This window comes from Coregonus clupeaformis, unplaced genomic scaffold (assembly GCF_020615455.1).
Source record: "Coregonus clupeaformis isolate EN_2021a unplaced genomic scaffold, ASM2061545v1 scaf2182, whole genome shotgun sequence".
In the NCBI taxonomy this organism is placed as follows: Eukaryota; Metazoa; Chordata; class Actinopteri; order Salmoniformes; family Salmonidae; genus Coregonus; species Coregonus clupeaformis.
In genome coordinates, this window is record NW_025535636.1 from 1 (window position 1) to 72,089 (window position 72,089).

General features: G+C 47.6%; 2 protein-coding genes across 2 annotated transcripts in view; one reads left to right on the forward strand and one right to left on the reverse strand.

Annotated features, from left to right (window-relative positions):
• The first annotated feature begins 1,366 nt into the window (after positions 1–1,366).
• LOC123488330 (dynein axonemal heavy chain 6-like) lies at positions 1,367–51,626 on the forward strand. The gene is given in 35 exon segments (XM_045219241.1): positions 1,367–1,594; positions 1,938–1,961; positions 1,963–2,091; positions 5,833–5,973; positions 7,372–7,614; positions 9,159–9,326; positions 10,389–10,624; positions 11,755–11,857; positions 12,113–12,271; positions 12,411–12,534; positions 14,260–14,456; positions 18,310–18,513; positions 20,605–20,730; positions 20,944–21,108; positions 22,601–22,668; positions 23,609–23,789; positions 23,934–24,113; positions 24,709–24,848; positions 24,953–25,046; positions 26,834–26,969; positions 27,110–27,297; positions 27,502–27,692; positions 30,940–31,100; positions 31,759–31,847; positions 34,690–34,836; positions 35,031–35,169; positions 41,751–41,870; positions 42,107–42,228; positions 42,527–42,656; positions 42,953–43,080; positions 44,281–44,466; positions 49,374–49,446; positions 50,011–50,162; positions 50,667–50,889; positions 51,227–51,626. Coding segments are annotated over 35 exon segments (5,193 nt in total). The 5' UTR covers positions 1,367–1,372; the 3' UTR covers positions 51,331–51,626.
• A 12,199-nt stretch (positions 51,627–63,825) lies between these two features.
• Positions 63,826–72,089, reverse strand: part of LOC121545170 (neuronal acetylcholine receptor subunit alpha-7-like) — a 17,043-nt gene continuing 8,779 nt past the window's right edge. Inside the window, exons 5-6 of the mRNA XM_045219242.1 lie at positions 65,894–66,003; positions 63,826–64,797 (exon numbers count right to left, since the gene is read on the reverse strand). Coding sequence (XP_045075177.1) covers positions 64,102–64,797; positions 65,894–66,003 — 806 coding nt within the window. The 3' untranslated portion in view covers positions 63,826–64,101. The remainder of the gene's footprint in view (positions 64,798–65,893; positions 66,004–72,089) is intronic.

The window sequence follows — 72,089 nt, forward strand, 5'->3', positions numbered from 1 at the left end:
CTATTAAGTTAATTTGTGGAATTTCTTTCCTTCTTAATGAGTTTGAGCCAATCATTTGTGTTGTGACAAGGTAGGGTTGGTATACAGAAGATAGCCCTATTTGGTAAAAGACCAAGTCCATATTATGGCAAGAACAGCTCAAATAAGCAAAGAGAAACGACAGTCCATCAGTACTTTAAGAAATGAAGGTCAGTCAATCCGGAAAATTTCAAGAACTTTGAAAGTTTCTTCAAGTGCAGTCGCAAAAACGATCAAGCGCTATGATGAAACTGCCTCTCATGAGGACCGCCACAGGAAAGGAAGACCCAGAGTCACCTCTGCTGCAGAGGATAAGTTCATTAGAGTTACCAGCCTCAGAAATTGCAGGCCAAATAAATGCTTCACAGAGTTCAAGTAACAGACACATCTCAACATCAACTGTTAAGAGGAAACAGCTTGAATCAGGCCTTCATGGTCGAATTGCTGCAAAGAAACCACTACTAAAGGACACCAATAAGAAGAACAGACTTGCTTGGGCCAAGAAACACGAGTAATGGACATTAAACCGGTGGAAATCTGTCCTTTGGTCTGATGAGTCCAAATATGAGATTTTTGGTTCCAACCGCCGTGTCTTTGTGAGACGAGAGTAGGTGAACGGATAATCTCAGCATGTGTAGTTCCACACCGTGAAGCATGGAGGAGGAGGTGTTATGGTGTGGGGTGCTTTGCTGGTGACACTGTCTGTGATTTATTTAGAATTCAAGGCACGCTTAACCAGCATGGCTACCACAGCATTCTGCAGCGATACGCCCATCCCATCTGGTTTGCGCTTAGTGGGACTATCATTTTTTTTCAGTAGGACAATGACCCAACACACCTCCAGGCTGTGTAAGGACTATTTTACCAAGAAGGAGAGTAATGGAGTGCTGCATCAGATGACCTGGCCTCCACAATCACCCGACCTCAACCCAATTGAGATGGTTTGGGATGAGTTGGACCGCAGAGTGAAGGAAAAGCAGCCAACAAGTGATCAGCATATGTGGGAACTCCTTCAAGACTGTTGGAAAAGCATTCCAGGTGAAACTGGTTGAGAGAATGCCAAGAGTGTGCAAAGTTTTCATCAAGGCCAACGGTGGCTACTTTGAAGAATCTAAAATCTAAAATATATTTTGATTTGTTTTTGGTTACTACATGATTCCATATGTGTTATTTCATAGTTTTGATGTCTTCACTGCTATTCTACAATGTAGAAATAGTAAAACTAAAGGAAAACCCTTGAATGAGTAGGTGTATCCAGACTTTTGACTGGTACTGTATGTCTTTTTATTATGCTTCAATTTGTTAAATTGCTTACTTCCTAACCCCGCCCCTCTGTTCCTATAGGATAGCTCGTATGATCCGGCAGGAGCGAGGTAACGCCCTATTGGTAGGCGTGGGGGGCACGGGGAAACAGTCACTGACGCGGCTGGCGTCCCACATGTGCGGCATGCGCTGCTTCCAGATAGAACTGAGCCGAGGTTATAACTACGACAGCTTCCATGAAGACCTGAGACGACTGTTCAAGATGGCTGGGGTGGAGGGCAAGGACATGGTGTTCCTCTTCACTGATACACAGGTAGGGGGAGAGTTTGCAAGTACAGGTGTTTGTGCATGGAGGCTATGTGATGGGTAGTTAGCAGGTTACACCATAAAGACTGTACCAGACAGTAGTAGTTATGTAGGTTATGTGATGGGTAGTTAGCAGGTTACACCATAAAGACTGTACCAGACAGCTAATGAAGGAGTTATGAGCCAGTGTATATCTGTGACCATTAGCTTGTCAAACCAACCGACTCAAGACCTCATTACCCCACTGAGCAAAAGCCAAGGCAGTAGCCCTGGAAGCTATTGCTTCAGTCTTCAGTTCTCAGGCACGTTTACATCACCCCCTCCATTACATGAGTATTATTGGTCATCAGATTGTGGTAGAGGAGTTCCTAGAGGGACATCAACAACATGTTGAACAGTGGAGAGGTGCCCAACCTGTTTGAGAAGGATGATCTGGAGCAGGTCCTGGCTGTCACACGGCCCAGAGCCAAGGAGGCCGGCATCAACGAGGGAAACCGAGACGAGGTACAGTAGAGTACACACACACACACACACACACACACACACACACACACACACACACACACACACACACACACACACACACACACACACACTTGGTCTCAGCATGACTCCCTGTCAAAATAAAGGTGAAATAAAATGCATGTGTAATATTTATGCGTGTACCATTTATTAATATTTATACATGTATTTGTATAAAGCTAGCTATTTATTCAAAACAAAATGTACAGTGCATTCGGAAAGTGTTCAGACCCATTGACTTTTTCCACATTTTGTTAAATTACAGCCTCATTCTAAAATGGATTACATTGTTTTGTTTTTCCCTCATCAATCTACACACAATACCCCATAATGACAAAGCAAAAACTGTTTTTTAGAAATGTTTGCAAATGTATAAAAATTTAAGTATTCTTCGGTATGACGCTACAAGCTTGGCACACCTGTATTTGGGGAGTTTCTCCCATTCTTCTCTGCAGATCCTCTCAAGCTCTGTCAGGTTGGATGGGGAGCGTCGCTGCACAGCTATTTTCAGGTCACTCCAGAGATGTTCAATTGGGTTCAAGTCTGGGCTCTGGCTGGGCCACTCAAGGACATTCAGAGACTTGTCCCGAAGCCACTCCTGCGTTGTCTTGGCTGTGTGCTTAGGGTGGTTGTCCTGTTGGAAGGTGAACCTTCGCACCTGTCTGAGGTCCTGAGCGCTCTGGAACAGGTTTTCATCAAGGATCTCTGTACTTTGCACCGTTCATCTTTCCCTCGATCCTGACTAGTCTCCCAGTCCCTGCCGCTGAAAACATCCCCACAGCATGATGCTGCCACCACCATGCTTCACCATAGGGATGGTGCCAGGTTTCCTCCAGACGTGACACTTGGCGTTCATTTACATTTTAGTCATTTAGCAGACGCTCTTATCCAGAGCGACTTACAGGAGCAATTAGGGTTAAGTGCCTTGCTCAAGGGCACATCGACAGATCTTTCACCTAGTCGGCTCGGGGATTAGAACCAGCGACCTTTCGGTTACTGGCACAACGCTCTTAAACACTAAGCTACCTGCCGCCCCAAGTGACTGTTCAGGCCATAGAGTTCAATCTTGGTTTCATCAGACCAGAGAATCTCATTGTCTGAGAGTCCTTTAAGTGCCTTTTAGTAAACTCCAAGTGGGCTGTCATGTGTCATTTACTGAGGAGTGGCTTCTGTCTGGCCACTCTACCATAAAGGCCTGATTGGTGTAGTGCTGCAGAGATGGTTGTCCTTCTGGAAGGTTCTCCAACCTCCACAGAGGAACTCTGGAGCTCTGTCAGTGACCATCTGGTTCTTGGTCACCTACCTGACCAAGGCCCTTCTTCCCCGATTGCTCAGTTTGGTTGGGTAGCCAGCTCTAGGAAGAGTCTTGCTGGTTCCAAACAGCTTCCATTTAAGAATGATGGAGGCCACTGTGTTCTTGCTGACCTTCATTGCTCCAGACATTTTTTGGTACCCTTCCCCAGATCTGTGCCTCGACACAATCCTGTCTCGGAGCTCTACGGACAATTCCTTCGACCTCATGGCTTGGTTTTTGCTCTGACATGCACTGTCAACTGTGGGACCTTATATAGACAGGTGTGTGCCTTTCCAAATCATGTCCAATCAATTGAATTTACCAAAAAGTGGACTCCAATCAAGTTGTAGAAACATTTGCAAATGTTTTTTTTTTTTTTTTTTTTTTCATTATGGGATATTGTGTGCAGATTGATGAGGGATAAAAAGTAATTTAATCCATTTTAGAATAAGGCTGTAACGTAACAAAATGTGGAAAAAATCATTCATGTATGAGTTTGGCCTCAGTCTAAACTACACTCGTTGATATCCTCTCATGTGTTAGAGCAGGGATTCTTAAACTCTTTCAGCCTGGGACCCAAATTAGACATTCTGTGTTTTCCTGGGACCCAAGCTTATGAAAACATGCAACTATACGTAAATATTGGTACATTTCATTGCCGTTATGCTTAAAACAAATGCAATATAGACAAAAACAACAATGAAATGAAATACCCATATAAATAGCTATTCATGTTTATTTTCCCCGCTTAAAAACACTCTTAGATATCTGTCTAGGTTGGAACTGTTGCTGTTAAAATACAATAAATCATTTTCATTCTGAACTGGAATAAACTGATGTAGACCAGAAAACAGACACACACACACACACACACACACACACACACACACACAGTCCTAATGAGAGTTGTGTGGCTGTTTGAAGCTTCAACAAGCATGTCTATTCTGAGCTCAGTTTTTGACAGTGCAACCCTGAGGTAATGCTCAGCATGGAGTCTGTTTCTGTACTTGTTTTTTAAGTACGCCAGAGTTGAGAACCCTGACTGGGATAGGTATGTGGTGCCAAACTGGATCAGAACATCTACTGCTTTCTCAGCCAGGCAGGAGACCGCTTCCTGCTGTAGATTCGCAACCCAGAACTGTGTGAGTGGGTTTGCCTCAAAAAGCATCTTGCTTCAATCAGTTTATTCCAGTTCAGAATAAAAATGATTGCTTGCAACAGCAACAGCAACAGTTCCAACCTAGACTTGTTTTCACCAATAATTTCTACAGTAAATATGTACAGTAGGCCTGATCATTTTTCATCTGTACTGTTACTTAAGGTTTCACTATCAGTAGCTAGCTAGTTTGCTTTGGCTAACGTTAGCTATCTAGCTGTTATAGCTGTGTACAAGGGAAATGTTTGAAAGACAGACTCACATCTACTACTATGAGAGATAAAGACAGACTCACATCTGCTACTATGAGAGATAAAGACAGACTCACATCTGCTACTATGAGAGATAAAGACAGACTCACATCTGCTACTATGAGAGATAAAGACAGACTCACATCTGCTACTATGAGAGATAAAGACAGACTCACATCTGCTACTATGAGAGATAGTCCTCCCTTATTTCTGCTTATCACCTGTTATAAAAATGACGACAATGCCGTGCTACCTGACTTACTTTTCCACTGTCGAAGCACTGTTTCCTGAAGCACAATGCCCTGTTCTGAAAGAACTTCCTGGGTTTCCCGTCATGCTGTGGATGTTTGGTCAGGACGTGTCGTTTTATTAATTTATTCGTTTTGAGAGACTCATTACTAGGCACTTCCCCTCACAAAACACATTGTGGGCCCTCCTCATTATTTCTCTAAGTTTGTATGAAACCAAGAGAGAGAAACTCACCACCGTATGAGCTCAGTCAGAACTTGTGGGTAGCTTGACTCCATTTGATGACAGCGGTGAGTGATGGCGAGTGGGAATGACAAGTCATTGGCTGACAGCGCGTCACATCTGCTGAACCACAGCGCTGCAGCGTGTGGGTCGCGGAGTGGGATGAGTTGGACCACAGAGTGAAGGAAAAGCAGCCAACAAGTGCTCAGCATATGTGGGAACTCCTTCAAGACTGTTGGAAAAGCATTCCAGGTGAAGCTGGTTGAGAGAATGCCAAGAGTGTGCAAAGCTGCCATCAAGGCAAAGGGTGGCTATTTGAAGAATCTCAAATATAAAATATATTTTGATTTGTTTAATACTTTTTTGGTTACTACATGATTCCATGTGTTATTTCATAGTTTTGATGTCTTCACTGTTATTCTACAATGTAGAAAATAGTAATATTAAAGAAAAACCCTTGAATGAGTAAGTGTGTCCAAACTTGACTGGTAGTGTATGTGTGTATGTAACCTCTGTGTGTCTCCTGTTTGGGTGTGTGTGTGTGTGTGTAGGTGTTCCAGTTCTTCATCTCTCGGGTCAGAGAGAAGCTGCACATTGTGTTGTGTATGAGTCCTGTAGGAGATGCCTTCAGGTCCCGCTGTCGTATGTTCCCCTCTCTGGTCAACTGCTGCACCATCGACTGGTTTGTACAGGTCAGGACATGCGCTCTCTGTGTGTGTGTGTGATTGCCTCTCTCTCTCTCTCTCTCTCGCTCTCGCTCTCGCTCTCTCCCTCTCCCTCTCCCTCTCCCTCTCCCTCTCCCTCTCCCTCTCCCTCTCCCTCTCCCTCTCCTCCCTCTCTCTCTCCCTCTCTCTCCCTCTCCCTTCCCTCTCTCTCCCCTCTCTCTCCCTCTCTCTCCCTCTCTCTCCCTCTCTCTCTCTCTCCCCCTCTCTGCTCTCCCTCTCTCTCTCTCTCTCTCTCCTCTCTCTCGCTCTCTCTCTCTCCTCTCTCTCGCTCTCTCTCTCCCCCTCTCTCTGCTCTCTCTCTCCCCCTTCTCTCTCTCCCCTTCTCTCTCCTCTCTCTCTCCCCCTCCTCTCTCCCCCCTTTCTCTCGCTCTCTCCCTTCCCTCTCTCTCCCCCTCTCTCTCCCTTCCCTCTCTCTCTCCCCTCTCTCTCTCCCTCCCTCTCTCTCCCCCTCTCTCCCCTTCCCTCTCTCTCCCCCCTTCTCTCCCCCTCTCTCTCCCCTTCCCTCTCTCTCCCTTTCTCTCTCTCTCTCTCTCCCTCCCCCTCTCTCTCTCTCTCTCTCTCTCTCTGTCTCTCTCTCTCAGTGTATATTTCTGTCTAATTGGTGGATAGTCCACTCTTAATCAAACACACACTCATTTACTCTCTGTAATGAGGAGTATGCTGTCACTGGGTGCTCTCAGGGTGAAACGCTCCTCCACTCATCTCCATCAGTATTGTTTGTCAGGCACTCCGGGGTGTGTGTGTGTGTGTGATGGATCACAGGGCGAGGGCTCGCCCCAGCTGTCCATTAGCGAAGCGCGCCCCTCTCTTCTCTCGTTCCACCTCCTTTAATCTGCCTGTTTATTTTCACCATCCCCTCTCTCCTCTCCTCTCCTCTCCTCTGCTCCCATCCCTCCATCAGGGTGACCCCCACTGAGTAGGAGCAGTCAGGTGTTTATTTAGAGAATACTTTATTCTGCTTGTTTAAAAGGAGTCTCTCTCTCTCTCTCTCTCTCTCTCTCTCTCTCTCTCTCTCTCTCTCTCTGTCTCTGTCTCTGTCTCTGTCTCTGTCTCTGTCTCTCTCTGTCTCTCTCTCTGTCTCTCTCTCTCTGTCTCTCTCTCTGTCTCTCTCTCTCTCTGTCTCTCTCTCTCTGTCTCTCTCTCTCTCTCTCTCTCTCTCTCTCTCTCTCTCTCTCTCTCTCTCTCTCTCTCTCTGTCTATCATGTTCATTTTTACTCTCTCTTGATCACGCTCTCTCTTTGTCTTTCTTCATTTCCTCCTTTTTCACTCACTCTCTCCTACTATCTAACCATCCCTCTTTCTTTCATCCATCTCTCTTCTTTCCATTCCTCTCTCTTTCCCTCTTCCCTTCCTCTCCCCCTGTAGTGGCCCCGTGAGGCCCTCCTCTCCGTGTCCCAGACCTTCTTCCAGAACGTGGAGTTTGGCAGTGAGGAGATGAAGGATCGTTTCAGTGAGATGTGTGTGGAGATCCACGTCAGTGTGACGGACATGGCCGAGAGGTTCTACTCTGAGCTGAGACGACGCTACTACACTACTCCCACCTCTTACCTGGAACTGATTAACCTCTACCTGGCCATGTTGGGAGAGAAGAGACAGCAACTAGTGGCTGTAAGAGATCAATAATACTAATGATTAATACTGTTTCATAATCAATAACTAATATTAACCTCTACCTGGCCATGTTGGGAGAGAAGAGACAGCAACTAGTGGCTGTCAGAGACAGATCTATAATACTGATTAGCAATAGAAAATACAGCGGCTGTGAGACATCCATGATATACTATATATACAAAAGTATGTGGACACCCCTTCAAATGAGTGGATTCGGCTATTTCAGCCAAACACGTTGCTGACAGGTGTATAAAATCAAACACACAGCCATGCAATCTCCATATACAAACATTGGCAGTTGAATGGCCTTACTGAAGAGCTCAGTGACTTTCAACGTGGCACTGTCATAGGATGCCACCTTTCCAACAAGTCAGTTTGTCAAATTTCTGCCCTGCTAGAGCTGCCCCGGTCAACTGTAAGTGATGTTATTGTGAAGTGGAAACGTCTAGGAGCAACAACGGCTCAGCCGCAAAGTGATATGCCACACAAGCTCACAGAACGGGATCGCCGAGTGCTGAAGCGCATAGCGCTGCCTCTGTGGCAACACTCATTACTGAGTTCTAAACTGCCTCTGGAAGCAACGTCAGCACAAGAACTGTTCTTCCGGAGCTTCATAAAATGGGTTTCCATGGCCGAGCAGCCGCACACAAGTCTAAGATCACCATGCGCAATGCCAAGTGTCGCCTGGAGTGGTGTAAAGCTCGCCGCCATTGGACTCTAGAGCAGTGGAAACCTGCTCTCTGGAGTGATGAATCACGCTTTACCGTCTGGCAGTCTGACTGATGCCAGGAGAACGCTACAAGCTACCTGCCCCAATGCATAGTGCCAACTGTAAAGTTTGGTGGAGTAGGAATAATGGTCTGGGGCTGTTTTTCATGCTTCGGGCTAGGCCCCTTAGTTCCAGTGAAGGGAAATCTTAACGCTATAGCATACAATGACATTCTAGGCGATTCTGTGCTTCCAGCTTTGTGGCAACAGTTTGGGGAAGGCCCTTTCCTGTTTCAGCATGACAATGCCCCCGTGCACAAAGCGAGGTCCATACAGAAATGGTTTGTCGAGATTGGTGTGGAAGAACTTGACTGGCCTGCACAGAGCCCTGCCCTCAACTCCATCGAACACCTTTGGGATGAATTGGAACGCTGACTGCAAGCCAGGCCTAATCGCCCAACATCAGTGCCAGACCTCACTAATGCTCTTGTGTCTGAATGGAAGCAAGTCCCCGCAGCAATGTTCCAACATTAGTGGAAAGCCTTCCCAGAAGAGTGGAGGCTGTTATAGCAGCAAAGGGGGGGACCATCTCCATATTAATGCCCATGATTTTGGAATGAGATGTTTGACGAGCAGGTGTTCACGGACTTTTGGTCATGTAGTGTATTTGTTGTTTAATGATATCAATACTCCAGTTTAGCACACTGTGGTTTCTTTGAAAAGTGGCTATTTCTCTGAATGGGCATCAATTCTATTCTCCAGTCAATCCAATAAATTGTGTGTTTGTGCGTGTGTGTGTGTATGTGTGTGTATATTCCAATCCCTGTGTGTAGGCTCGTGACAGGGTAAAGAACGGTCTGACTAAGCTGTTGGAGACCAACGTGTTGGTGGATAAGATGAAGATAGACCTGTCAGCCCTGGAGCCTGTCCTCAAACAGAAGTCTATAGACGTCAACGCCCTCATGGGGAAACTGGCTGTTGACCAGGAGAGCGCCGACAAGGTGGGTATAGGGTGGCGCTAGGGAAACTGGCCATTGACCAGGAGAGCGCCGACAAGGTGGGTATAGGGTGGTGCTAGGGAAACTAGCTGTTGACCAGGAGAGCGCCGACAAGGTACGAGTCTCTGTGGGGGTGGGGAGGGTGTTTTTCTAGGTGAATGTGTGTGTCTAGGGGGAGTGTGTGGGTCTAGGAGGAGTGTGTGTCTAGGGGAGTGTGTGGGTCTAGGGGGAGTGTGTGGCTCTAGGGGGAGTGTGTGGCTCTAGGGGGAGTGTGTGGGTCTAGGGGGAGTGTGTGGTCTAGGGGGAGTGTGTGGGTCTAGGGGGAGTGTGTGGGTCTAGGGGGAGTGTGTGGGTCTAGGGGGAGTGTGTGTGTCTAGGGGTAGTGTGTGGGTCTAGGGGGAGTGTGTGGGTCTAGGGGAGTGTGTGGTCTAGGGGGAGTGTGTGGTCTAGGGGGAGTGTGTGGGTCTAGGGGGAGTGTGTGTGTCTAGGGGGAGTGTGTGTGTCTAGGGGGAGTGTGTGGGTCTAGGGGGGAGTGTGTGGGTCTAGGGAGGAGTGTGTGTGTCTAGGGAGGGAGTGTGTGTGTCTAGGGGAGAGTGTGTGGGTCTAGGGGGAGAGTGTGTGTGTCTAGGGGGAGAGTGTGTGTGTCTAGGGGGAGTGTGTGTGTCTAGGGGGAGTGTGTGTCTAGGGGGAGAGTGTGTGTGTCTAGGGGGAGTGTGTGTGTCTAGGGGGAGTGTGTGTGTCTAGGGGGAGTGTGTGTGTCTAGGGGGGAGTGTGTGTGTCTAGGGGGAGTGTGTGTGGGTCTAGGGGGAGTGTGTGTGTCTAGAGGGAGTGTGTGTGTCTAGGGGGAGCGTGTGTGTCTAGGGGAGTGGGTGTGTGTCTAGGGGGAGTGTGTGTGTCTAGGGGGGAGTGTGTGTGTCTAGGGGGAGTGTGTGTGTCTAGGGGGAGTGTGTGTGTCTAGGGAGAGTGTATATTAGTGTGTTGGTGTTTTGTCTTCATGTACACGCCTATTCAAGTGTACTGCTTCTATGTCTTTCTGTCTGTCTGTCTCTGTGTGTGTGTGTCCAGGTGCGTAAAGTGGTGAAGGAGGATGAGGCCTTAGCCAAGGTGAAGGCTGAGGACACCCAGGCCATAGCAGCCGATGCCCAGAGGGATCTAGACGAGGCTCTGCCCGCTCTGGAAGGTGCCAACAAGGCCCTGGACTCACTGGACAAGGCAGACATCTCAGAGATCAGGGTCTTCACCAAACCACCCGACATGGTCATGACCGTCATGGAGGCTGTCTGCATCCTGCTCGGCAGCAAGTCAGTCCCCTGACGACACTTAGTTAACATGTTGACAACGTATTGACAACATTATGATTGATGCATCTCAGCTGCATGTCAGTCAGCTAGCGATGCTTGGATACAGATTGATAACGTAATCATTGATGTGTCTCTGCAGCAAGTCAGTCCATGAAGGGTTAACTAATGCATTAGCTAATAGCGTATTATTCTTGGCTGCCAATGTATGGATGGCTAACGTAGCAACAACTGATACTACTGTACCAGTGACTCCCTATGCACACACACTGGGATGGAACTTGGGATGAAAATCTGTGCCGTGGAATATTTGAAAAGACACAATGGATCTAGCCGGCGGGCTAGTTGGGGACATTTTCTACTAGCTGGACAGAACTAGCCTCGGGCTAGTGGGCTAGATACATTTCCATCCCTGCATACAAACCCTATAGGTAATATGTTGTCATTTGACCCGTAGACAGAAGATAGCTGTAGGGCACAGTATAGGAGACTGGCTGAGGTCAGTCGATCAGTCAGGACTCTACTACTGCTCTGCTTGACAAGGAGATAGTGAAGACTCGTGTCCTCTTGTCTCTGACTGTCAGATAGAATAATATGTCATCTGGAATGGTGACTGGTGTTTTCTCTGCTGTTTCCTGTCTGTACTCATATCATGCCTGTTAGCTAGTATGAATCAGTCGTGTGTTATACCCGTGTCAGTGTTTTAGCGTGTCAGTGAGACTGTGTTTTGGTGTTTCTCCTCTGTACACTCATACACTGTGTGTTCTCCCGAGTGGCGCAGGGGTCTAAGGCACTGCATCGCAGTGCTAGCTGTGCCACTAGAGATCCTGGTTCAATCAGGCTCTGAGCGGCCGACCGAGACCCTGGGGCGGCCTGGGCGTCGTCCAGGGTAGGGGAGGGAATGGCCGGCAGGGATGTAGCTCAGTTGGTAGAGCATGGCGTTGCAACAGTGGAGGGGCCAGTAGAAAAAAAAAAATGTATGCACTCACTAACTGTAAGTCGCTCTGGATAAGAGCGTCTGCTAAATGACTAAAATGTAAATGTACACTGTATTTCTCTCTCGTTCTCTCTCTCTCTCTATCTCTATCTCCTTACCTCAACTTTTTATTTCTCTCTCCCTCTCCCCTCTCCAGACCAGACTGGTCCAGTGCCAAGCAGGTGCTAGGTGACTCCTACTTCCTCAGGAAGCTGATGGAATACGACAAGGAAAACATTAAGCCCCAGATCCTCCAGAAGGTCAGTTCAATAACTCTTTTAGACATTGTTGCTTTTAAAAAATCTTATTCTAACCATGTCTTCCTGTATTGGCTTCATTATTTGCTTGTATTTCTTTCACTGCATTGTTTTACTGTAAAGGTGTGGTGCGATTTTCAATACATTTGCAGAACCCCCCTCCCTCTGGTCCAAAGTAGTGCACTATATAGAGAATAAGGTGTCATTTGGGACACAAACTAAATAATGATGATTTTGAATAATGTTGTTTTTCTTTAGCTCCAGAAGTATGTGAACAACCCGGACTTCGTCCCTGAGAAGGTGGAGAAGGTGTCCAAGGCCTGCAAGTCCATGTGTATGTGGGTCCGGGCCATGGACCTCTACTCCAGAGTCCTGAAGGAGGTCGGACCCAAGAAAGAAAGACTGGCCGCCGCACAGGTCAGTGGCACACACGCACGCCATCCGCCCACTGGGTCATATTGGAAGAGAAAACGTCAACAGGAAGTGCTGTGTCAGATGTTCTTTACCTAGTACTGTATTAGTTATTTGTTTTCTAATCCCACCCTTCTGGCTGCAGATGGAGCTGAACGCTACCATGGCAACTCTGAAGGAGAAGCAGGCCCAGCTACAGGAAGTACAGAACAAGATTAAGATCCTCCAGGACCAGTTTGACCAGAGCATCGCAGAGAAGGAGGGTCTGGGTAAGAGTTAGAGAGGAGGAGGGTAAGAGTTAGAGGAGGAGGGTAAGAGTTATAGAGGAGGAGGGTAAGAGTTAGAGGAGGAGGGTAAGAGTTATAGAGGAGGAGGGTAAGAGTTAGAGAGGAGGGTAAGAGTTAGAGAGGAGGAGGGTAAGAGTTATAGAGGAGGAGGGTAAGAGTTAGAGAGGAGGAGGGTAAGAGTTAGAGAGGAGGGTCTGGGTAAGAGTTAGAGAGGAGGGTCAGGGTAAGAGTTATAGAGGAGGAGGGTAAGAGTTAGAGAGGAGGAGGGTAAGAGTTAGAGGAGGAGGGTAAGAGTTAGAGGAGGAGGGTAAGAGTTAGAGAGGAGGAGGGTAAGAGTTAGAGAAGGAGGGTAAGAGTTAGAGAGGAGGGTCTGGGTAAGAGTTATAGAGGAGGAGGGTAAGAGTTATAGAGGAGGAGGGTAAGAGTTATAGAGGAGGAGGGTAAGAGTTATAGAGGAGGAGGGTAAGAGTTAGAGAGAAGGAGGGTAAGAGTTAGAGAGGAGGGTCTGGGTAAGAGTTATAGAGGAGGAGGGTAAGAGTTATAGAGGAGGAGGGTAAGAGTTATAGAGGAGGAGGGTAAGAGTTAGAGAGGAGGAGGGTAAGAGTTAGAGAGGAGGAGGGTAAGAGTTAGGAGAGGAGGAGGGTAAGAGTTAGAGAGGAGGAGGGTAAGAGTTAGAGAGGAGGAGGGTAAGAGTTAGAGGAGGAGGGTAAGAGTTAGAGAGGAGGAGGGTAAGAGTTAGAGAGAGGAGGGTAAGAGTTAGAGAGGAGGAGGGTAAGAGTTAGAGGAGGAGGGTAAGAGTTAGAGAGGAGGAGGGTAAGAGTTAGAGAAGGAGGGTAAGAGTTAGAGAGGAGGAGGGTAAGAGTTAGAGGGGGAGGGTAAGAGTTATAGAGGAGGAGGGTAAGAGTTAGAGGAGGAGGGTAAGAGTTAGAGAGGAGGAGGGTAAGAGTTATAGAGGAGGAGGGTAAGAGTTAGAGAGGAGGAGGGTAAGAGTTAGAGAGGAGAAGGGTAAGAGTTAGAGAGGAGGAGGGTAAGAGTTAGAGAGGAGGAGGGTAAGAGTTAGAGAGGAGGAGGGTAAGAGTTAGAGAGGAGGGTCTGGGTAAGAGTTAGAGAGGAGGGTCTGGGTAAGAGTTAGAGAGGAGGAGGGTAAGAGTTAGAGAGGAGGGTCTGGGTAAGAGTTAGAGAGGAGGGTCTGGGTAAGAGTTAGAGAGGAGGAGGGTAAGAGTTAGAGAGGAGGGTCTGGGTAAGAGTTAGAGAGGAGGGTCTGGGTAAGAGTTAGAGAGGAGGGTCTGGGTAAGAGTTAGAGAGGAGGGTCTGGGTAAGAGTTAGAGAGGAGGGTCTGGGTAAGAGTTAGAGAGGAGGGTCTGGGTAAGAGTTAGAGAGAAGGAGGGTAAGAGTTAGAGAGGAGGAGGGTAAGAGTTATAGAGGAGGAGGGTAAGAGTTAGAGGAGGGTAAGAGTTGGAGGAGGAGGGTAAGGACCTTCAAGGCCTCTTAAATGTTTTCTCGCAGAGCCATTGACAGACTGAGTTTGGCAGATTCTGGCACATGATTTCCATCATGTTGGCACTTAAAGTTCCCACAATGTTTTCAAAGACAAACCCAAGTTCCAGGAACATGTCAGGACTAATCTACAGTGTGCCAATCTGCTCTGTCTGCTGTCTGCTACATGAACTCTCTCCTCCCCTCCCCTACCGTCTCCCTCACCCCCAGCTAAGACCATGGCTCTGACCGAGGCGAGGCTGGGCCGGGCAGGGAAGCTGACAGCAGCTCTGGGGGATGAGCAGGTTCGCTGGCAGGAGAGTATCGAACTGTTCGAACAGGAGATCCACAACGTGGTGGGAAACGTCTTCATCGCTGCAGCCTGCGTCGCATACTACGGAGCCTTTACAATGCATTATAGACAACTGGTACATACAGCCAGCTAATTCTCACTATAACCTACCACAGTATGTAGCAGAGGGATATTATAACCATTCTAAACTACACAGCCTACCCCTTGCACTGGAGACACCTGGTATGTATGGCCTCTATAGAGAGTTTCTTCATACACATTTCTTAATATCTGTTATATACCTTTACTCTACTTTTGCACCCTGCGTCTGAAAATTGCCGGATGTTCTCCGTACACTATTAAACCAAACCCAGTGAAGCCTGGCTGTTCCAGACAGTGTCTATTCTCCCACCTCTCTCCCTCGGGCCAGACAGAGAGCCAGACCTTGTGTCAGACTCCCTGCCCACACTGGCACTTTGTCCTAATGGCCCTCACTCCCCTCAACCCACTGGGTCTGTCTGGCTGTCTGTCAATACTACCACTGTCTCTGTATTGTCTGTCAATACTAACACTGTCTCTGTACTGTCTGTCAATACTACCACTGTCTCTGTACTGTCTGTCAATACTACCACTGTCTCTGTACTGTCTGTCAATACTACCACTGTCTCTGTGACTGTCAATACTACCACTGTCTCTGTACTGGCTGTCAATACTACCACTATCCTGTCAATACTACCACTGTCTCTGTACTGTCTGTCAATACTACCACTGTCTCTGTACTGTCAATACTACCACTGTCTCTGTACTGTCTGTCAATACTACCACTGTCTCTGTGCTGTCTGTCAATACTACCACTGTCTCTGTACTGTCTGTCAATACTACCACTGTCTCTGTACTGTCTGTCAATACTACCACTGTCTCTGTACTGTCTGTCAATACTACCACTGTCTCTGTACTGTCAATACTACCACTGTCTCTGTACTGTCTGTCAATACTACCACTGTCTCTGTACTGTCTGTCAATACTACCACTGTCTCTGTACTGTCTGTCAATACTACCACTGTCTCTGTACTGTCAATACTACCACTGTCTCTGTACTGTCTGTCAATACTACCACTGTCTCTGTGCTGTCTGTCAATACTACCACTGTCTCTGTACTGTCTGTCAATACTACCACTATCCTGTCAATACTACCACTGTCTCTGTACTGTCTGTCCATACTACCACTGTCTCTGTACTGTCAATACTACCACTGTCTCTGTACTGTCTGTCAATACTACCACTGTCTCTGTGCTGTCTGTCAATACTACCACTGTATCTGTGCTGTCAATACTACCACTGTCTCTGTACTGTCTGTCAATACTACCACTGTCTCTGTATTGTCTGTCAATACTACCACTGTCTCTGTACTGTCAATACTACCACTGTCTCTGTGCTGTCTGTCAATACTACCACTGTCTCTGTACTGTCTCTCAATACTACCACTGTATCTGTGCTGTCAATACTACCACTGTGTCTGTACTGGCTGTCAATACTACCACTGTCTCTGTGCTGTCTGTCAATACTACCACTGTCTCTGTACTGTCAATACTACCACTGTCTCTGTACTGGCTGTCAATACTACCACTGTCTCTGTACTGTCTATCAATACTACCACTGTCTCTGTACTGTCTATCAATACTACCACTGTCTCTGTACTGTCAATACTACCACTGTGTCTGTACTGGCTGTCAATACTACCACTGTCTCTGTGCTGTCTGTCAATACTACCACTGTCTCTGTACTGTCAATACTACCACTGTCTCTGTACTGTCTGTCAATACTACCACTGTCTCTGTACTGTCTGTCAATACTACCACTGTCTCTGTATTGTCTGTCAATACTACCACTGTCTCTGTACTGTCTGTCAATACTACCACTGTCTCTGTACTGTCTGTCAATACTACCACTGTCTCTGTACTGTCTGTCAATACTACCACTGTCTCTGTACTGTCTGTCAATACTACCACTGTCTCTGTACTGTCTGTCAATACTACCACTGTCTCTGTGCTGTCTGTCAATACTACCACTGTCTCTGTACTGTCTGTCAATACTACCACTGTCTCTGTACTGTCTGTCAATACTACCACTGTCTCTGTACTGTCAATACTACCACTGTCTCTGTGCTGTCTGTCAATACTACCACTGTCTCTGTACTGTCAATACTACCACTGTCTCTGTACTGTCTGTCAATACTACCACTGTCTCTGTACTGTCTGTCAATACTACCACTGTCTCTGTACTGTCAATACTACCACTGTCTCTGTACTGTCTGTCAATACTACCACTGTCTCTGTGCTGTCTGTCAATACTACCACTGTCTCTGTACTGTCTGTCAATACTACCACTGTCTCTGTACTGTCTGTCAATACTACCACATTTACATTACATTTTACATTTGTCATTTAGCAGACGCTCTTATCCAGTTATAAAAAATAAAAAAATCTCATACTGGTCCCCCGTGGGAATCGAACCCACAACCCTGGCGTTGCAAGCGCCATGCTCTACCAACTGAGCTACACGGGACTACCACTGTCTGTCAATACTACCACTGTCTATGTACTGTCTGTCAATACTACCACTGTCTATGTACTGTCTGTCAATACTACCACTGTCTGTCAATACTACCACTGTCTATGTACTGTCTATCAATACTACCACTGTCTCTGTACTGTCAATACTACCACTGTCTCTGTACTGTCTGTCAATACTACCACTGTCTCTGTATCTGTCAATACTACCACTGTCTATGTACTGTCTGTCAATACTACCACTGTCTCTGTACTGTCAATACTACCACTGTCTCTGTACTGTCTGTCAATACTACCACTGTCTCTGTACTGTCTGTCAATACTACCACTATCCTGTCAATACTACCACTGTCTCTGTACTGTCTGTCAATACTACCACTGTCTCTGAACTGTCAATACTACCACTGTCTCTGTACTGTCTGTCAATACTACCACTGTCTCTGTACTGTCAATACTACCACTGTCTATGTACTGTCTATCAATACTACCACTGTCTCTGTACTGTCAATACTACCACTGTCTATGTACTGTCTGTCAATACTACCACTGTCTCTGTACTGTCAATACTACCACTGTCTCTGTACTGGCTGTCAATACTACCACTGGCTATGTACTGTCTGTCAATACTACCACTGTCTCTGTATGTCTGTCAATACTACCACTGTCTCTGTACTGTCTGTCAATACTACCACTGTCTCTGTACTGTCAATACTACCACTGTCTATGTACTGTCAATACTACCACTGTCTATGTACTGTCAATACTACCACTGTCTATGTACTGTCAATACTACCACTGTCTATGTACTGTCTGTCAATACTACCACTGTCTCTGTACTGTCAATACTACCACTGTCTATGTACTGTCAATACTACCACTGTCTCTGTACTGTCAATACTACCACTGTCTATGTACTGTCAATACTACCACTGTCTCTGTACTGTCAATACTACCACTGTCTATGTAGTCTGTCAATACTACCACTGTCCATGTACTGTCAATACTACCACTGTCTATGTACTGTCTGTCAATACTACCACTGTCTATGTACTGTCTGTCAATACTACCACTGTCTATGTACTGCAATACTACCACTGTCTAGTACTGTCTGTCAATACTACCACTGTCTATGTACTGTCTATCAATACTACCACTGTCTATGTACTGTCAATACTACCACTGTCTCTGTACTGTCTGTCAGTACTACCATTGTCTCTGTACTGTCTGTCAATACTACCACTGTCTCTGTTATGGCAGATGGTTATGGAGTCAGATGACTTGGGAATGTTCATTCATCCTGAATTGACAAGGCTCTGATTGTTGATCAACGTGTGTGTGTGTGTGTGTGTGTGTGTGTCTCGTTTGTGTTTGTGTGTGTGTCTCGTTTGTATGTGTGTATGTGTGTGTGTGTGTGTGTAGCTGATAGACCAGTGGATTGCGCGATGCCAGGAGTTGGGCATCCCCATCAGCGCCAGCTTCAGCCTCATCAATATCCTGGGCAACCCCTATGAGATCCGCCTGTGGAACGCCGAGGGGTTGCCCCGAGACACCGTTTCCACTGAGAATGGAATCTTGGTTACTCGGGGACACCGCTGGCCACTCATGATCGACCCTCAGGATCAGGTGACCCAATTAATCAATCTATCAATCAATTATAAGTATTTGTATTCCTACACTTTTCATCTCATGTGGATTCAATCGATTCAATATCCCAGGTACCTTATTCCAGGTATCTTATACGTCGCAACAGGTAATTTTCTCTATTCTTGTATTGGCTATGATGACCAGAGTTATTTTTCTGTGGCTACATCTGCTAAAATAACAGTTATATTGAAATGTGTGGGGCTTAAACCCTGACTCCCATTCCCAGACCCCAGCCTGGAACAAACCCTGATTCCCATTCCCAGACCCCAGCCTGGAACAAACCCTGACTCCCATTCCCAGACCCCAGCATGGAACAAACCCTGACTCCCATTCCCAGACCCCAGCCTGGAACAAACCCTGACTCCCATTCCCAGACCCCAGCCTGGAACAAACCCTGACTCCCATTCCCAGACCCAGCCTGGAACAAACCCTGACTCCCATTCCCAGACCCCAGCCTGGAACAAACCCTGACTCCCATTCCCAGACCCCAGCCTGGAACAAACCCTGACTCCCATTCCCAGACCCCAGCCTGGAACAAACCCTGACTCCCATTCCCAGACCCCAGCCTGGAACAAACCCTGACTCCCATTCCCAGACCCCAGCCTGGAACAAACCCTGACTCCCATTCCCAGACCCCAGCCTGGAACAAACCCTGACTCCCATTCCCAGACCCCAGCCTGGAACAAGGCAAGAGAGCCATAGTGTTATCACCACGGAGACAACAGCCCTGACACACTAAGACTATCCCCTTATCACCATGGAGACAACAGCCCTGACACACTAAGACTATCCCCTTATCACCACGGAGACAACAGCCCTGACACACTAAGACTATCCCCTTATCACCACGGAGACAACAGCCCTGACACACTAAGACTATCCCCTTATCACCACGGAGACAACAGCCCTGACACACTAAGACTATCCCCTTATCACCATGGAGACAGCAGCCCTGACACACTAAGACTATCCCCTTATCACCACGGAGACAACAGCCCTGACACACTAAGACTATCCCCTTATCACCACGGAGACAACAGCCCTGACACACTAAGACTATCCCCTTATCACCACGGAGACAACAGCCCTGACACACTAAGACTATCCCCTTATCACCACGGAGACAACAGCCCTGACACACTAAGACTTTCCCCTTATCACCATGGAGACAACAGCCCTGACACACTAAGACTATCCCCTTATCACCATGGAGACAACAGCCCTGACACACTAAGACTATTCCCACTCTCTCTGTGTTGTAATCACACACACACTCTGTAGTTTGACTCTTAGCTCCAGTCCCCTGACACCTCCTATGTTGCTTCCTGTCATCTTTTGTTTCTTCCTCCTCTCTTTCTTTGGGCGCGCTGCCCCAGGAAGCGGTCTGTTGACTGTTTTCTGTCTGCTATACACAGGCCGTGATGAGATGGGGAGAGGCAGTGAGTTAAGCAGGCATGGAGGCTTGCTGACAGCCTAGAATGGGGACACTTCATTGTTCTGCTGGCGCAGACCGTCTCAAACACACACAAATAGACACACACTCACACACAACGGCTGGTCTGTGGAGGGACTCAAATGTAGTGCATTTCTGTCTGTCAGTTTTCATTCATGTCGATGAGAGTGATTCAGACCTGCCGGGTTCATGAATCATCATAGACCAGGGGTGTCCAACTCATTCCATGGAGGGCCTAGTGTCTGCAGGTTCTAGTTGTTTCCTTTCCATTAAGCCCTAGACAACCAGGTGAGGGGAGTTCCTTACTAATTAGTGACCTTAATTCATCAATCAAGTACAAGGGAGGAGGGAAAACCTGCAGCCACTCAGCCCTCCGTGGAATGAGTTGGACACCTGTGTCATGGGCAATATAGGAGTCATAGTGACTTCCTGGTATGAGAGGAATTTTCATGACCCCTCAATGGTGGTCACATTAATACTTTAAAGGGACAATATGTAAGTGTTCTGTCCCTTGTGGCGTTGAGATGATTTAGCTACACAATCTCAACCAACCTGAAACAAAACAAACAATCCCTCATTAAAAATGCTTTTTATAACTGTGTCTGGTCCGTCTCCAGGCCAACCGTTGGATCCGTTCCAAGGAGACCAAGAACGGTCTGAAGGTGATCAAGCTGACTGACTCTGGTTTCCTGCGAACCCTGGAGAACGCCATCCGCATGGGCATGCCCGTACTGCTGGAGGAGGTCAGTATATATGGCAGCCATTTTGGGTCAAGATTCACCATAGAGACTAGTGATGAGGGACAGTTCTAACCTCCATTTTGGGTCTAGAGTTAGCAAAGAGACCTGAGTGAGTTGACTTGGAATAGGACGAATGATTGTGTTAAGTGTCGACATCAAGAATGGTAAAACTGACCACCGTGACGTCCATGTTGTGTCCTGGTTGTGTGTGAGTAGCTGAAGGAGACTGTGGACCCGGCTCTGGAGCCCATCCTGCTGAAGCAGACGTTTGTGGCGGGCGGCCGCACCCTCATCCGCCTTGGAGACTCCGACATCGACTACAACAAGAAATTCAGGTTCTACATGACCACCAAGATGGCCAATCCCCACTACCTACCTGAGGTGGGTCAAACAACCTGAAATTAGCACCAGCCTTTAGCGAAACACTGGTAAAAAGCATGACTGGCTAGTGATTGATTCTACCCAGCAGTTTTGGAATGCAGTCCATTTCAGTCTATATTAATATGACCTGGGTCATGTTTGCTTTGCATCAACACCAGATGGCTTTTAATGGAATTCCAATGCCCATGTACTTTATCCACAGTCTAATATAATAGCTGTACAATCCAAGACCCAGTCATTTCACCCCAGAGCAATTTACACGTCCCCCTCAGCTATTTACTCCGAATAATTGGTATTTCCTTTAGTTTGTCAAAACCAATGCCGAAACCAATTGAAATGAATACATACATGTTTAGAATAATTGTAGCTTAGTATAACGTCTGGTTTCTCACCCACACAAAAATCATCAAATAGCCACAGTATGCGCACACACACACACACACACCCTACCCTCTCTCTCTCCATGCCAAACGTTGGCACTATGAACACTCTAAGCAGTTGGCTCACACAGGGAGCTGGCAGCCTGACACAGGCCATGATGATGGGTGATGGGTGGTTGCTGTGAAGAGCCTTGCCCACCTGCTAGACAGCCATGCCCTTTTGTTCACCCAGCCTGCGGGGGCAACGCCTGCTGCCATTTGAAGGCCCTATCAGCCTGCTCCAGCCCTCTTCAGCCCCACAACACAGGGCCGGTGCTAGCACCAGAACTATTCCCCGGGCCCAGCAAAGCACAATCAGTCTGATAGAAGGGATGTGTATAGATGTGTCTGTGACCTTCCTTTAAGTGCACAGCTGGACACAACTGTCACTAATATATAGTCTAACACACAGCTTACAGTCTGGACACAGCTGTCACAGATATATATAGTCTAACACACAGCTTACAGTCTGGACACAGCTGTCACAGATATATATAGTCTAACACACAGCTTACAGTCTGGGCACAGCTGTCACAGATATATATAGTCTAACACACAGCTTACAGTCTGGACACAGCTGTCACAGATATATATAGTCTAACACACAGCTTACAGTCTGGACACAGCTGTCACAGATATATATAGTCTAACACACAGCTTACAGTCTGGACACAGCTGTCACAGATATATATAGTCTAACACACAGCTTACAGTCTGGACACAGCTGTCACAGATATATATAGTCTAACACACAGCTTACAGTCTGGACACAGCTGCCACAGATATAGATAGTCTAACACACAGCTTACAGTCTGGACACAGCTGTCACATATATATATAGTCTAACACACAGCTTACAGTCTGGACACAGCTGCCACAGATATAGATAGTCTAACATACAAAGACAACTGCTAGGATTCATGAATAATTGGAGTGGATGTTTGCTGAAGCTCAATCATTTTTGTAATAATTATTTCCACAACTCACCACATACTGGTTAGTGTGTTATGATCTGTAGTTGATCTGATTTGATTCATTGTTGATGTGTGGAATTCATTCCCCCTGTTTTCTAGGTGTGTATCAAGGTGACCATCATCAACTTCACTGTGACCAAGTCTGGTCTGGAGGATCAGCTTCTCAGGTAGACCACACAACTGTTGTCCGCTCTGGCTCTGTGGTTGACTTGTATTCTTACCACTCCCTATCTCAGTGGTCAGCCATCCAGTCTGGCTCTGTGGTTGACTTGTATTCTTACCACTCCCTATCTCAGTGGTCAGCCATCCAGTCTGGCTCTGTGGTTGACTTGTATTCTTACCACTCCCCTATCTCAGTGGTCAGCCATCCAGTCTGGCTCTGTGGTTGACTTGTATTCTTACCACTCCCTATCTCAGTGGTCAGCCATCCAGTCTGGCTCTGTGGTTGACTTGTATTCTTACCACTCCCTATCTCAGTGGTCAGCCATCCAGTCTGGCTCTGTGGTTGACTTGTATTCTTACCACTCCCCTATCTCAGTGGTCAGCCATCCAGTCTGGCTCTGTGGTTGACTTGTATTCTTACCACTCCCTATCTCAGTGGTCAGCCATCCAGTCTGGCTCTGTGGTTGACTTGTATTCTTACCACTCCCTATCTCAGTGGTCAGCCATCCAGTCTGGCTCTGTGGTTGACTTGTATTCTTACCACTCCCCTATCTCAGTGGTCAGCCATCCAGTCTGGCTCTGTGGTTGACTTGTATTCTTACCACTCCCTATCTCAGTGGTCAGCCATCCAGTCTGGCTCTGTGGTTGACTTGTATTCTTACCACTCCCTATCTCAGTGGTCAGCCATCCAGTCTGGCTCTGTGGTTGACTTGTATTCTTACCACTCCCTATCTCAGTGGTCAGCCATCCAGTCTGGCTCTGTGGTTGACTTGTATTCTTACCACTCCCTATCTCAGTGGTCAGCCATCCAGTCTGGCTCTGTGGTTGACTTGTATTCTTACCACTCCCTATCTCAGTAAATGGGTTCAGACGGTGTGTGTGGTTTTCTTGTGTTCTGACCATGTGGTTGACTTGCGTTCCTTCTCTCTCCCTCTCCCGTCACAGTGACGTGGTTCGTCTGGAGCGTCCTGACCTGGAGGAACAGAGGAACCAGCTGATTGTGAGGATCAACGCCGACCGCAACCAGCTGAAGGCCATTGAGGACCGCATCCTCAAACTGCTCTTCAACTCCAAGGGAAACATCCTGGACAATGAGGAGCTGGTGCAGACCCTGCAGGAGTCAAAGGTCAGGGGTTAGGGGTCACTGTGGGGTCATGGGGGTAGACAATAAGATTGTGGAACTCTCATGGGTGTGGTCGACTTTCTAACCAGTATCTGTATAATCTCTCTCCCTCTCTCCCTGTCTCTCTCTCCCTCTCTCTCCCTCCAGGTGACGTCAGAGGCCATTAAGCATCGTTTGGAGGAGGCGGAGGCGACGGAGCTCATGATCAACGCGGCCAGGGAGCGCTACCGGACCGTGGCCACGCGAGGCTCCGTCATGTACTTTGTCATTGCCAGCCTCTCTGAGATAGACCCCATGTACCAGTTCTCCCTCAAGTACTTCAAACAGGTGACCTTTTTGTCACTGTAGTCAATAATGATTGGTTCTCTGACCTCCCTAAATCAGCAATGTTGTTTTTACCGTTTTGTCATAGTGTATCATTAACATTTACTGGTGGGGCTTTTTCACTCTAGAGTTGGCTTTGTCTCACCTTCACGTCTCCCCCAATCACCCCTCCATATCTCTCTCTCCCCCAATCACCCCCCTCCCTCCCTATCTCTCTCTCTCCCCCAATCACCCCTCCCTCCCTATTCTCTCTCTCCCCCAATCACCCCCTCCCTATCTCTCTCTCTCCCCCAATCACCCCCTCCATATCTCTCTCTCTCCCCCAATCACCCCTCCCTCCCTATCTCTCTCTCTCCCCCAATCACCCCCCTCCTCCCTATCTCTCTCTCTCCCCCAATCACCCCCTCCCTATCTCTCTCTCTCCCCCAATCACCCCCTCCATATCTCTCTCTCCCCCGATCACCTCTTCCCCATCACCTTCCTACCTCCCCCTCCCTCTCTCCTGCCCTCCCCGATCACCTCTTCCCCCATCTCCACCCCACCTTTCTCCTCCCTCCCTCTCTCCTGCTCTCCCTGATCACATCCCCCTCCCCCGTAGCTCTTTAACTCCACCATAGAGATATCAGAGAAGAGCAGTGTTCTGGAGGAGCGCCTGCAGATCCTCCTGGACCAGACCCTACTCACCAGCTACACCAACGTATCCCGGGGACTGTTTGAGCAGCACAAGACCATCTACAGGTAAAGGGGGTTTGACCTTTTCTTTAAGCTGCATGCTGTGTATCAAATGGGCTGTACAAATACATTCATGATGATGATGATGATTCATATTTTTGTTATTACAGCTTCATGCTCGGTGTGGACATCATGCGCCAGCGCGGCGAGGTCTCTGATGCAGAGTGGCAGCACTTCCTGCGAGGAGCTCCCCCCCTTGACAAGGTAGTCAGGTTGATTGACGGGCCCGTCAGCCAATCAAATGGGACTATCGTCCAGTCTCAACCAAGCAAAGGCAACTAGTGTCCACTCTAAGCCAGTCAAAAAGGATAGATATGTGAGCTCTTAGCAAATTACAGGAAGAGTTTCAAGCCCTTAAGCAATCATAGAGTTTATATTTCAGCCCTTAACCAATCATATTAACTGTTCACACCCAAACCAGAAAGAGGGCTCAGGTTTGTTGTGATATGCCACACAACATAAATGTTGATAGACTGTCAATTGTGACTGGTCTATGACAGGCCTGTCTGGAATCTCTCCATAATATGAAGATATGTCTTGAGCCAGACAATTATTCACACTTCTTCTATCACTCATCAGTCTTTCCTCAGCCCATTAGCGATGCATCATTTTACATCTCCTTATTAAGAGTCTGTCTGTATACCAGAGGTCCTGTCTGCCTCTTTCCCACTCTACTGCCTTAGAGATGCAGGAGAGAGAGAGAGAGAGAGAGAGAGAGAGAGAGAGAGAGAGAGAGAGAGAGAGAGAGAGAGAGAGAGAGAGAGAGAGAGAGAGAGAGAGAGAGAGAGAGAGAGAGAGAGAGAGAGAGAGAGAGAGAGAGAGAGAGAGAGAGAGAGAGAGAGAGAGAGAGAGAGAGAGAGAGAGAGAGAGAGAGAGAGAGAGAGAGAGAGAGAGAGAGAGAGAGAGAGAGAGAGAGAGAGAGAGAGAGAGAGAGAGAGAGAGAGAGAGAGTCCTCTAACCTGTGACTGTGAGCAGAATACTGATGTCCCCATGTGTCTGTGTGTAATCAATGACCTAGCTGTCTCCCAGAGACACAGATCTAGGATCAGCTTCCCCTCCCCAATCCTAACTCTAATCATAAGGTGTGACAGACACTAAACTAGCCTGAGAGCAGTGTGTTGGGACACAGTCTTCGTAATCTTTCTCTAGAGCAGGGGTTTCTAGAAGAGTTTTGACAGGAGAGGATTGCTGGATGCATTATTCAATGACTCTATATCTAATGGGCAGTTTAGACTGTCTCTATGTGTCATTATTTAAGCAGGGGAAAGATGGCTGCTTTGTCTGAAAGGCCCTAAACGATTGGGGGAGGATTCTCATTAAAATGAGGTCCTTCTTCTTCACACACCCTCTCTATCTATCCATTCTCTTCTCTGTCCACTCCACACACCCTCTCTATCTATCCATTCTCTTCTCTGTCCACTTCACACACCCTCTCTATCTATCCATTCTCTTCTCTGTCCACTTCACACACCCTCTCTATCTATCCATTCTCTTCTCTGTCCACTCCACTTCTCTTTTATCCCCATCGCTTCTGTTTTTTCCTCCTCTCCTCTCCTCTCCTCTCCTCTCCTCTCCTCTCCTCTCCTCTCCTCTCCTCTCCTCTCCTCTCCTCTCCTCTCCTCTCCTCTCCTCTCCTCTCCTCTCCTCTCCTCTCCTCTCCTCTCCTCTCTCTATCTACATTCCTCCCTCGTGTTCTGCATCCCTCTATCCATCTCCAACACCCTATCCATTTCTCCTTTGCCGCCCCACTCCTTCTCTCTCCACCCCCCTCCCTTCTCCTCTCCCCTGGCTCTCTTTCCACCCCCCCTCCCTTCTCCTCTCCCCCTGGATCTCTCTCCACCCACCTCTCTTCTCCTCTCCCCCTGGCTCTCTCTCCACCCCCCTCCCTTCACTCTCTCCCCTGGCTCTCTCTCCACCCCCCCTCCCTTCTCCTCTCCCCACTGGCTCTGACTCCACCCCCCTCCCTCCTCTCCCTCCCTCTCCCCCATCAGGAGCATCCAGAGAGGCCTGATGTGCCGTGGCTATCAGAGTTTGCCTGGCAGACCTGCTGTGAGCTGGAGGATACTCTGCCCTGCTTCAACGGCATCAAGAGAGAGATCACCGCCACACCCATCTCTATAAAACTAGGTAGAGTAGCAACACAGCTCAAATAACTACCTTTTAAACTGCTCATGTTGTCAATGGACCCCCTTTTACAGCACAACGTTTCTGAATTCACTCTCTGCCTAGCTACAGAAGAAGATGAATATTGGAGTGTGTGTTCCCAGGTCGTCTGGAAGTGCGTATCAACCCAGAGAGCTGGAAGGGCTACCTGTCTGACTCCCAGCTGCCTCCCTACCCAGAGGAGACGTCTGAAGGAGAGGAGGAGCAGGCAGACGGGGTCAGGGGTCACTGGGATCAGAGACTGGGGGCCTTCCAGAAACTGGTGCTCATCAAGAGCTTCATGGAGGAGAAGGTAGTGGGGGTTGTTGGTGTGTTTGTGATGTGTCTATCAGTCTGCATGTGATGGTCAAAGGGCTGCCAGTTCTCTTGGCAATACTCTCATCGTATGTTGTATGTCAATGGTCATATTTGTTTGAAGTTGCCCTTCAGGCCATACAGTGATGTCTGCAGTTCTTTTCATCCATCCATTGTATTTACCCTCCCTCCCTCTCTGTAGGTGGTGTTTGCGGTGACAGAGTTTGTGATCGTGAGCCTGGGGAAACAGTTTGTGGAGAACCCTCCTGTAGACCTGGCCACCCTCTACAGTGACATGTCTCCCTCCACCCCCCTTGTCTTCATCCTCAGTACCGGATCAGACCCTATGGGAGCCTTCCAACGCTTCGCCAAGGAGAGGGGATACCTGGACAGGTGAGTGGGGTGGGAGAGAGGGAGGATGGAGGAGAAGGGGGGAGGTGATGGGGAGACATGGAGGGAGGGAGGGGTAGTTGGGTACCCCTGTCCCCCTCTCTGAGACTGTTTCCCTCTCTGTCTGTCCCCTGTGTCTCAGTATTAACAACTTGTCCTTCTATCTCATCATGTGTCCTAGAGTGTAGTCTATCTCTCTAGACCAGGGTCAGGGTCCTCTCTGTCTCTCAGTATTACTGTCTCTCAGTATTACTGTCTCTCAGTATTAACCCTCTGTCTCTCAGTATTAACCCTCTGTCTCTCAGTATTACTGTCTCTCAGTATTACTGTCTCTCAGTATTAACCCTCTGTCTCTCAGTATTACTGTCTCTCAGTATTAACCCTCTGTCTCTCAGTATTACTGTCTCTCAGTATTACTGTCTCTCAGTATTAACCCTCTGTCTCTCAGTATTACTGTCTCTCAGTATTAACCCTCTGTCTCTCAGTATTAACCCTCTGTCTCTCAGTATTAACCCTCTGTCTCTCAGTATTAATCCCGTCTCTCAGTATTACTGTCTCTCAGTATTAACCCTCTGTCTCTCAGTATTACTGTCTCTCAGTATTAACCCTCTGTCTCTCAGTATTAATCCCGTCTCTCAGTATTACTGTCTCTCAGTATTAACCCTCTGTCTCTCAGTATTACTGTCTCTCAGTATTAACCCTCTGTCTCTCAGTATTAACCCTCTGTCTCTCAGTATTAACCCTCTGTCTCTCAGTATTAACCCTCTGTCTCTCAGTATTACTGTCTCTCAGTATTAACCCTCTGTCTCTCAGTATTAATCCCGTCTCTCAGTATTACTGTCTGTCAGTATTAACCCTCTGTCTCTCAGTATTAATCCCGTCTCTCAGTATTACTGTCTCTCAGTATTAACCCTCTGTCTGTCAGTATTAACCCTCTGTCTCTCAGTATTAACCCTCTGTCTCTCAGTATTAACCCTCTGTCTCTCAGTATTAACCCTCTGTCTCTCAGTATTAACCCTCTGTCTCTCAGCATTAACCCTCTGTCTCTCAGTATTAACCCTCTGTCTCTCAGTATTAACCCTCTGTCTCTCAGTATTAACCCTCTGTCTCTCAGTATTAACCCTCTGTCTCTCAGCATTAACCCTCTGTCTCTCAGTATTAACCCTCTGTCTCTCAGTATTAACCCTCTGTCTCTCAGTATTACTGTCTCTCAGTATTAACCCTCTGTCTCTCAGTATTAATCCCGTCTCTCAGTATTACTGTCTCTCAGTATTAACCCTCTGTCTCTCAGTATTACTGTCTCTCAGTATTAACCCTCTGTCTCTCAGTATTAATCCCGTCTCTCAGTATTACTGTCTCTCAGTATTAACCCTCTGTCTGTCAGTATTAACCCTCTGTCTCTCAGTATTAACCCTCTGTCTCTCAGTATTAACCCTCTGTCTCTCAGTATTAACCCTCTGTCTCTCAGTATTAACCCTCTGTCTCTCAGTATTAACCCTCTGTCTCTCAGTATTAACCCTCTGTCTCTCAGTATTAACACTCTGTCTCTCAGTATTAATCCCGTCTCTCAGTATTAATCCCGTCTCTCAGTATTAACCCTCTGTCTCTCAGTATTAACCCTCTGTCTCTCAGTATTAACCCTCTGTCTCTCAGTATTAACCCTCTGTCTCTCAGTATTAACCCTCTGTCTCTCAGTATTACTGTCTCTCAGTATTAACCCTCTGTCTCTCAGTATTAATCCCGTCTCTCAGTATTACTGTCTCTCAGTATTAACCCTCTGTCTCTCAGTATTACTGTCTCTCAGTATTAACCCTCTGTCTCTCAGTATTAATCCCGTCTCTCAGTATTACTGTCTCTCAGTATTAACCCTCTGTCTGTCAGTATTAACCCTCTGTCTCTCAGTATTAACCCTGTCTCTCAGTATTAACCCTCTGTCTCTCAGTATTAACCCTCTGTCTCTCAGTATTAACCCTCTGTCTCTCAGTATTAACCCTCTGTCTCTCAGTATTAACCCTCTGTCTCTCAGTATTAACACTCTGTCTCTCAGTATTAATCCCGTCTCTCAGTATTAATCCCGTCTCTCAGTATTAACCCTCTGTCTCTCAGTATTAACCCTCTGTCTCTCAGTATTAACCCTCTGTCTCTCAGTATTAACCCTCTGTCTCTCAGTATTAACCCTCTGTCTCTCAGTATTACTGTCTCTCAGTATTAACCCTCTGTCTCTCAGTATTAATCCCGTCTCTCAGTATTACTGTCTCTCAGTATTAACCCTCTGTCTCTCAGTATTAATCCCGTCTCTCATTATTACTGTCTCTCAGTATTAACCCTCTGTCTCTCAGTATTAACCCTCTGTCTCTCAGTATTAACCCTCTGTCTCTCAGTATTAACCCTCTGTCTCTCAGTATTAACCCTCTGTCTCTCAGTATTAACCCTCTGTCTCTCAGCATTAACCCTCTGTCTCTCAGTATTAACCCGCTGTCTCTCAGTATTAACCCTCTGTCTCTCAGCATTAACCCTCTGTCTCTCAGTATTAACCCTCTGTCTCTCAGTATTAACCCCCTATCTCTCAGTATTAACCCTCTATCTCTCAGTATTAACCCTCTGTCTGTCAGTATTAACCCCCTGTCTCTCAGTATTACTGTCTCTCAGTATTAACCCTCTGTCTCTCAGCATTAACCCTCTGTCTCTCAGTATTAACCCCCTGTCTCTCAGTATTAACCCTCTGTCTCTCAGTATTAACCCTCTGTCTGTCAGTATTAACCCCCTGTCTCTCAGTATTACTGTCTCTCAGTATTAACCCTCTGTCTCTCAGCATTAACCCTCTGTCTCTCAGTATTAACCCTCTGTCTCTCAGCATTAACCCTCTGTCTCTCAGTATTAACCCTCTGTCTCTCAGTATTAACCCTCTGTCTCTCAGTATTAACCCTCTGTCTCTCAGCATTAACCCCCTGTCTCTCAGTATTAACCCCCTGTCTCTCAGTATTAACCCTCTGTCTCTCAGTATTAACCCTCTGTCTCTCAGTATTAACCCCCTGTCTCTCAGTATTAACCCTCTGTCTCTCAGTATTAACCCTCTGTCTCTCAGTATTACTGTCTCTCAGTATTAACTCTCTGTCTCTCAGTATTAACCCTCTGTCTCTCAGTATTAACCCTCTGTCTCTCAGTATTAACCCTCTGTCTCTCAGTATTACTGTCTCTCAGTATTACTGTCTCTCAGTATTAACCCCCTGTCTCTTTCTCCTCTCTCCAGGGTGAAGTCTATATCTCTAGGCCAGGGTCAGGGTCCTATAGCAGAGAAGATGATTCTGGAGGCTCTGAAGAGTGGTAACTGGATATTCCTCCAGAACTGTCACCTGGCTGTGTCCTGGATGTTAGCCATGGAGGAACTCATCAAGACCTTCACTGAGCCCGGTCAGACACGCATGCACGCACGCACGCACGCACACTCACACACACACACACACACACACCACACACCACACACCACACACCACACACACACACGCACCATTTAAATTGACCATATTCCTTACACAGTATATAAAGTCCTACACCATAGTTTAGGCACTGGAGCAGACCACTGTATTCGCCAACTACTGTCACTAGACTACACATTATATCATTTGTCCAAGTATGTGTTTTCCAACAGTGTGATTGAAGTTCATGTCAACAGAATACCACTGCTCACATATGGTGCTCCAACATCTAATGGGTAGACACACTACAACGTCAGTCAACCAGGGACAGAGTCAGAATACCACTGCTCCAACATCTAATGGGTAGACAACAATGTCAGTCAACCAGGGACAGAGTCAGAATACCATAAAGCTGTGTACTGTGTGTACCTGGGTATCAGGTGGTGTGAGGTGTTGCTGTATGGTCGCGTAAGGACACTGTCTTTTCCAGGACAGAACAGGGTGAATGGGGATATTAATGGCTCTCACACACACACCCTGCACCTGCTGCTACCCTGTCCTGCTGGCCCTCTCTACTACACGCTATGGACTGGACTGACCCTGTGTTGTGTTGTCCTCTCTACTGACTCACCCTGTCATCTCCTCCCTGTTAGACACGGTGATCCAGGAGAACTTTAGGTTGTTCCTGAGCTCCATGCCCACCAAGGTGTTCCCTGTCACCGTCCTCCAGAACTCTGTCAAGGTAACACTCATCTTTACACTACTCTCTGTCACAGGACATAGAGAGACCTTCGAATCTACAACTCAATCTTAGGTTCTACAACTCCGTTTTAAATTCTGGAACTCAGTCTTAGATTATAGAACTTAGTCAAAGGTTCTATTATTCAGTCTTAGGTTCTAGAATTCAGTCCTAGGTTCTAGAATTCAGTCTTAGGTTCTAGAACTCAGTCTTAGGTTCTAGAACACAATCTTGGATTGTCTAAATTGAAACTGTCTTGGATTCTCAAGGCTCTGTTGAGATATTTATGGATCTTCAGCAATTCCTAAATTCCCTGTTTGCGTCTTTGGACAGATTGTCCTCTCAACCTTAGCCACCCCGGCCTGTGTTTCATATCACAGAAGGCCCTTCTCTAACCATGAGAGAGTAGGGCTGTCACATACGGCTTACACACACATGTAGGGCCATCGCTCTTAATAAACACGTGCGCACGTGTGCCCACACCAGTGGAGGCTGCTGAGATCAGGACGGCTCATAATAACGGCTGGAATGGAATGGAGTGTAATGGAATGGTATCAAACACATCAAAGACGTGGTTTCCATATGGTTGATACCATTCCATTGACTCCGTTCCAGCCGTTATTATGAGTCGTCCTCCCCTCAGCAGCCTCCACTGATACAGACACACACACCTAGCCCGTGGGATTGAGCGTGGGTGCATATCTGTGTCTCAGGGATCCATTAGCTATGCCTGGGCCAGCGAGGGGTGAGAGGGTGCTCCCATGCATGGGGTCATTATACCCCTCATTCATATTTTAGCTCAACACCTCTCTGTATTCTGTTGATGAGGGCGCTGTAAATAATCATGTGTCACAGAAGAACGCACTGTAGAACGTTCTATTGAAGTGTCTAAAGGTAAAGTAAGCTGAGGCTTTTCATAAATGTCCTTTAGATGGCTCTGTAAGGGTTGGTGCTGCTAGATTCAAAAAGTTCATTTGGAGACGAAGCAAAAAGGAACTAGATTAATTTGTCTGTTTTGTGAACTGATAAATAATGGGGTTTGTATACAATTGCAAACAAGCACTTTACCAGAGTTTGAGAAAAAGAACACTACAGCAGTAATGCATACAGTGAAGGAAAAAAGTATTTGATCCCCTGCTGATTTTGTACGTTTTCCCACTGACAAAGAAATGATCAGTCTATAATTTTAATGGTAGGTTTATTTGAACAGTGAAAGACAGAATAACAACAAAAAAATCCAGAAAAACGCATGTCAAAAATGTTATAAATTGATTTGCATTTTAATGAGGGAAATAAGTATTTGACCCCCTCTCAATCAGAAAGATTTCTGGCTCCCATGTGTCTTTTATACAGGTAACGAGCTGAGATTAGGAGCACACTCTTAAAGGGAGTGCTCCTAATCTCAGCTTGTTATCTGTATAAAAGACACCTGTCCACAGAAGCAATCAATCAATCAGATTCCAAACTCTCCACCATGGCCAAGACCAAAGAGCTCTCCAAGGATGTCAGGGACAAGATTGTAGACCTACACAAGGCTGGAATGGGCTACAAGACCATCGCCAAGCAGCTTGGTGAGAAGGTGACAACAGTTGATGCGATTATTCGCAAATGGAAGAAACACAAAAGAACTGTCAATCTCCCTCGGCCTGGTGCTCTATGCAAGATCTCACCTCGTGGAGTTGCAATGATCATGAAAACGGTAAGGAATCAGCCCAGAAATACACGGGAGGATCTTGTCAATGATCTCAAGGCAGCTGGGACCATAGTCACCACGAAAACAATTGCTAACACACTACGCCGTGAAGGACTGAAATCCTGCAGCGCCCGCAAGGTCCCCTTGCTCAAGAAAGCACATATACATGCCCGTCTGAAGTTTGCCAATGAACATCTGAATGATTCAGAGGAGAATTGGGTGAAAGTGTTGTGGTCAGATGAGACCAAAATTGAGCTCTTTGGCATCAACTCAATTCGCCGTGTTTGGAGGAGGAGGAATGCTGCCTATGACCCCAAGAACACCATCCCCTCCGTCAAACATGGAGGTGGAAACATTATGCTTTGGGGGTGTTTTTCTGCTAAGGGGACAGGACAACTTCACCGCATCAAAGGGACGATGGACTGGGCCATGTACCCTCAAATCTTGGGTGAGAACCTCCTTCCCTCAGCCAGGGCATTGAAAATGGGTCTTGGATGGGTATTCCAGCATGACAATGACCCAAAACACACGGCCAAGGCAACAAAGGAGTGGCTCAAGAAGAAGCCCATTAAGGTCCTGGAGTGGCCTAGCCAGTCTCCAGACCTTAATCCCATAGAAAATCTGTGGAGGGAGCTGAAGGTTTGAGTTGCCAAACGTCAGCCTCGAAACCTTAATGACTTGGAGAAGATCTGCAAAGAGGAGTGGGACAAAATCCCTCCTGAGATGTGTGCAAACCTGGTGGCCAACTACAAGAAACGTCTGACCTCTGTGATTGCCAACAAGGGTTTTGCCACCAAGTACTAAGTAATGTTTTGCAGAGGGGTCAAATACTTATTTCCCTCATTAAAATGCAAATCAATTTATAACATTTTTGACATGCGTTTTTCTGGATTTTTTTGTTGTTATTCTGTCTCTCACTGTTCAAATAAACTTACCATTAAAAGTATAGACTGATCATGTCTTTGTCAGTGGGCAAACGTACAAAATCAGCAGGGGATGAATTCCTACAGAATTGATCTGATTGATTATCCTTTTATTTCCACGTGTTTGTGTGTGTGTGTGTGTGTGTGTGGACGTGGGTGTGTGTGTGTGTGTGTGGACGTGTGTGTGTGTGTGTGTGGACGTGTGTGTGTGTGTGTGTGCGTGGGCCAGGTGACCAACGAGCCTCCTAAGGGTCTACGTGCCAACGTGCGCCGGGCGTTCACTGAGATCACCAACAACTTCTTTGAGGAGCACATCCTGGGACGCCAGTGGAGGAAGATCATCTTCGGAGTCTGCTTCTTCCACGCCATCATACAGGTCAGAACACACACACACACACACACACACCCACACACCCACGTCCACACACACACACACACACACACACACACACACCTCCTACTATATTCATTAAGTCTTTGTAACTGATGTTGAGACAGTAGAATAAAAACGGTGTGTGTGTGTGTGTGTGTGTGTGTGTGTGTGTGTGTGTGTGTGTGTGTGTGTTGCAGGAGAGGAAGAAGTTTGGTCCTCTGGGCTGGAACATCCGTTATGAGTTCAACGACAGCGACAGAGAGTGTGCCCTGCTCAACCAGAACCTCTACTGTCAGACTGGCCACATACCCTGGGACGCTCTCATCTACATCACTGGTAGGACTGTGTGTGTGTGTCGGCCTCCCTGCCGGGTCCTCCATTATTCATCACATTACTGCTGGTCTCTGTCAGGTTCTGGGAGGTTTAGCAGCAGGCCAGACCCTGAGGTTCTGGGAGGTTTAGCAGAAGGCCAGACCCTGAGGTTCTGGGAGGTTTAGTAACAGGGAAGACCCTGAGGTTCTGGGAGGTTTAGCAGCAGGGAAGACCCTGAGGTTCTGGGAGGTTTAGTAGCAGGGAAGACCCTGAGGTTTAGTAGCAGGGAAGACCCTGAGGTTCTGGGAGGTTTAGCAGCAGGGAAGACCCTGAGGTTCTGGGAGGTTTAGTAACAGGCCAGACCCTGAGGTTCTGGGAGGTTTAGCAGCAGGCCAGACCCTGAGGTTCTGGGAGGTTTAGCAGCAGGCCAGACCCTGAGGTTCTGGGAGGTTTAGTAGCAGGGAAGACCCTGAGGTTCTGGGAGGTTTAGCAGCAGGCCAGACCCTGAGGTTCTGGGAGGTTTAGTAACAGGGAAGACCCTGAGGTTCTGGGAGGTTTAGTAACAGGCCAGACCCTGAGGTTCTGGGAGGTTTAGCAGCAGGCCAGACCCTGAGGTTCTGGGAGGTTTAGTAACAGGGAAGACCCTGAGGTTCTGGGAGGTTTAGCAGCAGGCCAGACCCTGAGGTTCTGGGAGGTTTAGCAGAAGGCCAGACCCTGAGGTTCTGGGAGGTTTAGTAACAGGGAAGACCCTGAGGTTCTGGGAGGTTTAGCAGCAGGCCAGACCCTGAGGTTTAGCAGCAGGCCAGACCCTGAGGTTCTGGGAGGTTTAGCAGCAGGCCAGACCCTGAGGTTCTGGGAGGTTTAGCAGCAGGCCAGACCCTGAGGTTCTGGGAGGTTTAGCAGCAGGCCAGACCCTGAGGTTCTGGGAGGTTTAGCAGCAGGCCAGACCCTGAGGTTCTGGGAGGTTTAGCAGCAGGGAAGACCCTGAGGTTCTGGGAGGTTTAGCAGCAGGCCAGACCCTGAGGTTCTGGGAGGTTTAGTAACAGGGACGACCCTGAGGTTCTGGGAGGTTTAGTAGCAGGGAAGACCCTGAGGTTATGGGAGGTTTAGCAGCAGGGAAGACCCTGAGGTTCTGGGAGGTTTAGCAGCAGGCCAGACCCTGAGGTTCTGGGAGGTTTAGTAGCAGGGAAGACCCTGAGGTTCTGGGAGGTTTAGCAGCAGGGAAGACCCTGAGGTTCTGGGAGGTTTAGCAGCAGGGAAGACCCTGAGGTTCTGGGAGGTTTAGTAGCAGGGAAGACCCTGAGGTTCTGGGAGGTTTAGCAGCAGGCCAGACCCTGAGGTTCTGGGAGGTTTAGTAGCAGGGAAGACCCTGAGGTTCTGGGAGGTTTAGTAGCAGGGAAGACCCTGAGGTTCTGGGAGGTTTAGTAGCAGGGAAAACCCTGAGGTTCTGGGAGGTTTAGTAGCAGGCCAGACCCTGAGGTTCTGAGAGGTTTAGTAGCAGGGAAGACCCTGAGGTTCTGGGAGGTTTAGCAGCAGGGAAGACCCTGAGGTTCTGGGAGGTTTAGCAGCAGGGAAGACCCTGAGGTTCTGGGAGGTTTAGTAGCAGGGAAGACCCTGAGGTTCTGGGAGGTTTAGTAACAGGAAGACCCTGAGGTTCTGGGAGGTTTAGTAGCAGGGAAGACCCTGAGGTTCTGGGAGGTTTAGTAGCAGGGAAGACCCTGAGGAGCAGCAGGGAAGACCCTGAGGTTCTGGGAGGTTTAGTAGCAGGGAAGACCCTGGGCTGGGAGGTTTAGTAGCAGGGAAGACCCTGAGGTTCTGGGAGGTTTAGTAGCAGGGAAGACCCTGAGGTTCTGGGAGGTTTAGTAGCAGGGAAGACCCTGAGGTTCTGGGAGGTTTAGTAGCAGGGAAACCCTGAGGTTCTGGGAGGTTTAGCAGCAGGGAAGACCCTGAGGTTCTGGGAGGTTTAGCAGCAGGGAAGACCCTGAGGTTCTGGGAGGTTTAGTAGCAGGGAAGACCCTGAGGTTCTGGGAGGTTTAGTAACAGGGAAGACCCTGAGGTTCTGGGAGGTTTAGTAGCAGGGAAGACCCTGAGGTTCTGGGAGGTTTAGTAGCAGGGAAGACCCTGAGGTTTAGTAGCAGGGAAGACCCTGAGGTTCTGGGAGGTTTAGTAGCAGGGAAAACCCTGAGGTTCTGGGAGGTTTAGCAGCAGGGAAGACCCTGAGGTTCTGGGAGGTTTAGCAGCAGGGAAGACCCTGAGGTTCTGGGAGGTTTAGTAGCAGGGAAGACCCTGAGGTTCTGGGAGGTTTAGCAGCAGGCCAGACCCTGAGGTTCTGGGAGGTTTAGTAGCAGGGAAGACCCTGAGGTTCTGGGAGGTTTAGTAGCAGGGAAGACCCTGAGGTTCTGGGAGGTTTAGCAGCAGGCCAGACCCTGAGGTTCTGGGAGGTTTAGTAGCAGGGAAGACCCTGAGGTTCTGGGAGGTTTAGTAGCAGGGAAGACCCTGAGGTTCTGGGATGTTTAGTAGCAGGGAAAACCCTGAGGTTCTGGGAGGTTTAGTAGCAGGCCAGACCCTGAGGTTCTGGGAGGTTTAGTAGCAGGGAAGACCCTGAGGTTCTGGGAGGTTTAGCAGCAGGGAAGACCCTGAGGTTCTGGGAGGTTTAGCAGCAGGGAAGACCCTGAGGTTCTGGGAGGTTTAGTAGCAGGGAAGACCCTGAGGTTCTGGGAGGTTTAGTAACAGGGAAGACCCTGAGGTTCTGGGAGGTTTAGTAGCAGGGAAGACCCTGAGGTTCTGGGAGGTTTAGTAGCAGGGAAGACCCTGAGGTTTAGCAGCAGGGAAGACCCTGAGGTTCTGGGAGGTTTAGTAGCAGGGAAGACCCTGAGGTTCTGGGAGGTTTAGTAGCAGGGAAGACCCTGAGGTTCTGGGAGGTTTAGTAGCAGGGAAAACCCTGAGGTTCTGGGAGGTTTAGCAGCAGGGAAGACCCTGAGGTTCTGGGAGGTTTAGCAGCAGGGAAGACCCTGAGGTTCTGGGAGGTTTAGTAGCAGGGAAGACCCTGAGGTTCTGGGAGGTTTAGTAACAGGGAAGACCCTGAGGTTCTGGGAGGTTTAGTAGCAGGGAAGACCCTGAGGTTCTGGGAGGTTTAGTAGCAGGGAAGACCCTGAGGTTTAGTAGCAGGGAAGACCCTGAGGTTCTGGGAGGTTTAGTAGCAGGGAAGACCCTGAGGTTCTGGGAGGTTTAGTAGCAGGGAAGACCCTGAGGTTCTGGGAGGTTTAGCAGCAGGGAAGACCCTGAGGTTCTGGGAGGTTTAGCAGCAGGGAAGACCAAAACCTCGATTTCAAAATAATAATTTACACTATATATACAAAAGTATGTGGACACCCCTTCAAATAGTGGTTTCTGCTATTTCAGCCACACCCATTGCATTGGGAAAGTATTCAGACCCCTTGACTTCTTCCACATTTTGTTATGTTACAGCCTATTCTAAAATCGATTAAATAAAACATGTTCCTCATCAATCTACACACAATACACCATAATGACAAAGCGAAAACAGTTTTTGTTTTTAATTTAGCAAATGTATAAAAAACACAAAACAGAAATACCTTATTTACATAAGTATTCAGACCCTTTGCTATGAGACTCAAAATTGAACTCTGGTACATCCTGTTTCCATTGATCATCCTTGAGATGTTTCTACAACTTGATTGGAGTCCACCTGTAGTAAATTCAATTGATTGGACATGATTTGGAAAGGCACACACCTGTCTATATAATAAATTATATAAATAAATTGGTCATTTAGCAGACGCTCTTATCCAGAGTGACTTACAGGAGCAATTAGGGTTAAGTGCCTTGCTCAAGGGCACATCGACAGATTTTTCACTTAGTCGGCTCGGGGATTAGAACCAGCGACCTTTCGGTTACTGGCACAACGCTCTTAACCACTACGTTACCTGCCGCCCCGGTCCCACAGTTGACAGTGCATGTCAGAGCAAAAACCAAGCCTTGAGGTTGAAGGAATTGTCCGTAGAGCTCAGAGACAGATCTGGGGAAGGGTACCCAAAAATGTCTGCAGCATTGGAGGTCCCAAAGAACAGTGGCCTCCATCATTCTTAAATGGAATAAGTTTGGAACCACCAAGACTCTTCCTAGAGTTGGCCACCCGGCCAAATTGAGCAATCGGGGGAGAAGGGCCTTGGTCAGGGAGGTGACCAAGAAACCGATGGTCACTCTGAGAGAGCTGCCGAGTTCCTCTGTGGAGATGGGAGCACCTTCCAGAAGGACAACCATATCTGCAGCAATCAGGCCTTTATGGTAGAGCTGCCAGATGGAAGCCCCTCCTCAGTAAAAGGCACATGACAGCCCGCTTGGAGTTTGCCAAAAGGCACCTAAAGGACTCTGACCATGAGAAACAAGATTCTGTGGTCTGATGTAACCAAGATTGAACTCTTTGGCCTGAATGCCAAGCGTCATGTCTGGAGGAGACCTGGCACCATCCCTACGGTGAAGCATGGTGGTGGCAGCATCATGCTGTGGGGATGTTTTTCAGCGGCAGGGACTGGGAGACTAGTCAGGAACAAGGAAAAGATAAACGGAGCAAAGTACAGAGAGATTCTTGATGAAAACCTGCTCCAGAGCGCTCAGGACCTCTGACTGGGGCGAAGGTTCACCTTCCAACAGGACAACGACCCTAAGCACACAGCCAAGACAACGCAAGAGTGGCATGAGTGGCCCAGCCAGAGCCCGGACTTGAACCCGATCGAACATCTCTGGAGAGACCTGAAAATAGATGTGCAGCAACGCTCCCCATCCAACCTGACAGAGCTTGAGAGGATCTGCAGAGAAGAATGGGATAAACTCCCCAAATACAGTTGTGCCAAGCTTGTAGTGTCATACCCAAGGAGACTCGAGGCTGTAATCGCTGCCAAAGGTTCTTCAACAAAGTACTGAGTAAAGGGTCTAAATACTTATGTAAATGTGATATTTCCGGGTTTTTTATTTTATTTTTATTTGCAAAAATGTCAAAAAACCTATTTTTGCTTTGTCATTGTGGTATTGTGTATAGATTGATGAGGACAAAAAACAATCTAATCCATTTTAGAATTAGGCTGTAACGTAACAAAATGTGGAAAAAGTCAAGGGGATCTGAATACTTTCCGAATGCACTGTATATAATCGAGAACACAGCCATGCAATCTACATAGACAAATTGGCAGTAGAATGGCCTTACTGAAGGGCTCAGTGACTTTCAACGTGGCACCGTCATAGGATGCCACCTTTCCAACAAGTCAGAGCTGCTCCGGTCAACTGTAAGTGCTGGTATTGTGAGGTGGAAACGTCTAGGAGCAACATCTGCTCAGCCGCGAAGTGGTAGAGGCCACGCAAGCTCACAGAATGGGACTGCCGAGTGCTGAAGTGCATAGCGCGTAAATATCACCTGTCCTCAGTTGCAACACTCACTACCGAGTTCCTGCCTCTGGACGCAACGTCAGCACAATAGCTGTTCGTTGGGAGCTTCATAAAATAGGTTTTCATGGCAGAGCAGCCGCACACTAGCCTAAGTTCACCATGCGCAATGCCAAGCGTCGGCTGGAGTGGTGTAAAGCTCACCGCCATTGGAATCTAGAGCAGTGGAAACGCGTTCTCTGGAGTGATGAATCACGCTTCACCATCTGGCAGTCCGACGGACAAATCTGGGTTTGGCGGATGCCAGGAGAACGCTACCTGCCCCAATTCATCGTGCCAACTGTAAAGTTTGGTGGAGGAGGAATAATGGTCTGGGGCTGTTTTTCATGGTTTGGGCTAGGCCCCTTAGTTCCAGTGAAGGGAAATCTTAACGCTACAGCATACAATGACATTTTAGACAATTATGTGCTTCCAACTTTGTGGCAACAGTTTGGGGAAGGTCATTTCCTGTTTCAGCATGACAATGCCCCTGTGCACAAAGCAAGGTCCATACAGAAATGGTTTGTCGAGATCGGTGTGGAAGAACTTGACCGGCCTGCACAGAGCCCTGACCTCAACCCCATTGAACACCTTTTGGATGAATTGGAACGCAGCCTGCTAGCCAGGCCTAATCAATATTTGTTTTAATCGCTTTGGATTACACATTCCTGAGGACATATTTTTTCATTATTGTTTTTTTTCTTCAGACTTTGTAATGTTTGTTTAATTCCTAATTCAACCATTCTTTGTATTTGGAAACCATCTATTTGAAAATAGTTTGGTCACAAACCTAGCATGATATCAGTTTTTTTATCCTGAAAAAAAGGGTTCCTTGCTCATGTAGTGCAGTAACTGAGAGGTAGACAGAAGGGTTCCACAGTGTTCTGCATACTAAAGTTTAGAACCTAGATTAGAACCTTCCATTTACCCAGCAGACCCTCTGTGCCAGCTCCACTCTGCCTGTAATAGGAATGATTCCAAATGTGCACGTGTTTTTCACAGCAGGTTCATGTAAAGTGGGTTGTGTTCATTAGGGGAATGACCGTAAAACCAAAATGAGCATTTCTTCTGGAGGCGGCCCCTGCAGGTTACTGTCTATTTTATTCCTTTTAGTGCCTAATGACCCCCCCCCCCCTCTCTCCTCCCCTCACCCTCTCTCCCCGCAGGTGAGATAACATACGGAGGCCGGGTGACTGATGCCTGGGACCAGCGCTGTCTCCGCACCATCCTCAAAAGGTTCTTCTCCCCTGTCACCCTGGACCCAGGATACACCTTCTCCACCTCAGGTGAAGACCACACTGTGTGTGTGTGTGTGTGTGTGTGTGATCGAGCAAGCGAGCGAGTGTGTGTGTGCGAGCGTGTGTGTGTGTGTGTGTGTGTGTGTGTGTGTGTGTGAGCATTTGTGTGTGTGCGTTTGTGTGTACACGTGTTGCTGAATCAGAGACACAGGGGAAATGTGTGTCCTTTTCTGTGTGTGTGTCCAGTGAGCTCTAACTGTTCCTCTTCTCTCTCTGTGGTTCAGGGATCTACTTTGCCCCTGAGGCAGACAGACTGAGTGACTATAACAGGTACATAGAGAACCTTCCTCTTATAGACGACCCTGAGATCTTTGGTATGCACGAGAACGCCAACCTCGCCTTCCAGGTTAGACACTCTGCTTATATACGCTCACCTTTAGCTCAGTGGGCTAATACTGCTTTGCGGGAAATTAACTATACAGTACCTAAATCGAATTTGTTTAGACGGATTTAGTTTTCTCATGTACTGTCTGAAAATAAGAGGTCAGATTACTAATACAGAAAATGTGGATCACAATTTGAACCTTTATTTAGCCAGTTAAGATAAGAACATTATCTTTGATGCTTACAACATGGATATAAGCGTATGTTGCCAGTGTCCTGTGGGCTGGACTTACTGTTCATCCCTAAAACTGTCTGTACAGCGCCTGGAGACCATGACCCTGATCAACACCATCCTGGAGGTACAGCCTAGGTCGACGGCCCGCGGCGGGGGCAAGAGCAACGACGAGATCGTCCACGAGCTGGCCGACTCCATCCTCGCTAAGATACCGGGTGAGAGAGACGCACGTAGACACACACACACACACACACACGTCTCAGGCTAGACTTATTCTGGTGCTTTTACGGTTTGATGTTCGCTTTGTTTTGAAATTAAAGTTAGTCTCTCTAAACTCATTACAGTATGGTTGAAGTCTGATCTGTCTGTCTCTCTGTCTGTCTCTGTCTCTCTGTCTGTCTGTCTCTGTCTCTCTGTATGTCTCTGTCTCTGTGTCTCTCTGTCTGTCTCTGTCTGTCTCGCTGTCTGTATCTTTCTCTCTGTCTGTCTGTCTGTCTGTCTGTCTCCTCAGAGTGTCTGGATATGGATGAGGCAGATGAGGCTCTGTTTATTCGTGACGCCAACGGACGCCTCAACTCCCTCACCACAGTCCTCGGACAGGAAGTAGACCGCTTTAACAACCTTCTGCGGGTCCTCAGGGTGAGTAAGGGGTTAGAGGTTAGAGGTCAGGACAGTAGTGAGATAGGAAGTATACTGCTTCAACAACTTGCTGAGTCCTCAGGGTGGGTCAGAGGTCAGTGGTCCCTGCTGTCAGCCCTTCATTTTATTTCAATTCTGTGAAATCAGGAGATGATGATTGAAAATTGAAATGCAGTGAAAAGGCTCCTTTATTTTAGTTAGAGTTGGATATCAAATGTTAGGACAGCAACAGTGAGGGAAAAAAGTATTTGATCCCCTGCTGATTTCGTACGTTTGCCCACTGACAAAGAAATTATCAGTCTATAATTTTAATGGTAGGTTTATTTGAACAGTGAGAAACAGTATAACAACAACAAAATCTAGAAAAACGCATGTAATTTTTTAAATAATTGATTTGCATTTTAATGAGGGAAATAAGTATTTGACCCCCTCTCAATCAGAAAGATTTCTGGCTCCCAGGTGTCTTTTATACAGGTAACAAGCTGAGATTAGGAGCACACTCTTAAAGGGAGTGTCAAATACTTATTTACCTCATTAAAATGCAAATCAATTTATAACATTTTTGACATGCGTTTTTCTGGATTTTGTTGTTGTTATTCTGTCTCTCACTGTTCAAATAAACCTACCATTAAAATTATAGACTGATCATGTCTTTGTCAGTGGGCAAACGTACAAAATCAGCAGGGGATGAAATACTTTTTTCCCTCACTGTATATCAGTCCATGGTTCCATCTGCTGCCCCTAGGCGTCAATGGAAGGTCCCCAGAGGCATGTTGGACGGACATACAGTGCATTCAGAAACTATTCAGACACCTTGACTTTTTCCAAATTTTTTACATTACTGCCTTATTCTAAAATAGATTTTTTTATACATTTGCTAAAATTTCTAACAACCTGTTTTCACTTTGTCATTATGGGGTATTGTGTGTAGATATATGAGGGAAAAAAATTATTTAATCAAATTTGGAAAAACGAAAGTAGTCTGAATACTTTCCGAATGCACTCTATGTGTCTATATGGACAGATGCTGCAGCCACATTGTTGGCATATCGTTACTGCAGTGGTGACCTCTGGGTTTATGTTATTGTGTGTGTTGTGGATGGCTCGGATTAACACCCACAAACACTTATTGACTCTACACCCTCCCTCCCCCCCATCCCTCCCTCCCTCCCCCCCATCCCTCCCTCCCTCCCTCTCCAGGTGTCTCTGTGTACCCTCCAGAAGGCTATAGCAGGGCTGGTGGTGATGTCAGAGGAGATGGAGAGGATCTACACCAGTTTCCTCAACAACCAGGTTCCAAACCACTGGGCCAACTCAGCCTACCCCTCCCTCAAACCCCTAGCCAGCTGGGTTAAAGACCTGGCCCTCAGGACCTCTTTTATAGAGGTGACAGAGACCACACACACACACACACACACACATACATACACACACACACACACACACACACACACACACACACACACACACATGAACTGCAGTACAGTTGGGTCAATGAACCTCTCCCAAACCTCTATTTATGTACATATGTATCAATGTACTACGACACAGTGAACACTATATTTACTTCTCTCAGACGTGTGTGGATGTCATTACATCAGATGGGAAGACTTAGACGTGTTTGGATGTCATTACATCAGATGGGAAGACTCTCAGACGTGTTTGGATGTCATTACATCAGATAGGAAGACTCTCAGACGTGTTTGGATGTCATTACATCAGATGGGAAGACTCTCAGACATGTGTGGATGTCATTACATCAGATGGGAAGACTCTCAGACGTGTGTGGATGTCATTACATCAGATGGGAAGACTTAGACGTGTTTGGATGTCATTACATCAGATGGGAAGACTCTCAGACGTGTTTGGATGTCATTACATCAGATGGGAAGACTCTTAGACGTGTGTGGATGTCATTACATCAGATGGGAAGACTCTTAGACGTGTGTGGATGTCATTACATCAGATGGGAAGACTCTTAGACGTGTTTGGATGTCATTACATCAGATGGGAAGACTCTCAGACGTGTTTGGATGTCATTACATCAGATGGGAAGACTCTCAGACATGTGTGGATGTCATTACATCAGATGGGAAGACTCTCAGACGTGTGGATGTCATTACATCAGATGGGAAGACTCTCAGACGTGTTTGGATGTCATTACATCAGATGGGAAGACTCTCAGACGTGTGTGGATGTCATTACATCAGATGGGAAGACTCTCAGACGTGTGTGGATGTCATTACATCAGATGGGAAGACTCTCAGACGTGTTTGGATGTCATTACATCAGATGGGAAGACTCTCAGACATGTGTGGATGTCATTACATCAGATGGGAAGACTCTCAGACGTGTGTGGATGTCATTACATCAGATGGGAAGACTCTCAGACGTGTGTGGATGTCATTACATCAGATGGGAAGACTCTCAGACGTGTTTGGATGTCATTACATCAGATGGGAAGACTCTTAGACGTGTGTGGATGTCATTACATCAGATGGGAAGACTCTCAGACGTGTTTGGATGTCATTACATCAGATAGGAAGACTCTTAGACGTGTGTGGATGTCATTACATCAGATGGGAAGACTCTCAGACATGTGTGGATGTCATTACATCAGATGGGAAGACTCTCAGACGTGTTTGGATGTCATTACATCAGATGGGAAGACTCTCAGACGTGTGTGGATGTCATTACATCAGATAGGAAGACTCTTAGACGTGTTTGGATGTCATTACATCAGATGGGAAGACTCTCAGACGTGTTTGGATGTTGTCATTACATCAGACTCTTGTGTTTGTGTGCATGAGTGTGTTACATATGTAGGTCATGTAGTATGACACAGCGGAAACAGAACATCTATGTATGCGTCCTCTTATTAGGAACATTCTGTGAACACACTCAGACGAATGTAGATGTTCGCATTAGCTCAGATGGGAAGACTCTTTTAACACATGGTGTGGTGCTTACAGGAACTCCCCCCAGGCAGACACACACACACACACAGTCATTAGCAGGGGTAGTGGGATGGGATGATGTGATGGGAGAATCATGTTTAAAGATTAGCAGCACGCCATCCACTTCAGACAGATGTCTCTCTCTCTCTCTCTCTCTCTCTCTCTCTCTCTCTCTCTCTCTCTCTTCTCTCTCTCTTTCTCTCTTTCTCTCTTTCTCTCTTTCTCTCTCTCTCTCTCTCTCTCTCTCTCTCTCTCTCTCTCTCTCTCTCTCTCTCTCTCTCTCTCTCTCTCTCTCTCTCTCTCTCTCTCTCTCTCTCTCTCTGCTCTCTGTCCATCTCTCTCTCCTCTCTATCAATTCAAGGGGCTTCATTGGCATAGGATGGCACTTAGGTTGGAGTCATTAAAACTTGTTTTTCAACCACTCCACAAATTCCTTGTTAACAAACTATAGTTTTGGCAAGTCGGTTAGGACATCTACTTTGTGCATGACACAAGTCATTTTTCCAACAATTGTCAGATTATTTAACTCATAATTTACTGTATCACAATTCCAGTGGGTCAGAAGTTTACATACACTAAGTTGACTGACTGTGCCTTTAAACAGCTTGGAAAATTCTAGAAAATGATGTCATGGCTTTAGAAGCTTCTGATAGGCTAATTGACATCATTTGAGTCAATTGGAGGTGTACCTGTGGATGTATTTCAAGGCCTACCTTCAAACTCAGTGCCTCTTTGCTTGACATCATGGGAAAATCAAAAGAAATTAACCAAGACCTCAGAATTTTTTTTGTAGAACTCCACAAGTCTGGTTCATCATTGGGAGCAATTTCCAAACGCCTGAAGGTACCACGTTCATCTGTACAAACAATAGTACGCAAGTATAAACACCATGGGACCACGCAGCTGTCATACCGCTCAGGAAGGAGACGCGTTCTGTCTCCTAGAGATGAACGTATTTTGGTGCGAAAAGTGCAAATCAATCCCAGAACAGCAGCAAAGGACCTTGTGACGATGCTGGAGGAAACAGGTACCAAAGTATCTATATCCACAGTAAAACGAGTCCTATATCGACATAACCTGAAATGCCGCTCCAAAACCGCCATAAAAAGGCCAGACTATGGTTTGCAACTGCACATGGGGACAAAGATCATACTTTTTGGAGAAATGTCCTCTGGTCTGATGAAATAAAAATAGAGCTGTTTGGCCATAATGACCATCGTTATGTTTGGAGGATAAGGTGTATGTAAACTTCTGACTTCAACTGTATCCCTGCTCTTTCTGTCCATCTCTCTCTCTTTCTCTCTCTCTCTCTCTCTCTCTTTCTCTCTCTCCTCTCTATCTATCTCTCTCTCTTTCTCTCTCTGCTCTCTCTGTCCATCTCTCTCTCTCGCCTCCTCTCTCTTTCTCTCTGTGCACTCGCTCCGTCGCCCCCAGACTGAAGTATCTGTTCCGGGAGACTGGTCTTACTGTGTGTTACGCAATCCCCAAATTTATACACAGAGACTAACATGACCCCAGTCTCTGGTGACAGCCTTAACATTAGGTTCTGGGAGCTGAGATTAACATAACCTCAGTCTCTGGTGACAGTCTTAACATTAGGTTCTGGGAGCTGAGATTAACATAACCCCAGTCTCTGGTGACAGCCTTAACATTAGGTTCTGGGAGCTGAGATTAACATAACCCCAGTCTCTGGTGACAGTCTTAACATTAGGTTCTGGGAGCTGAGATTAACATAACCCCAGTCTCTGGTGACAGCCTTAACATTATGTTCTGGGAGCTGAGATTAACATAACCCCAGTCTCTGGTGACAGTCTTAACATTAGGTTCTGGGAGCTGAGATTAACATAACCCCAGTCTCTGGTGACAGCCTTAACATTAGGTTCTGAGAGCTGAGATTAACATAACCCCAGTCTCTGGTGACAGCCTTAACATTAGGTTCTGGGAGCTGAGATTAACATAACCCCAGTCTCTGGTGACAGTCTTAACATTAGGTTCTGGGAGCTGAGATTAACATAACCCCAGTCTCTGGTGACAGCCTTAACATTAGGTTCTGGGAGCTGAGATTAACATGACCCCAGTCTCTGGTGACAGTCTTAACATTAGGTTCTGGGAGCTGAGATTAACATAACCCCAGTCTCTGGTGACAGCCTTAACATTAGGTTCTGGGAGCTGAGATTAACATAACCCCAGTCTCTGGTGACAGTCTTAACATTAGGTTCTGGGAGCTGAGATTAACATAACCCCAGTCTCTGGTGACAGCCTTAACATTAGGTTCTGGGAGCTGAGATTAACATAACCCCAGTCTCTGGTGACAGCCTTAACATTAGGTTCTGGGAGCTGAGATTAACATAACCCCAGTCTCTGGTGACAGTCTTAACATTAGGTTCTGGGAGCTGAGATTAACATAACCCCAGTCTCTGGTGACAGCCTTAACATTAGGTTCTGGGAGCTGAGATTAACATAACCCCAGTCTCTGGTGACAGCCTTAACATTAGGTTCTGGGAGCTGAGATTAACATAACCCCAGTCTCTGGTGACAGCCTTAACATTAGGTTCTGGGAGCTGAGATTAACATAACCCCAGTCTCTGGTGACAGTCTTAACATTAGGTTCTGGGAGCTGAGATTAACATAACCCCAGTCTCTGGTGACAGCCTTAACATTAGGTTCTGGGAGCTGAGATTAACATAACCCCAGTCTCTGGTGACAGCCTTAACATTAGGTTCTGGGAGCTGAGATTAACATAACCCCAGTCTCTGGTGACAGCCTTAACATTAGGTTCTGGGAGCTGAGATTAACATAACCCCAGTCTCTGGTGACAGTCTTAACATTAGGTTCTGGGAGCTGAGATTAACATAACCCCAGTCTCTGGTGACAGCCTTAACATTAGGTTCTGGGAGCTGAGATTAACATAACCCCAGTCTCTGGTGACAGCCTTAACATTAGGTTCTGGGAGCTGAGATTAACATAACCCCAGTCTCTGGTGACAGCCTTAACATTAGGTTCTGGGAGCTGAGATTAACATAACCCCAGTCTCTGGTGACAGTCTTAACATTAGGTTCTGGGAGCTGAGATTAACATAACCCCAGTCTCTGGTGACAGCCTTAACATTAGGTTCTGGGAGCTGAGATTAACATAACCCCAGTCTCTGGTGACAGTCTTAACATTAGGTTCTGGGAGCTGAGATTAACATAACCTAAACAAGCTCACTCTCCCCTTCATGTCTGTCTGTGTGTGTGTGTGTGTGTGTGTGTGTGTGTGTGTGTGTGTGTGTGTGTGTGTGTGTGTGTGTATTCATGCAGGGTAACCAACATCCTCTCTGTCTGTGTGTCTGTGTAGAGCTGGATCATGCGGGGTCAACCCAAATCTTTCTGGATCTCTGGATTATTCTTCCCTCAGGGCTTCCTCACTGGTCAGCACACACTGTCTCCACTGTGTTATCTAATCTAGTCAATATTCTGTACTCTAGTCAATATTATGTAGTCTATTAAATATTCAATATGCTGTTCTCTATTCAATATTATGTAGCCAATAAATATTCAATATTCTGTACTCTAGTCAATATGATGTAGTCTATTCAATATAATGTTCTCTATTCATTATTCTGTACTTTAGTCATTATTTTGTAGTCTATTAAATATTAGATATTCTGTGCTTTATTCAATATTCTGTACTCTAGTCAATATGATGTAGTCTATTAAATATTCAATATGCCGTTCTCTATTCAATATTATGTAGCCAATAAATATTCAATATTCTGTACTCTAGTCAATATTCTGTTCTCCTCAACATTGTAGTCTACTTGAGAATCGTATAGTATGTTGTTGGGTTCTGAGACAGGTGCTGTATATGAATACATCCTGTTAGTATTGATAAGGCATGGGATCAGTACAAACGTAAAGTACCAAACTGGGTTCCAGTCCAGTTACTGAGATGTTGAAACACTGTTGGTGCTGTTCCCCCTCCTGACCTGTAGGGGCGTTACAGAACCACGCCAGGACCTATAACCTCCCCATCGACGAGCTCAACTTCCGCTTCAACGTGTTGCCGGTGTACCGTGACCAGGGGGCTGTGAGCGAGGCGCTGAAGACCCTATCGGCCGGGGGCGAGCTGGACATGGACTCTGAGGTAGCTACAGGGAGGGGAGGGGGACATTTTTAGACTGGTTGCCTTGAGGGCAGGAATAAGTTTACTGCATCCTGCCTTCAAAGCAGATCTGCCTTTAGAGCAAAGTTTAACTTCTCGAAAAACATGAACGAGCTAAGCTACTCACTGATAGAAATGACTCCAACACACTTTGACCTCTGTGTGATGTTTAGTGGTCATCAGGAAATTAGTCAACTAGTCAAGTTTTAGAACAGAATCTGTATCATAATAATGGTTTTGGGCTGTCATCACATGATCTAGATTTTAACCTGTATTTATTTAAAGCCTTTTCCAGAAATGAGAATTTCACAAAAAATGAAAACCATTGTCTGAGGATGGTTCTGGACCATCTGACATTGAAAGAAAAGCGGACAGTTTGTTGAAAAAACTTTAACTAAAGGGTTCAAAAGGTCCAGCGCCCTAATCATAATGTATTATAATTTCACATTATGTTAACTCTAGTACTGCCTGACCCCGTTTCCATAGCTACCCACCATCAACGACGGCGTGCTGGTGCACGGGATGTTCATGGACGCCAGTCGCTGGGACGACGTCAACATGGTGATGGAGGATGCGTTGCCGCGGGTGATGAACGCCATGCTCCCCGTGGTGCACTTTGAACCCCAGCAGAACTACGACCCTGATCCGTCTCTCTACCAGGCTCCGCTGTACAAGACCTCAGCTAGGGCTGGGACTCTGTCTACTACAGGTAATATACACTGAGTGTACCAAACATTAAGGACACCTTCCTAATATTGAGTTGCACCCCCTTTTGCCATCTAAACAGCCTCAATTCATCGAGGCATGGATTCTACAAGGTGTTGAAAGCTGGCCCATGTTGACTCCAATGTATCCCACAGTTGTGTCAAGTTGGCTGGATGACCTTTGGATGGTGTTCTCTGGTTCTCTCCATCATGTCCAGATAGTGACAGACCTGTGTGTTCTCTGGTTCTGTCCATCATGTCCAGATAGTGACAGACCTGTGTGTTCTCTGGTTCTGTCCATCATGTCCAGATAGTGACAGACCTGTGTGTTCTCTCCCTCAGGCCACTCTACTAACTTTGTGGTGACGGTGATGCTGCCGTCCAGCCTGCCTAGTGACTACTGGATCACCAAGGCCTCAGCCCTGCTCTGTCAGCTCGACGAGTAGTGACCTAACCACAGGCACCGCACTACACACACACAACTACGGACCATCTCTTCAGGACTTCTGTACTTCTGCACATTCAATACCAGCTGCACTGATGAAGCCCTGATGAAGCCCATTCTCTATGGACTCTTGTTTTCTGGAAACCAAATACTTTTTCTAACGTCTGTATTGAGACGTGTTCTACTGTATACTCTCTTCCTGCTAATGAATTGAAGGGATTATTTATATGGGGGCCCAAAATTGCATTTTTCTTTTATTTTCTGAGTTTCTTTGCTTTGATTAAATGCCATGTAGCAGTGCTGTTGTCGTTTCTGAATGGTGCTGTGTGCACGGGAGACGTGTTCAATGGTGTGTGGTGTGTTCAGTTCAGTCAATTTGGCTTCTCTTTCAGTCAACTATCCTTTCATTTGAACACATTGCAGCTACACCTCCCGACATGCGTTTTTTTTCCACCCCCACACAGTCGACAAGAGATGTATACTGCGGTGCACTAATAGTCTCTTGTGTAGCATGCAAATGTAAAGTGAGAGTAGATTGTCAATGTTCACCAGGAGCATCACGTAAACTAATTGACATGTAAGCGATGGTACTTCGGCGTCTCGCATCTCCCCCAATATAAATGAACCATGAGCCCCCTGAAGGGACACCTGCGATAGTGAACATCCTCTAACAAAACGTTGCTCTCCTGCATTTAAAAAGTAAGCACCGTGTGTATATATATGTGTCTGTGAGGAGCACCGTTGACTTCATCTAGAAAAAAAATGATCTGAGGAAAAACAACATATTTAGCTTCTGTTACTGAAAAGTTATTTCAACGCGGCGTGACACAGTAACTCACCCATTGTGATGTCACATTAGAATGCACACACAGGATTCTATGTTCATCACACCCTTGTATGAACTGGAACTCAGTAAAGTAGTTGAAATTGTTGCATGTTTGCGTTTATATTTCTGTTCAGTGTATGTGCATCACACCCTCAGGGAGAGAGGTGGAGGAGGAGAGGGAAGAGAGGGATGGAGGGGTATAAATGGTGCTGAGGAAAACAGTGATGTCTAGAGATGGAGAAGTGAGGGATGAGCATCAGGTGATAAAAGGCGTCCGCCTCTTAGGGCGTGCAAAGAGAACATAACACATGCCTTTTTAAACAGAGAGAGAGAGACTGCACAGATATATACACTCCCAAACCAATTCAATTAGTGCAGATAAACATTTGAGTCATTTTAGCAGACGCTCTTATCCAGAGCGACTTACAGTTTAGTGAGTGCATTCATAATTTGTTTCATACTGGCCCCCCGTGGGAATCGAACCCACAACCCTGGCGTTGCAAACGCCATGCTCTACCAACTGAGCTACATCCCTGCCGGCCATTCCCTCTCCTACCCTGGACGACGCTGGGCCAATTGTGCGCCGTCGCATGGGTCTCCCAGTCGCGGCCGGCTACGACAGAGCCTGGATTCGAACCAGGATCTCTAGTGGCACAGCTAGCACTGCGATGCAGTGCCTTAGACCACTGTGCCACTCGGGAGACATAAAGGCTTTAACCACAAAAAATACATTTGTCTTTTGTTCTGACCCAGATAAATATATACAGTTCCAGTCAAAAGTTTGGACACACCTACTCATTCAAGGGTTTTTCTTTATTTTTACTATTTTCTACATTGTAGAATAATAGTGAAGACATCAAAACTATGAAATAACACATATGGAATCATGTAGTAACCAAAAAAGTAGCCACCCTTTGCCTTGATGACAGCTTTGCACACTCTTGGCATTCTCTTCATAAGGTAGTCACCTGAACACTCCTACTCTTACAATAAGCGACATGGGATTTTGAATGACCACAGAGTCAGGACACCCGTGTGTAAAGCTGTCATCAAGGCAAAGGGTGGCTTTTTGAAGAATCTCAAATATAAAATATAGTTTGATTTGTTTAACACTTTTTTGGTAACTACATGATTCCATATGTGTTATTTCATAGTGTTGATGTCTTCACTATTATTCTACAATGTAGAAAATAGTAAAAATAAAGAAAAACCCTTGAATGAGTAGGTGTGTTCAAACTTTTGACTGCTACTGTATATGCGATGTAGTAGTTGATTTTGAAATGGTATTAAAAAGTGGTCCATGATGAATAGTGTTACCGGCAGACTGTGCTGCGAGACTGGAGCGAAACACAACGGATATTACATCAAATGTGTTGAAAACCCTTTGTGCGTTTCGAGTCCGCATTTGTAAAAAACAGTTTTACAAATACACTGACACTGAATTGAGACGGTCCAGACGGTTGTTTCAAGCGATCAGACATTGCATCCAAAACCTAATGTGTGGACAGGGGGGGGAGGGTTTCTGTGTGTGTCCATAAATCTATTACCACAAACATTTGGACACAATGCTGATTGTCACACACACACACACAATGAGAGAAACATATACCACGAAAACACACCAATCATCACAAACACACTGGGAGAAACACACAACACAATCGCTCTCTCATAGACACCCACACATCGCAAGCACACAGCACAGATCTGTCGTGGTTTCAGAGCCTCTGCCACAGATCTGTCGTGGTTTCAGAGCCTCTGCCACAGATCTGTCGTGGTTTCAGAGCCTCTGCCACAGATCTGTCGTGGTTTCAGAGCCTCTGCCACAGATCTGTCGTGGTTTCAGAGCCTCTGCCACAGATCTGTCGTGGTTTCAGAGCCTCTGCCACAGATCTGTCGTGGTTTCAGAGCCTCTACCACAGATCTGTCGTGGTTTCAGAGCCTCTGCCACAGATCTGTCGTGGTTTCAGAGCCTCTGCCACAGATCTGTTGTGGTTTCAGAGCCTCTGCCACAGATCTGTCATGGTTTCAGAGCCTCTGCCACAGATCTGTCGTGGTTTCAGAGCCTCTGCCACATATCTGTTGTGGTTTCAGAGCCTCTGCCACATATCTGTCGTGGTTTCAGAGCCTCTGCCACAGATCTGTTGTGGTTTGGTTTCAGAGCCTCTGCCACAGATCCGTTGTGGTTTCAGAGCCTCTGCCACAGATCTGTCGTGGTTTCAGAGCCTCTGCCACAGATCTGTCGTGGTTTCAGAGCCTCTGCCACAGATCTGTTGTGGTTTGGTTTCAGAGCCTCTGCCACAGATCTGTTGTGGTTTCAGAGCCTCTGCTACAGATCTTCGCTTAGTATTCCTGCAGCAGCAGCGTCCCGGAAGACCCAGAAGGAGGAATCTGTAATGAGGAGAAACAGAACAGACCTGATGGAATATTAGGATTTCCAGGAGCGCACACACACACACAATAAACCAGTGTGTCTGAAGAGTAAACAGAGCGAAACCACCTGTGATGCCTTGAAGGTGCATTGAAAGATTCTCCCTCAGACTGCTAAGTGATTCAGCTCCCCAGACAGTGTTTGTCAAGAGGGATGTAAAGCCATGCAGATGAACTATGCCCTCTATACACAGTCACAACCTTTATGAATCAAACAACATTTGGACCAGGGCCATGAGTTGATGATGTCACCCTCATATCCTCCTCTGTAAGCTGACGGCACAGACACACAGACACAGATCAAGGACCATAATGTAGAGGTAGGAGTTTTTCCAGGTTAGGGTCAGGAAAAACTGGGCCCTAGTTACAGGTAGTGAATTCATATTATATCCCCGTAAACTGACACTAGTTACAGGTAGTGAATTCATATTATATCCCCGTAAACTGACACTAGTTACAGGTAGTGAATTCATATTATATCCCCGTAAACTGACACCTGTTACAGGTAGTGAATTCATATTATATCCCTGTAAACTGACACCGCAACAGAGACAGATTCTGGATGAATTGTGTTAGAACCATAGGGCCAAGAGTTTTTCCTGGGCCCTGAATGATGTAACCATTTTGGAGTAAACTTGTTCTTCTCTCTTTATTGTTGTATAATAATAAACAATAGTAATGTATGTACATGTTTCTATGGAGACGTTACACACGCAGCAGAAAGAGAGAGACACAGACACGCCGATGAAACAGACACTACGACACTCGTGACACTCGTGACAAATGGCATACTGACACCAACTACGGGCGTCAGAGTGACTTTCAATAAAACAAACATGTGATCAATCGTATTGTCAAATATAGGTACAAAACTCAATACTTGTCCCATTTTAGTTAGATAACATTTTAAAAAAACATTTTGTGATATTCTTCAGCCATTTCGTGCAAGAACACTCACGACGCATCAGCTAACACAGTGGAGAGGACAAAGCATGGTATGTCCAATACTAGGTAGGACACAGAGATTACACACAGGGAGGGAATGGGGAACATGATCATCTACAACATGTCTACATGATAGACTATTAGCCAGATAAAGACTTGTGATATCCACATCCGGTCAGTAGCGTTGTAAAATCCAACGGTGGTATAATCCTCGGTTCAGCAAGCTTGTTCCGACAGGACAGGGATTCAACAGTTTTCCTTTATGTGACACAGGTAAGTCTGTGTGTCTGTTACGTAACGTGACACGTTGATGAATAAAGTTTCATTTGAATGACCTCTGATGACAGCGCAGTGGTCTTCCCATTGGGGCTTTCCTCGTCTTTGATTGGCTCAGGGTCCATATCCAAATCATCTCAGAGTAGGAGTGCTGGTCTAGGATCAGTTTTGCTTTTTAGTTCATAATGAATAAGACTATATGGACAGGGGGTTACCTGATCCTAGATCATCAGTCCTACTCTGAGATGCTTTATTCATATGGGCCCTGATCTTACAAGATCACATTCTGTTTCTCTACATGTTATGGTGAAACCAAACAGAGCAGCAGTCCGGATGGTGGATCAGGCTACGTCTCTGACCCCACAAACCTAATGTCCTTTGGACCTCCAGCCCCAGTCTAGGAGTTCTCTGTCTCTCAACCAATGTCTGTTGTTTTAATGACGTCCTTTCTCATGTACAAAGCAGTGGGCCCAGTCCAGCCCAGTCTGAGTTCTGTCAGTGTCGTGAAGACAGTAGAATGATAGACAGTAGTGATACAAGCCAGCTGAAGACAGTAGAACAATACACAGTTGTTTGACGTCATCTGTTTAACGATAAAAGGATCACCATAGTGAGAGTTAGTTTACTGTAGTTGTGTTGACACGGCGACAAGGTTAGACACACATTGTGGAATACGTAAGGGATTTGAATTTCAATAATACCCCCAGCCATCTGGGTTTCATGTCCTTTGCTTAACAATAGATTAGGAAAGACTGTTTAATTTGAGAGAACACAACACTAAAACAATCTGGACTACAAAAGGATTAAACGTCTGTATCCGCCATGGAAAAACACACAGGTCTTTTTAGGAAGATATATTTTAAAATACATGTTTTTTATGTGTCTGTTCTTAAGCTTGTTTTTTTTATGTTGAGTTTTACTTGAAAAAACATCCATGATGATTTAGCTATACCCTGATATTCATGACACCTAGTTACAAATCTGACACGTAACATACTGCTTAATGAGATATAACGCTCACATGCTGAATGAATGTGGCTCAGTTAGCAAATAGTATCGTATTCTACGCAGACAAAATATCTCTGTACCATGAGAGAGAAAAAGCCCAATTGAGTGAGAAAAGGTGAAAGCGAGCGAGAGAGAGAGAGGTTTTAGAGGAGAATCAGAGAGTTAATGGGTCCTATCTGATCTGCAGTGATGGTATGCAGCTATTGCTTGATACAGTGTAGTAAGGTTACTGGGGAGGCGAAGCTGAGCTATAAATTAAATATCTTCTCCAAGAAATCAAATGGAAAAACAGTGAAATGTAACCTGTAAAACTGTTACTACTTACATACTGCAGGTATATCTGACTGAAGGTCTAGGGGACAGAGGGAGAGGAGGAATGGGGGACAGAGGGAGAGAAGGAATGGGGGACAGAGAAAGAGGAGGAATGGGGGACAGAGGGAGAGGAGGAATGGGGGACAGAGAAAGAGGAGGAATGGGGGACAGGGGAGAGGAGGAATGGGGGACAGAGGGAAAGGAGAAATGGGGGACAGAGGGAGAGGAGGAATGGCGGACAGAGGGAAAGGAGGAATGGGGGACAGAGGGAGAGGATGAATGGCGGACAGAGGGAAAGGAGGAATGGGGGACAGAGGGAGAGGAGGAATGGGGGACAGAGGGAGAGGAGGAATGGGGGACAGAGGGAGAGGAGGAATGGGGGACAGAGGGAGAGAAGGAATGGGGGACAGAGGGAAAGGAGGAATGGCGGACAGAGGGAAAGGAGGAATGGGGGACAGAGGGAGAGAAGGAATGGGGGACAGAGAAAGAGGAGGAATGGGGGACAGAGGGAGAGGAGGAATGGGGGACAGAGGGAGAGGAGGAATGGGGGACAGAGAAAGAGGAGGAATGGGGGACAGAGGGAGAGGAGGAATGGGGGACAGAGAAAGAGGAGGAATGGGGGACAGAGGGAGAGGAGGAATGGGGGACAGAGAAAGAGGAGGAATGGGGGACAGGGGAGAGGAGGAATGGGGGACAGAGGGAAAGGAGGAATGGGGGACAGAGGGAGAGGAGGAATGGCGGACAGAGGGAAAGGAGGAATGGGGGACAGAGGGAGAGGATGAATGGCGGACAGAGGGAAAGGAGGAATGGGGGACAGAGGGAGAGGAAGAATGGGGGACAGAGGGAGAGGAGGAATGGGGGACAGAGGGAGAGGAGGAATGGGGGACAGAGGGAGAGGAGGAATGGGGGACAGAGGGAAAGGAGGAATGGGGGACAGAGAAAGAGGAGGAATGGGGGACAGAGGGAGAGGAGGAATGGGGGACAGAGAAAGAGGAGGAATGGGGAACAGAGGGAGAGGAGGAATGGGGGACAGAGGGAAAGGAGGAATGGGGGACAGAGAAAGAGGAGGAATGGGGGACAGAGGGAGAGGAGGAATGGGGGACAGAGGGAAAGGAGGAATGGGGGACAGAGAAAGAGGAGGAATGGGGGACTTGAGGGAGAGGAGGAATGGGGGACAGAGAAAGAGGAGGAATGGGGGACAGAGGGAGAGGAGGAATGGGGACAGAGGGAAAGGAGGAATGGGGGACAGAGAAAGAGGAGGAATGGGGGACAGAGGGAGAGGAGGAATGGGGGACAGAGGGAGAGGAGGAATGGGGGACAGGGGGAGAGGATGAATGGGGGACAGGGGGAGAGGAGGAATGGGGGACAGGGGGAGAGGAGGAGTGGGGGACAGAGAAAGAGGAGGAATGGGGGACAGGGGGAGAGGAGGAATGGGGGACAGGGGATAGGAGGAATGGGGGACAGAGGGAGAGGAGGAATGGGGGACAGAGGGAGAGGAGGAATGGGGGACAGAGGGAGAGGAGGAATGGGGGACAGAGGGAGAGGAGGAATGGGGGACAGAGGGAAAGGAGGAATGGGGGACAGAGGGAGAGGAGGAATGGGGGACAGAGGGAGAGGAGGAATGGGGGACAGAGGGAGAGGAGGAATGGGGGACAGAGGGAGAGGAGGAATGGGGGACAGGGGAGAGGAGGAATGGGGGACAGGGGAGAGGAGGAATGGGGGACAGAGGGAAAGGAGGAATGGGGGACAGAGGGAGAGGAGGAATGGGGGACAGAGGGAGAAGAGGAATGGGGGACAGAGGGAGAGGAGGAATGGGGGACAGAGGGAGAGGAGGAATGGGGGACAGGGGGAGAGGAGGAATGGGGGACAGGGGGAGAGGAGGAATGGGGGACAGGGGGAGAGGAGGAATGGGGACAGAGGGAGAGGAGGAATGGGGGACAGGAAAGAGGAGGAATGGGGACAGGGGGAGAGGAGGAATGGGGGACAGAGGGAGAGGAGGAATGGGGGACAGAGGGAGAGGAGGAATGGGGGACAGAGGGAGAGGAGGAATGGGGGACAGAGGGAGAGGAGGAATGGGGTACAGAGGGAGAGGAGGAATGGGGGACAGGGAGAGGAGGAATGGGGGACAGGGGAGAGGAGGAATGGGGGACAGGGAGAGGAGGAATGGGGGACAGGGGGAGAGGAGGAATGGGGGACAGGGGGAGAGGAGGAGTGGGGACAGAGAAAGAGGAGGAATGGGGGACAGGGGAGAGGAGGAATGGGGACAGAGGGAGAGGAGGAATGGGGGACAGAGGGAGAGGAGGAATGGGGACAGAGGGAGAGGTGGAATGGGGACAGAGGGAGAGGAGGAATGGGGGACAGGGGGAGAGGAGGAATGGGGGACAGGGGAGAGGAGGAATGGGGGACAGAGGGAGAGGAGGAATGGGGGACAGGGGGAGAGGAGGAGTGGGGGACAGAGAAAGAGGAGGAATGGGGGACAGGGGAGAGGAGGAATGGGGGACAGGGGAGAGGAGGAATGGGGGACAGAGGGAGAGGAGGAATGGGGGACAGAGGGAGAGGAGGAATGGGGGACAGAGGGAGAGGAGGAATGGGGGACAGAGTGAGAAAAAGGTCCAGAGTGAAAGTAAGGGGAAAGATCTGCCTGATGGTCTGGGGGGAACGAGGGAGAAAGGAGGGGTGGGGGACAGAAGTGAAAAGCGGGTGATGAGGTAAAGAGTGAAAATATGAGGACAGAAAGGAAAACAATGAAAAGGGAGAGAAAGAAAGAGGTTAGAAAAAAGAGGAACGTAAAAGAGGATCTATACAAAAGAGGCTAGAAGCAAGTGTGGGAAGAGGAGAGGAGGAATGGGGGACAGAGAAAGAGGAGGAATGGGGACAGAGAAAGAGGAGGAATGGGGGACAGGGGGAGAGGAGGAATGGGGGACAGGGGAGAGGAGGAATGGGGGACAGAGGGAGAGGAGGAATGGGGGACAGAGGGAGAGGAGGAATGGGGGACAGAGGGAGAAGAGGAATGGGGGACAGAGGGAGAGGAGGAATGGGGGACAGAGGGAGAGGAGGAATGGGGGACAGGGGGAGAGGAGGAATGGGGGACAGGGGGAGAAGAGGAATGGGGGACAGGGGGAGAGGAGGAATGGGGGACAGGGGGAGAGGAGGAATGGGGGACAGAGGGAGAGGAGGAATGGGGGACAGGGGAGAGGAGGAATGGGGGACAGGGGAGAGGAGGAATGGGGGACAGAGGGAGAGGAGGAATGGGGGACAGAGGGAGAGGAGGAATGGGGGACAGAGGGAGAGGAGGAATGGGGGACAGAGGGAGAGGAGGAATGGGGTACAGAGGGAGAGGAGGAATGGGGGACAGGGGAGAGGAGGAATGGGGGACAGGGGAGAGGAGGAATGGGGGACAGGGGGAGAGGAGGAATGGGGGACAGGGGGAGAGGAGGAGTGGGGGACAGAGAAAGAGGAGGAATGGGGGACAGGGGAGAGGAGGAATGGGGGACAGGGGAGAGGAGGAATGGGGGACAGAGGGAGAGGAGGAATGGGGGACAGAGGGAGAGGAGGAATGGGGGACAGAGGGAGAGGAGGAATGGGGGACAGAGTGAGAAAAAGGTCCAGAGTGAAAGTAAGGGGAAAGATCTGCCTGATGGTCTGGGGGAACGAGGGAGAAAGGAGGGGTGGGGGACAGAAGTGAAAAGCGGGTGATGAGGTAAAGAGTGAAAATATGAGGACAGAAAGGAAAACAATGAAAAGGGAGAGAAAGAAAGAGGTTAGAAAAAAGAGGAACGTAAAGAGGATCTATACAAAAGAGGCTAGAAGCAAGTGTGGGAAGAGGAGAGGAGGAATGGGGGACAGAGAAAGAGGAGGAATGGGGACAGAGAAAGAGGAGGAATGGGGGGACAGGGGGAGAGGAGGAATGGGGACAGAGGGAGAGGAGGAATGGGGGACAGAGGGAGAGGAGGAATGGGGGACAGAGGGAGAGGTGGAATGGGGGACAGAGGGAGAGGAGGAATGGGGACAGGGGGAGAGGAGGAATGGGGGACAGGGAGAGGAGGAATGGGGGACAGAGGGAGAGGAGGAATGGGGGACAGAGGGAGAGGAGGAATGGGGGACAGAGGGAGAGGAGGAATGGGGGACAGAGGGAGAGGAGGAATGGGGGACAGGGGGAGAGGAGGAATGGGGGACAGGGGGAGAGGAGGAATGGGGGACAGAGTGAGAAAAAGGTCCAGAGTGAAAAAAAGGGGAAAGATCTGCCTGATGGTCTGGGGGAACGAGGGAGAAAGGAGGGGTGGGGGACAGAAGTGAAAAGCGGGTGATGAGGTAAAGAGTGAAAATATGAGGACAGAAAGGAAAACAATGAAAAGGGAGAGAAAGAAAGAGGTTAGAAAAAAGAGGAACGTAAAAGAGGATCTATACAAAAGAGGCTAGAAGCAAGTGTTGGAAGAGGAGAGGAGGAATGGGGGACAGAGAAAAGAGGAGGAATGGGGACAGAGAGAGAGGAGGAATGGGGGACAGGGGGAGAGGAGGAATGGGGGACAGGGGGAGAGGAGGAATGGGGGACAGAGGGAGAGGAGGAATGGGGACAGAGGGAGAGGAGGAATGGGGGACAGAGGGAGAGAGGAGGAATGGGGGACAGAGGGAGAGGAGGAATGGGGGACAGAGGGAGAGGAGGAATGGGGGACAGAGGGGAGAGGAGGAATGGGGGACAGAGGGAGAGGAGGAATGGGGGGACAGAGGGAGAGGGAGGAATGGGGGACAGAGGGAGAGGAGGAATGGGGACAGAGAGAGAGGAGGAATGGGGACAGAGAAAGAGGAGGAATGGGGGGACAGGGGGAGAGGAGGAATGGGGGACAGGGGATAGGAGGAATGGGGGACAGATGGAAAGGAGGAATGGGGGACAGGGGGAGAGGAGGAATGGGGGACAGGGGAGAGGAGGAATGGGGGACAGAGGGAGAGGAGGAATGGGGGACAGAGGGAGAGGAGGAATGGGGGACAGGGAGAGGAGGAATGGGGGACAGAGGGAGAGGAGGAATGGGGGACAGGGGAGAGGAGGAATGGGGGACAGGGGAGAGGAGGAATGGGGGACATAGGGAAAGGAGGAATGGGGGACAGGGAGAGGAGGAATGGGGACAGGGGAGAGGAGGAATGGGGGACAGGGAGAGGAGGAATGGGGACAGGGGAGAGGAGGAATGGGGACAGGGGGAGAGGAGGAGTGGGGGACAGAGAAAGAGGAGGAATGGGGGACAGGGAGAGGAGGAATGGGGGACAGAGGGAGAGGAGGAATGGGGGACAGAGGGAGAGAAGGAATGGGGGACAGAGGGAAAGGAGGAATGGGGACAGAGGGAGAGGAGGAATGGGGGACAGAGGGAGAGGAGGAATGGGGACAGAGGGAGAGGAGGAATGGGGGACAGAGGGAGAGGAGGAATGGGGACAGAGGGAAAGGAGGAATGGGGGACAGGGGAGAGGAGGAATGGGGGACAGAGGGAGAGGAGGAATGGGGGACAGGGGGAGAGGAGGAATGGGGGACAGAGTGAGAAAAAGGTCCAGAGTGAAAGTAAGGGGAAAGATCTGCCTGATGGTCTGGGGGGAACGAGGGAGAAAGGAGGGGTGGGGGACAGAAGTGAAAAGCGGGTGAGGAGGTAAAGAGTGAAAATATGAGGACAGAAAGGAAAACAATGAAAAGGGAGAGAAAGAAAGAGGTTAGAAAAAAGAGGAACGTAAAAGAGGATCTATACAAAAGAGGCTAGAAGCAAGTGTTGAAATTAAATGGTGCGAGGGAATGGGATAAAAGTGCATCAGTGAATTCACACACTGTTCTAGAACCACCTACTATATACTGAGGTACTGTTACCTAACGAGTGGTAAGCATTGACTACAGCTACGGAAGCCATTTTGACAGTACTGTTACTGAACGAGTGGTAAGCATTGACTACAGCTACGGAAGCCATTTTGACAGTACTGTTACTGAACGAGTGGTAAGCACTGACTACAGCTAAGGAAGCCATTTAGACAGTACTGTTACCTAACGAGTGGTAAGCATTGACTACAGCTACGGAAGCCATTTTGACAGTACTGTTACCTAACGAGTGGAAAGCATTGACTACAGCTACGGAAGCCATTTTGACAGTACTGTTACCTAACGAGTGGTAAGCATTGACTACAGCTACGGAAGCCATTTTGACAGTACTGTTACTGAACGAGTGGTAAGCATTGACTACAGCTACGGAAGCCATTTAGACAGTACTGTTACTGAACGAGTGGTAAGCATTGACTACAGCTACGGAAGCCATTTTGACAGTACTGTTACTGAACGAGTGGTAAGCATTGACTACAGCTACGGAAGCCATTTTGACAGTACTGTTACTGAACGAGTGGTAAGCATCGACTACAGCTACGGAAGCCATTTAGACAGTACTGTTTACAGCTACGGAAGCCATTTTGACAGTACTGTTACTGAACGAGTGGTAAGCATTGACTACAGCTACGGAAGCCATTTTGACAGTAACCACACCCACATGGAAGATATACTGTATATCACCATAATAATACACACCCATTATCAAAATATTGACATTTGGTGTTCGGCAGGTAGCTTAGTGGTTAAGAGCGTTGTGCCAGTAACCGAAAGGTCGCTGGTTCTAATCCCCAAGCCGACTAGGTGAAAAATCTGTCGATGTGCCCTTGAGCAAGGCACTTAACACTAATTGCTCCTGTAAGTGGCTCTGGATAAGAGCGTCTGCTAAATGACTCAAATGTAAAATGTGTTCCAAGTTCTGGTGTCATAATAAGATATAACTCTAAAGATTATTTTATCTCAAAACGATGGGAGGTGGTTTTCAGTGGCTTCACAGAGTAGAGGCGGTTAGCTACAGTTTGTAGTTTGTATTGTTTAGCATTATAGCTAAAGTGCTAGTTAGCGTTAGCCAATTAGCTACAGTGTTCGTTAGCGTTAGCCCGATTAGCCAGCCGAGATAAAAATCCACATTACGTGAGGTAATCCTTGGTCACAGCCTCTAGGAAGTTGGGCGCCGACATGAGGATGGTGAACGTGCCGATAATGGAGAAGATCGTGAACGCCACGAGACAAAGACGATCCACGACCGCCGCCGCAAACTTCCACTCGCTGCAGACCGCCTCACCCTCGTCCTGCTCCCTGAACCTCTGCGCGATAAAATGAACTTCCTCCAGGATCCGCCCGATCTCAGGGATCTGGTCCACCATCAACCTCCGGAAGATTCCCACGTCCCGGTCGGAGAGTAGCGCCTCGTTGGGGGAACACGTTCCACCTGTCCCTGTGGTCTGACTACCACCCACACCCCCTCCACTGCAGACCCCAACACCAGAAGAGTCACTGCTAGGTGGGCAGCAGGGGTTATCGTGAGACCCCCCCATGGATCCCATCCCTCCCATACCCATGGAGTGGTAGCCGAAGTACAGGTTCATGTTGCCGTTGGTGGTTGAGGTATTGGAGGGCTGTCCCCCAGGGATGGAGCCCATCTGGATGGAGCTGGAGCTGGCGTGGTGAGGGGGAGGGTGGGAGTACTTGTAGCCTCCTGTGGTGGAGCTGGTTGTAGTATTGGTGTTGGTGGTGAGGGTGGAGGTGGCGGCCATCTTGCGTTCCTCGCCAGGCTTCTTCATGCGGAGGAACCAGGCGCACCAGTTGAGGAGGATGACTCGCATCTAGAGAGGTGGGGTAGTGGAGGTAGGGGTGAGGAAAGAGAGAGAGAGGGAAAAAGGGAGAGAGGAGGGAAAGGTGAAGACATAGGGAGAGAGGTGGCAGAATGGGAGTTTTATTAAGTTTATGATATAAAAAGTAGTAAAACACATATGTCATGAACACATTATTACATTGTTGACGAAAAAATGGCCATAAATAACGCTATGAGGCATAGATGTACAAGGATAGGTCTCCAGATGGACACAGGCAGACTATGTCACAGAGAGGCTCTACGGGGCTGGAGATGGTTAATGTTTAAAACATGTCTGGCCTGTCTGTGTGAGCTAGTCATCCCCTCAGGCGCTGTCTTGTCTGCCAGGGCAGAAGTGACACTTCAGGAAGTGACATATGTTACGATGACATAGGACTAGTCAATGAGCTGTCTCTATGACAGGCCTTCCTTGACTTTGAACTACAGCCACTTTGTGTTCCAATGCAGCAGGCTCTACAGGATCTTGTGAATATTCGATGAAAGTGGACTGACACTTTAAAGATGTGCGATACGATGACATAGGACTAGTCAATGAGTTGTTTACCAAAGACCTTGGAGTGATCTTGTACCCCAGCAAGGTTTTTGCTGCTCTCTCATTCTTGTGAAGTGTCCTGGGGTAAGATGTATTTTTAGTGTTCTTGTATGACAGGATTTGACTGTGTGTTGTTGCTCTTACATTACACTTCCACTTCCTCTGAAAACTCCCACTTTGGGGAGGAACTGAAGAGATTCTAAGATGATTCTAAGGTGTTGTAGACACCATCTTCTTGTGACCAACCTCCTAGACTGAAACAAAAGCATGTACAGCCAGTGGTACTACAGAACCGGACTTGGTGAATTCATACAAATGGCAAACAAACTGAACTTGAACTGCTCCTAGACTTCTACAATTCCTCTACTCAAGCACAACCAGAGGGAAGGACCATTAAGAGAAATGCAATGTATTTTCCGTGTCAGACAGGGTTAAGCATTTGAACCCGGAATTACTCTACGACTCAAGGGGTCAGTTAAGAGGACATGACCCCAAAGAGCTTGGCAGGAAATGTAATGTAACCATGGTTACCTACCCATTTAGGCATCTTTACCCCGTGAGGGTCGTGATGGTGGAACTGTAGAACGAGAACCGTGACAACGAGGGATAGACCCACGATCATCATGGCAAATGAAAAATACTGGCCTGCAACAACAGACATATAGATTATAGATATCAATATTGGAAATCATTGTAGTGGGCTGGAACACATATAAATATAAATCGTAGAACCCTGGAATCTACTGGCCAGGAACATAGAGATATAGATGATAGAACCCTGGAATCAACTGGCCAGGAACATAGAGATATAGATGATAGAACCCTGGAATCTACTGGCCAGGAACATAGAGCTATAGATATCAGTACTGGGTTTATAGATTATAGATATGACTGACCCACAATCATCATCTTAAAAAGTACTGCCCTGTGAAACATAGGAAATAAAACACATTTACATAAAGTACAGAGCTCAAAACATTGAGGTATTGTGTAGTAGATTAAGAGCAAAACATACAACATGAATGATTACTGCAAACTAAGGTACTGTACACGTGTTTTAAACGATAAACATGGATTAAAACGAAAAGAACGTTGTCAACACAACACTATTTATTTTTAACATGGGGTGTAGTTACTCATGTCTGACTGGGTGATTGCAGTACTACCATGTAGCCAGAGGGCCAAACACCAGTCAGTGAGTCAGAGCTGTGGGCTGGTAGAGAGGACTAAGGTGGCAAAAATCACTGCTTTTCTCAAAATCCCGGTTGGAGGATTCCCGGCATTATGAGGGAATAAGCAATAAATCTTGAAGCCTCCAACCAGGATTTCTGGAAAACCAGGGAATTTATTGAAAGTTGACGGTATTTTGCAACCCTAGAGAGATAGACCCTAGAAAGATAGCACTGATGTGCACGCCCAAGCACACACACACACACACACACACACACACACAATAACACACACACACACATCTCTCTCCGTCCAGTAAGAAACGCCTAGAGAATACCAACAACCTTAAAGAGAGGGATGAGGAAAGGTAGAAGAGAGAGAGAGAGAGAGAGAGAGAGAGAGAGAGAGATAGAGAGGGAGAGAGAGAGAGAGGGAGAGAGAGAGGTATTTTAACAGGTGATGTGCCGTTATTACCACCATTATCCCCTGCTTCAGGATTGAGAGAGAAAGAGAGAAAGAGAGAGAGAGAGAGAGAGAGGTAGAAAGAGAGAGAGAGAAAGAAAGAAAGAGAGAGAGAAAGAGAGAGAGACACAGAGAGAGAGAGAGTGAGTGAGAGAGAGAGAGGTAGAAAGAGAGAGAGAGAGAGAGACAGAGAGAGAGACCGAGAGAGAGACAGAGAGAGACAGAGACAGACAGAGACAGAGAGAGAGACACAGAGAGAGAGAGACACACAGAGAGAGAGAGACTGACAGAGAGAGACAGAGACAGAGAGAGAGTTTGAGTTTTAAATAATCTTTATTGGGTCTGGGAGCCCACCACACAAATACTCATACAAAACCGTATTTACACATCAATTAAAAACACAACTCCAATTCCTCCTCCACAGTAACTGAACACAACAGCGTCTGAATGCCCCATATACTCATAAACAGATCAATATTGTTGACCAGTTTGTAATAGGCAAACTCAATTCTTAGTCTTGCTGCCAACATTCCCTCCAGCATTCCCACCACATCCACAGACCCCTGTCCCCGAATACTGTTCTTTCAGGTCTTCCATATGGCTAATTTTGCTGCCCCTAACACAAAATTAAGCAACAAAACTACAGCTTTCTGACTAAACCTGTACTTTGGCCCCAATATGTACAGTTGGGAAGAGAAAACCTCTCCCAGAGCTGAGAACCAGTTAGTGATCAGGTCAATCATCCCGACCAACCTGGGACACTGTAAAAACAGATGTGCCAGAGTTTCAGGTTCAGCACAGAATGGACACTCCTCCCCAACAGTAGGATCCAGGTGTACCAGATACATGTTGGTGGCTATGGCTCCATGTATTAGCCTCCATTGGAGGTCAGCTGTCCTCTTATCAATAGGCAGTTTGTATAGTGTTCGCCAGCGGCCTTTTGGGGAGGCACCTGGACCAAGCACACCCGCCCACCTCGTCGATTTTACCCCTTCCAGGGAAGAGGCATGGGACACCTTTACACATGTTCTGTACATGGCCTTCTTTCCCACCTCCTTGAACTCCCCCAGCTCCGGGGTATCGAAGGAAAGCAGCATCCCCACGTCCTCCTCGAATGCCCCCGCCGCAGCACTAACAATCAGTGCAGGGAACACATAATCCAGACCCTCCTTCCACCGATCAGAATTGGAAGTGTCAGTCACATACTGCAGATGAAGTACTGGCAAGGAATCACAGACCTCAGCGACTTGACCTTCCTCAGTAGGCGAGACGATCGGATCCCCGCTCTTTCTCCCAGCTCCTCCAACGACCTATTCCTGTTCCACATCAGATGACCCAGCTTAGTACACCCCACGCCTAACAGGCATGAACGTAGGCTAGCTGAACCCAGAACACGGGACTGGATGGCAGTGTTGTGAAAAAGAGGCTCTTCAAAAGCCACATCCCTGGTGGCGTGCAGGCCTTACGGGACTTGACCAGAACTCTCCAAGCCTGCATAACAGACTCATAAAATGGAGTCAGGCCAGGCAACTCACCCCCTCCAGCTTTAAGAGGAAAAGATGCTTGTCTAAGCCCAAACAGCCCGCTCTCCTCATCAATGCGTAGGCTGTGTCAACCCAGCTAGAACCGTCACTGTACAACAGTCTCTGGGCTGCTTGAAGCCGGAAAGCCATGATCCTGGAAGAAATGTCCACCAGGCCTTGCCCACCCTCGTGCAGTGGCAGGTACAGGGCTGAAGCTTTAATCCAATGTTGTCCAGACCAGAAGAAGTTGACAAGGGTCCTCTGAAGCTCTTGTATCAGACCCTTTGGTGGCTGTAAAATCATTAGTCTGTGCCACAGGGTAGAGGCAGCTAGGTTATTAGCTACCAGTACCCTTCCCCTATAAGACAGCTGGGGCAACACCCATTTCCATCTTGACAGTCTGGCACACACTTTCTCCACTACACCCTCCCAGTTCTTTTTCTGAAAGACATCGGAGCCTAGAAAAACCCCCAAAGTCTTCATCCCATCTCTGCCCCACTGAAGCCCCCCTGGTAACCGTGGAGCGGACCCCATCTGAAGCTGGCCTGCCCACAGCGCTTCACTCTTTCCCCAATTGACTCTAGCTGAGGAGGCCCCCTCATACACCTTTAAGGCGTCTGAGAGAACCTTAACATCCTCATCCCCTGTAATAAAAACTGTCACGTCATCTGCATACGCAGACAGTGCTATCGTGGGACCCTTCATTACACCTGGCACAGAGAAACCAGTAAGCTTCGCTCTTAAAAAGCAAAGCATTGGTTCAATCGCCAGACTGTATAACTGCCCTGAAATTGGGCATCCCTGCCTGATGCCCCTTTGGACAGGGATGGGACAACTCAAACCACCCCCCCACCTTCACCATACACGAGGCCCCAGCATACAGTAACTTCATCCAAGACAAAAAAACATCCCCAACCCCAAAGGCTTTCATTGTTTTAAACAAGTACTGGTGGTCCACACGATCAAAAGCCTTCTCCTGATCCAAAGAAAGTAAACCCACATTTACATCAGACAGTTTACAAATGTCCAAAACATCTCTTATTAGAAACAAGTTGTCAACAATAGAGCGATCAGGTACACAGTAGGACTGGTCCTTGTGGACCAACAATCCCAGATACTCTTTCAACCTGTTTAGAGACATTTAGAAACAATTTTATATTCTGCACACAGCAAAGCAACAGGTCTCCAATTTTTATGAGAGCCAAATCCCCCTTTTTTGGCAACAGTGAAAGTACCGCACGTTGACACGATACAGGAAGAGAGCCCTCATGAAAAGATTCACACACCACTTCATAAAAATCCTCCCCAATAGACCCCCAAAAGTGCTTGTAAAACTCAGATGGTAAACCATCAATGCCAGGGGCTCGGCCTGTTGAGAGATGCATAACTGCTGTGGACAGCTCTTGCAGTGTAATGTCAGAGTCCAATGCGACTCTTTGCTCAGGTCCCAATTGAGGAAGACCGTGTAACAACTGTTCAGTACACAGAGAGTCACAATCCTCCGCCTTATAGAGGGCAGAATAGAAATCCACGGCATGTTGACGCATTTCACTGTCGTCCGTGGTCACCTTCCCATCAGGGAGACGAAGGCAGACCATCTGTTTACGTTGCAATGTCGACTGTCCTAGGTTAAAAAAAAAAGCACTAGGAGCATCCATATCCTTGAGGGAAGCGAAACGAGACCTAATCAAGGCACCCTTCACTCTTTCATGCAGAAACGACCTCAATTCATGTTTCTTGTCCTGTAAGTTCATGACTAGTCCGGGGTCATTCTGAGTGAGCAACTTCAATTCAATAGATTTAATGTTCTGCTCAAGGGCCCTGATAGTCTCTTTAACTTCAATTCGAGACAGAGCAGTATACTGTTGACAAAATAATCGTATTTGGGCCTTCCCAACCTCCCACCATTGTCTCAAGGACTCAAAATTCCCTTTTGTAACCCTCCATTTTTCCCAAAACAACAAAAACCTTTCACAAAACATGACATCATGTAACAATTTAACATTAAAATACCAATAAGATGATGACCTTCGTGGACAGGACAAGTGAATATCAACAGTGACAATATGGTGATCAGAGAAACCCACAGGAGTAATGTCACACCTTCCAACCCTACTACAGTATTGCTCAGATACATACAACCTGTCTAACCTTGCTGCACTGACATGACCTTCATTAACTTTTAGCCATGTGTACTGCCTAACTTTTGCATTCCTTACTCTCCACACATCAGAAAGCTCAAACTCAGTTAATAGACCAGACAGACAAATTGCTGACCGCAGGTGAGGTTCTTCAGCGGTGCGATCAACAGTAAAATCCACTGTACAGTTCCAGTCCCCCCTAAAACCATACACCCCTCTTGGTCACACTGTCTTAAGGTTTCCTTTATTTTATCAAAAACAACAATACGCTCTGTTCCCTCATTAGGAGCATAAACATTCAAAAAAACAAACAAAAACCCCATAACATTCACCTTGACCAATAAAACCCGACCCTTGACAATCTCTGTTGTAGATACCACAGTCACCCCTAAGCCTGAAGAAAACAAGATTGCCACCCCAGCACTGAAATTAGTACCATGACTGAGTATATGCTGCCCCTCCCACCACATACCCCAGTCAGCCGCATTTTCCTCATCACTATGTGTCTCCTGTAGGAAAACTACATTAAGCCTTTTCTGTTTTATTACTTCTAATACCCAAGCCCTCTTATTCCTGTCCCTTCCTCCATTAATGTTGAGAGAACCTACCCTTAGTACCTCCATATAGAAAAGACAAAGGAAAAGCAGAAGATACCACAGAGAAACCAGACAAAGAGAATAGAACACCCTATGAGGCATAATCATCATCATTATTTAAATTTTCTCTTAACCTGACCACGTTTCCCACCACCCTTTGCTGCTGCAACAGCAGTAACAAATTTCCTCAAGCGAAACCGCTTCTTCTCACTCAACTGGTCTAACCCCACCGTCTTCTGTAACATCACAGCTGACCTCACAAACTTATCAACATCAAAATAATCTGCCAATTTGACAGATTTCCCAAAAGTCTGATCCAGAAACCCTTTTACCTCCTCTAGATCGTAAATTGAGTCCTCACCAGCTGATACCGTATCAAGAGAGATATCCATATCCATATCCTTCTCCTGATCCTCCTCAACTGAGGCCACAGACCACTGACTCCCCTCTACCACATCCCTTTCAACACTCCCCACTTGCACCCCATCACTCGTACCAGGCATCTCCTCCACTGCCTGGGAGACTAGCCCCACCTGAACCCCATTACTCGTAGTGGGCATCTCCTCCACTACCTGGGAGACTAGCCCCACCTGAACCCCATTACTCTTAGTGGGCATCTCCCCCACTACCTGGGAGACTAGCCCCACCTGGACCCCCATTACTCGTAGTGGGCATCTCCTCCACTACCTGGGAGACTAGCCCCCCCTGTAACCCAGCACTCATAGTGGGCATCTCCTCCACTACCTGGGAGACTAGCCCCCCCTGTACCCCCAGCACTCATAGTGGGCATCTCCTCCACTACCTGGGAGATGAGCTCCACATGAACCCTCTCCTGTAAC